The sequence below is a fragment of the Lolium rigidum genome, chromosome 3 (assembly GCF_022539505.1).
Source record: "Lolium rigidum isolate FL_2022 chromosome 3, APGP_CSIRO_Lrig_0.1, whole genome shotgun sequence".
Lineage (NCBI taxonomy): Eukaryota > Viridiplantae > Streptophyta > Magnoliopsida > Poales > Poaceae > Lolium > Lolium rigidum.
The window spans coordinates 248,887,458-248,958,748 of record NC_061510.1 but is presented as its reverse complement, the minus strand read 5'-3'; the positions used below and the strand labels follow the sequence as shown (position 1 = coordinate 248,958,748).

Below are 71,291 nucleotides of genomic sequence, written 5' to 3'. Positions count from 1 at the left end.
GTGATCAGCATCGGCCCAAATCCCCTTGTGGTGTTCATGTCACATACCTCCAAAGTTGACCTGGCTCTCTTCTGAGGAGTCAACCAGGCTCCGGCCACAACAGCAGCGGTGGCCTCCGAGCTGAAACCTCCACCTTGTTCAACAACGTCGTCAGTTCTCCTCTTCATTCCTCCTTCAGGAGGATTTTCCATTGCGCACAGCTGCAGACCAAGTGTTTCCACAAACCCTGCATGCCAATCCATTGAGAACGGTTGAAGACAAAGTCATTTCTGGTAATCCAGATAGCTCTCAACACAGCAGCAAAGATCATATTAATATTGACATTCTTTTTGTTCCCCCAGAGAGAAGAAATGTCATGCATAGTTAAGATTTTAATATTAAGATCCATAGCAATAACAATATCCTTCCAGAGTTTTGCTGCTACCACACAATCAAAGAAAAAATGCTGACATGACTCAACTTCATTACAAAACACACAAGTCAATTCATCAACATTCTGTCTTTTAACCAAATTATCTCTAGTGAGTAACTTGTTATGAAACAATAACCAAAGAAAGAAATGAATTTTTGGGGGCACTTTGAGTTTCCAAACACAGTGAATATTGACAGGCATAATTCCACCAAAGTTAATGACAACATACATAGATTTCACACTGTATGAGCCATTAGCCTCCCACATCCAAATCAGACTATCTTTTGTACCATCAAGAGCAATAGTTTGAGCAATCTGCTGAATTTCAAGCCATTGCAACATCAATCTATGATCAAAACATCTCCTAAAAGTCACTTTTAAGGTAGACCCATCCCAAAGATCAGCAATGGATTTATTCTGTTCATTCACTAGGAAATAAATCTCCCAGTATTGAATGGCCAGGGAACAAGACCCAAACCAGTGATCCTCCCAGAACTTAATGTTCCTACCATTCCCAATTTTCCATTGATAACCCATCTTAGCAGCTTTAGCAGCCCACATAACCCCTTTCCAAAAGGGAGATGCACAATTTAAAGAGCAAGAGAAAATATTAGGATTATCCAAATTATATTTAGTATTCACAATTTGTTTCCACAATTTATCCTCATTTAACTGATATCTTTTAATCCAAGAGGCTAACAGGCACATGTTCATCTCTGCTAAATTAGGAATGCCCAAGCCTCCATACTCCTTCTTCCTAGTCAGTAATCCCCAGTTGGCTAAATGATACTTATGGTTCCCCTCATAATTGTCCCATAAGCAGTGAGCCATTTGGGAATTAATAAGGGCAATGGCCCATTTTGGGAATTTAATCACACTAAGGAGATAGAGAGGGATACTGGCCAAAACACTTCTCACCAGCTCTAATTTAGCAGCATGATTAAGAAGTTTCCCTCTCCAGCCACCAGCTTTGTTAAGGATTTTATCCACAATAGGTTGGATATCCTCCTTCCTAAGTTTACTATGGTGAAGAGGAACCCCTAGATAGTTCATAGGGAAAACACCCAGCTTACAACTCAAGGATTGAGCAATAAGTTGAGCATCCTCTTCATCCACATTAATAGGGACAAGATCACATTTATGGAAATTTATTCTCATCCCAGACATGTGCTCAAAACAAGCTAGGATCCACTTCAAATTTATGGCAGTTTGAAATTTATTTTCTAGAAAAAGGAGGGTATCATCAGCATACTGCATACTAATGATCCCACCCCCTCCTAGGTTTTGCATAAGCCCAGCAATTTGTCTGCCACCTGCAGCTTTATATAGCACCTTGGTGAAGACATCAGCCATAAAATTAAAGAGGATTGGTGAGATGGGATCTCCCTGTCTCACACCTCTGCTGGTGAGGAAAAATTGACTATTACAGTCATTGATTCTAACACCAACATACCCCTTGTGTAAAAGACGCCTCAATAATTGACATCCATCTTGGGCTAAAACCCCTCATCCTCATAACTTTCAAAAGAAAGTCTCTATCAACCCTATCATAGGACTTTTCATAATCAAGTTTAAAAATAAAGCCAGAGTGCCCATTATGAACTACATCATGAATGACTTCATGAGCAGAAACTACACTCTCAAGAATGTACCTCCCTTTAATAAAAGTTGTTTGGCTATGAGAAATAAGTTCCTCACTAACCACACCCAGCCTGTTAGTAGCACACTTAGAGAAAATTTTAAAACTGCAATTGGTTAAGGCTATAGGCCTGAACTTCTGCATAGTTACAGCATCAGTTTCCTTTGGAATTAGAGTCAAGAGAGAAAAATTCAATCTATAAAGATCAAGTTTCCCCTCATTCCAATCCTTAACCATTTCCATGAAATCAGCTCTAATGAGCTCCCAAAAATGTTGATAAAACAAAAAAGAAAACCCATCAGGGCTAGGAGCACCTTCAGCATAAGAGCCAAAGATAGCATCCTTAACTTCTTTCTCAGAAAAATCAGCACTAAGCATATTATTGTGTTCTTGAGACACCAAATCCTCAGGGTCCCAAAAATCATCTAACAAGTCAATATCAAGGCAAGGTTCCTTACAAAACAAGTTTTTGTAATAATCAACAGCAATATCTAACATACCTTTGTTGTCCTCCACCATCCCAGCCTCCCATTTCAATTGACAGATCTGCTTCTTCCTCCTCATCTGGTTTGCTACAGCATGAAAGTAAGCAGTATTACGATCACCCTCTAAGATATATCTCTCTCTAGCTCTTTGTCTAGCTTTAATCTCTTCATTACCCCAAATTTTAGTCAACTCATCAGAAATGCATTTCATTCTTTTTTTGGAATTCGTAGATAAACTTTGAGTTTCAGAGATAATATCAAGTAAATCATATTCAGTCACTAAACCTTGCTTAAGTTTCCTCTGGGCAGATTCAATGTTAGCAGACCAACCTTTCAAACCTTTCCTAGTGTTCCTCATCTTAAACTGCCATCTATCAAGAGAATTCTTGTGATGACAAGGAATATGCCAGAATTTGGCAACCACATCATCAAAACCCTCAATTTTAAGCCACCATTTTTCAAACCTAAAGTGTTTATTATGGGGATTTTTCAGAGCACCAGTGTCCACAATCAGGGAAGTATGGTCACTACCCACTCTGGGTTTTGAAGTTAGGCTACTAGCAGGGAATAATGCATCCCAACAAGTAGACACAAAAACTCTGTCTAGCAAGGCCATGACCAAATTATCTTGGTTATTGGCCCAAGAGAATTGTCTACTAGGGTTTTTAAGCTCCATCAGATTGAATTTATTAATCCAATCATTAAACAAATTTGCCCAATGCTGGTTTATGTTACCAGTATTATTTTCACATTTTTCTCTAATGAATTTAAAGTCACCACCCACTAAAGTGGGGCCACTCCAACAAGCCATGACATTGTGTAGTTCATTAATAAAATCTAACTTATGCTCATCATAAGCAGAACCATACACAACAATGACTCTCCACACAATATTATCTCTCCTGGCCTTAATTTGCACAGAGACACAGTAAGATAAGATATCCCATTTAACTATATCAAAGATTTCATTATTAATACCAACAAGGATACCTCCAGCAGTCTTCACAGCTGGCAACCAATTCCAGGAGAATTTTCCCCCTGGATCAATTTGTTGTAGTTGTAAACAGAAGAAATCCTCTTTTTTAGAATAAGAGAAACAAATAATATCAGGACATGTTTCTCCAATGAGATCATGCACTTTAGTAATTTTATCAGGCATATTCAAGCCTCTAGAATTCCATATTAGAGCTACTACCATTTTTAAAGATCAATTTTCTTCTACCTTTCTTCCTACTATGGACTAATGTCCAGGGTTCATCATCATCAGACACATCACTAATGTAATCATCCTGATCAGATGGATCCTCAACTTTATCATCCATGCCTACTTTCAGTTCCTCCACAGAGAGACTAATGTCATTAGGAAGAAAGCTAGCAGGATTAGACTGGTGAAAATCGTCAAGTCTTTTTTTATTCAACCTCTTTAATTTTATTAATGACACCATCAGTGTTTTTAGTTTTGAGGCCCAGGCTAATGCCAGCATGTCTAGCATTATCACCCAGAGTACGATTATCAAGGGCATCAAAGGAAATAGAAAAACCATATATATTACCTTTAGGAATTTCCAAATGTTTTGCCTTCTTGAGATATTGGGCTTTTTCAATAGCAGTTTTACCATCTCTTGAAATTCTAGAACTCATCCTAGTTGCTTGCACAAGCCCCCATTGCTTCTTCTCCTTCCACACTTTGGTAGGCATAGAAGGCTCACACACATTGGGCAACTCACCCTCCTCAACTCTTTTGGCCCCTTCAGTATCTTCATCTTCCTCCTCTTCAAAGTGTTGTAGCAGGTTTTTCCCAATATTCTCCTCAGCACTTCTTATCACCAGAGCACTCTCAGTAGGAATAAGAGGCTCTTTACCAAAGACTCTGGCTTGGACAGATGACTCCAGAGCCATTTGAGTAGCAGACCTAGGACCACTTCTTCCCCCAGAGAAAGAAGGATTAGTCTCCATCTTGTTGCTATTCCCACCAGCAGTGCTCTTGTCAAAAGCCTTGAAGTCATCTCCAAGATCAGCATCATCATCAACCTTATCCCCTTCATTACTCTGACCAGGGTCTTCATCATCATCCCCATCTACCTCAATAGTTTCACCATCACTATCTACCAGGAAGTTAATTAAGAAGAAACACTGTTCCATCTCAAAGAGTTTGTTTGATGGGATTTTTGATTTGTCCCTCACAGCCACCTTGACTCTGACCTCTTTATAGAAGCTTCTGAAAATGCCTTGCCAATCAATGTTGACTAGAACACCAAGTGCAGTGGAAACTTGACAGATAGTCTTCCATGTCAGCCACTTGGCTGGGATGCCAAAGATCTTGACCCATACTTCCTGAAATTCCTCAAAAGGCTCTGCTTCTCCCTCCCAGTTCTCAAAATAGATCACTACACCCTCTTTTTTTGAGATTTATGGATGGGTACTCCACCAGCTCCTTGAACCTCTTGCTTGGGGGAAACCTCACCAGGAACTTCTTAGGCCCAATTTGTCTGATCTGCCAAAACCAGTTAACCTTCCACATGTCATTGAAGTTCTTTTCCAGTTCCTCAGCAGAAATTGATAAAGCGTGAAGAACAAGTCCGTTGGGAACCCCAAGAGGAAGGTGTGATGCGTACAGCAGCAAGTTTTCCCTCAGTAAGAAACCAAGGTTATCGAACCAGTAGGAGATGAAGGCCACGTGAAGGTTGTTGGTGGAGGAGTGTAGTGCGGTGCAACACCAGGGATTTCGGCGCCAACATGGAACCTGCACAACACAACCAAAATACTTTGCCCCAACTTAACAGTGAGGTTGTCAATCTCACCGGCTTGCTGTAAACAAAGGATTAAACATATGGTGTGGAGAATGATGTTTGCTTGTGAAGAACAACGGAGAACGAGAGATTACGATCGATTGTATTTCGGATGTAAAAGAATGGACCGGGGTCCACAGTTCACTAGTGGTGTCTCTCCAATAAGATAAATAGCATGTTGGGTGAACAAATTACAGTTGGGAAATTGACAAATAGAGAGGGCATAACAATGCACATACATATCATGATGACTACCATGAGATTTACTTAGGGCATTACGACAAAGTACATAGACCGCTATCCAGCATGCATCTATGCCTAAAATGTCCACCTTCGGGTTAGCATCCGCACCCCTTCCAGTATTAAGTTGCAAACAACAGACAATTGCATTAAGTATGGTGTGTAATGTAATCAACACAAATATCCTTAGACAAAGCATCGATGTTTTATCCTTAGTGGCAACATCACATCCACAACCTTAGAACTTTCTGCCACTGTCCCAGATTCAATGGAGGCATGAACCCACTATCGAGCATAAATACCCCCTCTTGGAGTTACAAGTATCAACTTGGCCAGAGCCTCTACTAGCAACGGAGAGCATGCAAGATCATAAACAACACATATATGATAGATCAATAATCATCTTGACATAGTATTTCATATTCATCGGATCCCAACAAACACAACATGTAGCATTACAAATAGACGATCTTGATCATGTTAGGCAGCTCACAAAATCTAAACATGATAGCACAAGAGGACAAGACAACCATCTAGCTACTGCTATGGACCCATAGTCCAAGGATGAACTACTCACGCATCAATCCGGAGGCGGGCATGATGATGTAGAGTCCTCCGGTGATGATTCCCCTCTCCGGCAGGGTGCCGGAGGCGATCTCCTGAATCCCCCGAGATGGGATTGGCGGCAACGGCGTCACAGTAACTTTTCTCGTATCGTGGCTCTCGATACTAGGGTTTTCGCGACGGAGTGAATAAATAGGCGAAGGGGCCGAGTCGGGAGGCGGCCGAAGGGCCCACCCCATAGGCCGGCGCGCCCCCCTCCTTGGTCGCGCCGCCTTGTGGTGTGGGGCCGCCTTGGCCCCTCTCCGTATCTCCCCTTCGGTGTTCTGGAAAGCTCCGTGGAAAATAAGACCGTGGGCTTTTGTTTCGTCCAATTCCGAGAATATTTCCTGTGTAAGATTTCTGAAACCAAAAACAGCAGAAAAGAGGAACTGGCGCTTCGGCATCTTGTTAATAGGTTAGTGCCGGAAAATGCATCAAAATGATGTAAAGTGTATATAAAACATGTGAGTATTGTCATAAAACTAGCATGGAACATAAGAAATTATAGATACGTTTGAGACGTATCAGAAATCTCACCCTCTTTGACTACCACTATACCAACATTGTCCATATTCAAACATTGGACTTCCTCAGGTCCTTCTACCTCCACATGGAAAAAACCTAGGCCAGGGTTTGCACTACCCCAATACTGAGCAGTGGGTAGGAGAGAATACCACATCAGACAGTTATCCATGTGATGGCCTGTCTTGCTGCAAATGAAACATCTCTTCACCCTAGTACAAAGACCAACATAATGACCCAGCTCTTTATAACATGTAACATTCTTGAATTTGAGATCAAGAGCAGGACCAGGTCCACTTGATGCTGAAATCTGCATCAAATTTCCTGCTCTTTCCCCACTGTTTTTTGGACCATCAGAGGTAGCCCCTTTTTGAACCTTCTTCTTGTTCTTGTTATTCCCAGAGACTTGCTGCTGTTGTGAAGGAACCAGACTGGCGCTGCTACCTTGACTATTGCATTGAGGGAGATTAGGGGTAATCCCCGGCGGCATCACCATCATAGGATTGAAACCAGAAGGGGGAAACTGCTGGTTGCCAAAGAATTGCTACCACTGGATCATCGGAACATTCCACATGTTGGGATTCATCATGGGAAACATACCTTGATTAGCAGCACCCATCTGTTGTCCCATACTCTGGGGGGACCTGATCTGGACCGGGTCAGAAGCACCGCCAAGAGAAGAGGGAGCTTTTGTCGCAGCAACGACTGGCGGGGCACGGCCACCATTATGACCACGGCCACCCCCAGCTCCTCCCCCTCTTCCTACACCTCGACCACCTCCCGCCATCTTGGCAATCTCTGCGTATGATCTCCTTCCAGCTTCAGCACCCCAAAAGCTCCGAGAACTTGATGATCGTCGGCTTGGGTAAGAAACCTGCGCCGGCGGGGTGGCAATCAGCTGGAGTGAAGGATCTGGCTTGGACCAGATCTCTCCTGACCCAGACTAATGTCTGAGAGCCAGGCGGAGCCCTAGATCCACCCAAGTGAGCTTTGTCTGGAACGAGCGTAGTCGCCTTGGACTTATCCACAATAGAAGGCGTATTTCTGAAACCCGCCACCACCTCAACGGTTAGATTTGGAACTGCTGATGATCGACGGATATCAGAAGAAGACATCACACCACTGCCAAACTGCGAGGATTGCTTCTGGAAACTTCTAGAAGCCCCCCAAATCTCTCCGGCGAGCCTCCCCTTGCCGGAGATGGGTTACCTCGACGGATCCTCTCCACCCGCCGCCGCAGTTCCGCTGATCTCCTAGCACCCACAGCACCAGCAGAACCAGCTCCATCGCCGCCTCGAACAGAGGATCTCCGAGGCAACCCTCGATCCAGGACACTCATGGCGTCCAGTTCTCCAGGTCTTCCAACCCCTGCTCCACCATCAGCCGCTTCGGATCGTCGGGATCCTTGAGCTTGATCATTGCTAGCGCCACTGCAACCTGTTCCTCGAGGCCCTGCCTCGAGATGTGCGGGCGCCAGCCCTTCGCCATTTGCTCGATCGCCCACTCGGAGGCGAGGCTGATCCGGAGGATCAGCAATTTCCGCCGTAGTAACGCCTGTTTCCTCTCCACCGCCATCGCCGCTTCCCTCTCCCTCCGCCTCCGCTCTTCTCCCATCCTCACCTCCTCGGCGAATGATGGGAACCCCGCCGTCCACTTTGGGATGGACATGCTTCTCCGCCGGGCGCGCCGGCGAATACCAGTGGCGACGGGGGGTCGGAGAGGTCGGGGTGGTGGAAAGGGCGGCGGCGGCGCGAGTTCGCCTAAAAATCGCCAGATCGCCTATCGCCTCGCCTACGAGCCTATCCACATAGAGCTCACGGTGGGTTTTGTTAGTGCTTACTTCCCCCTTTTTTTTTGCTCCCTCTAGTTGCTCCGTAAACTCGTTATTTTCGTTAAACAATTAAGGAAAAGGGGCTAGCCTGGTAAGAAAACAATAGAACCGAGACTCATATTCAAGCGTGAATGTTTCACAATTCTGCATGCATATCACTGTACTCAGTTGAAAAGACTTTTTCTATACAAGATGATAAAATATTGCACGGTCCCAAATACATGGATATGACCATCATATCTACGGTTACCCTTTTTTTGCGGTGCATATGCATAATTACTTGCCAGCACAAAAGTTGTGCTAACATAAATTGAACGTGAGGTAACTCGATGACAAATCTAATTCCTCCTACACGCATCCATCATCAAAGTCACAATGTGTCATTTTACGACGGAAGGAGGGGCACTCCCCGGTCCATGGTAGAGTACGCGACAAATTCCTTGGAGTTGCAAGTTACTTGCTTCTCCAAAACATCGGGAAAAGCCAACGGGTAACAGGACAGGACATGCTCCACCCTTCTTCTCCCCTTCTCCCGCCTCCAATCCCACGGCCCCGTTTCTGTTTGACCTGACCAACCGCCGCCCCTCCCACGTCGCCCACTCCTCCTCCGCTCCATCCCATTCCATTCTTCGTCAACCGCTCATCTGCGCCGGCAGCTTCAGGCAACCACGACAACGCCGCACCGGAGACAGATAGCCGGCCGTCGGTTACTCGGTTTCCCAGGCTGCCACCGGGCTAAAATAGTATGTCTTCTCTTGCTATATCTTCTTCCTCTGAATTAGGTTCCTTCGTTTCTAGTATTAGGCGTCCATTTAGTTTCAAAAAAAAAAAAAAAAAAAAAAGTATTAGGCGTCCATTTGACACCATTCCTGCCCCTTCTCTTCCAAGGAAGGAGAATCATCACGATTCAACAAGGTGAGACAAGAGATTCTTCCTCTTCCTCCTCCTCCTAGTGTTCCTCTCTTCTCCTTTGTTCTTTTGGTTTTTTCGTTATGGCTAACTTGTAATCTTGATCCGGTTCGCATCTGTAGTCCCAGGGAGCATTGGACATGATCATTTGTTTGGTCTTTCTCTAAGCTCTCTGGTGTGCTTCGTGGAGTCTCTACCACTTTTCATTGGCTAAGCAGTTATCTTTACACAAAAGCTTGAATTATTTCTTCCAAGTATTGAGGGGCACTTAACAATGATGTAGGCTAACTTAATTCCTACTCCTATATTGTCCCACAGCATTGTGTTGTTGTCATTTTGAACTCTTACTGCGTGCCCAAAATCAGGCTGCAATTTGCCCTTTTCAAGTATTTTACTTATACATTTTCTTGGGAGCATCAGCCTCTGTTTTGGATGCTTCCAATGCCAATACGGCTGCCTCGGGGAATCAGTGTGGTCTCCTACCTGCCTTCTTGGTTTTGGCGTGTTACTGGACAAACAATTATACCAATCTGGAACTTTCGTATGAATAGAAAATGTGTGAGTTTTTTTTGCTTCTTCTTGGTGTACACTTGTACCGAACATTTGTTTTGTCAAAAGTTTCAGTCGTTATGTTTTTTACAGTTCCTAGAGCCTCCCGTGCCTTACTACTTGCTGGATGCTTCCAAAGAGCTGTTAGCACAGCTCTATGTTGTAACATGACAGCTTTGGTTTTGTGCGGGTTTGTTTATTCGGTTTACACTTTATACTTGGAAACGGCTGGTCAAACTCCATTGCCTTCTATACCTTGAGCTTGCCAACATAAATTTAGAAGATCCCCTGCACACATTCACACTTCCCTGTTTTTGACGAAAAAGGTGGTATTTTGTCTCAAGGAATTCTATCCATTGGTGCCTACGATTTTGCTTGCATATGTTAAGTACTGTTGCAACTATAGCACTGGTCATCCGTTGCAATAGCAATTTGGTCTTACCTAGAAGTAAGATGAAGGTTATAATACTATGTCAGCTAATGTGTTGACAATTATCGTGTCAATTGCTTTGAGTATTCTGTGGTTCTATTTCGTTATCATCGGTTTGTTGATTCTTTCTGAAATTTCTTATTTTGGTAGCCTGATGACAGGGGCATCAGCAGGGGCATCAGCAGTTGCATCTCCCCATTTGGAACTTCTCATAGCTGCTTTAAATTTCTTGAGGTCAACTTCTACTATTCCATTGAATTGATTGCATCAAAGAAGACTAGGACATTTCTTTCTTTCTTTCTTTCTTTCTTTCCAGGTATAGGTTGCTCCTACTTATGAGGTGGGTCACATATGCTTTGCTATCGTCTGCGTGATTGTGACACCAATTTTGTATAGTTGCTACATTTGGTGTTTTGTCTATGAGTGTTCAAATAACTACCAATATACTCGGTATTTTGAGGGAATGAAATTTTCTTTTAAAAATAAGGTCTTGCTTGTTCCTCTTTTTTCTGATAGGTTTGGTCCTATTTAAATAGTACTCCTGTTTCTAACTGGAGAGTTGTTGCTTTCTTGTTTCTTATTTTGCCGTCGAAAGCTTTTGGTGGCTATGTTTCAGAAGAACAAGCCGTGCATAGTTTTTGCCGTAGAAACAAGGAAACTTCCATCTGTCTTAGCCTGACTTGTTCTCCAACACCTTTTTTCAGGCTTTAGATTACCTGTGCTAGCTGCTAACTAATTGCTTTCGCACAAGAGCCATTCATTTGATGCTGAAAGAAGAAGCTGAGCTCAGAAAATGGACCAGAAAACCAGCAGGAGGAAGAAGGTACCATCTTATCTCATCCCTTGAGGCAACCATCAATCCAGATAGTCATCACTCACTTTAGCCTTTTGCTTTCTTCAGTCCCCCTTTGGAAGGGTATCTGGTATTACGGGTAGGAATTCTTCATCAAGACAGAACGATGAGGGCTCTATCAACACCTCAGGTAGGTTCCGAAGTTCAGAACATTATTACGTTTTTCGACAAAGCAAAGTCAACGTATTTCTCTCTTTTCCAATTCGTGATAAGAACAATTCATTTCCATGTGTGATGTGGAAAGTTCAAGCTTGACCCTGATGTTCTGGACCAGGATTATCATGAGAGTTCATATTTGGTTAAGTCTAAAATCCAAATATGCTAGTAAGTGCAAGTACCAATTCTTTGTGTGTGTATGTGTTTGCAGTTAATTTCAGAGAGACTCCAGAACAGTCAGAGGTGGCTTCTCCATCAGCATCATCTTCATCCTTCTTCAAAAGTACAAGTCTGAAATTCAGCAGTTTCAGTTCACCTTCTTCAACCTCCAGTACACATATCGAGACCTTTAGGTAGAATCACTAGTTTTCAAACTAAATTTAGGCACTTAGATAACCTTGTATTCCTCTGTGAAGCTCAAATTCAGATGTTTTTTTCTCCTTTGGCATCTCGCAGGGTATTTGCAGCAACATGGAACGTCGCCGGGAAAACCCCAGACATGGAGCTGAATCTGAATGACCTCCTGCCTTCTGATGACCAATCAGACATTTTTGTTCTAGGGTATGTTACAGAAGCAAACATCATAGATTTCCATAATCTTTCATTTATCAGATGGAGAACAGCATTGGACCTGGACAGGAATTATCACACAAGAGCTTTGCGTGTTCGCGAAAAACAAAAAAACATTTTCCGTTCGTCTCCAATACAAACAAGTTAACCACATCTCCTGTTGCTGAACTGTGTGTTATACAAAGTATTGGCGTGTTTCCTTGTTGGGTTCTTTTGCTTGACATGTCCTATTCTTCTGAAAACTATGTTTCAACTAACAACACCGGTTGCCAACTCTGAATTTTTACTTCAGAAACTTCAGTTAGCAAGTAAATACTGCGTTGTAAGTTTGCCACATGGAAAAGTATGAAATATTTTGATAAATGAGAACCAGTTGAGAAAATTTACAAACTCACCAATTGTGTGATTTATTTCGGCGCGGTGGTTTGTAGGCTCTTCGCTTTTGGCCTTGTATTCCATGGGTTTGAGCTCCACTTCTTGTACTCCCTCCGTCCATAAATAGATGCCAAAGATTTATTTAAATTCGGATGTATCTATACACTAAATCGTGTCTAGATACATTCAAATTTAAACAAACTTTTGGCATCTATTTATGGACAGAGGTAGTACATAACAATCGGATGGCAGTGCGCCTGCCTTTATAAACCTTAATTTTTTGTTTTGTTTCGTGTAAACATTTACGTTTGGGTTTCACCGTACCAAATGCAGTTCATCTGAATTAGTAAGAAGCTTAATATGCTGTAACGGTGATGCAGATTCCAGGAGGTGGTCCCTCTCAACGCCGGGAACGTGCTTGTCATCGAGGACAACGAGCCAGCGGCGAGATGGCTCGCGCTCATCAACCAGGCGCTCAACCGGCCTTCCTCCTCGTCGCCGCTGGCGAGCCGCTCCTTCAGCCAGTCCGCATCCCCCGCCTACGCACTCCAGACGGCGAGCTCCAGCCCTCTCGACCCGTCTCTGTTCCACAAGAACGGGTCTTCCCCGAGAGAGGTTCGCCGCGCCGCAATCACCCGCGGCCGCCGGCTCAAGTCATGCACTTGCCCCGCGGAGAAGCCGCCCCGGCGCCGGCCGAACTACAGAGCGCCTTCATCATGCCTGATTATGCGCTGCGGCAGCAGCAAAAACCAGCGCCAGCACGCTGCTGAGGGCGACACGACGACGTCAGAAGAGGAGGACGCGGACGTCGTCGTCGACGAGGAGGCAGCGTCATCGTCCATGGTGTCCGACGCCACGCTACTGCTGCGGCCGGCGGCGGGGAGCCTGCAGGGGAGGTACTGCCTCGTGGCCTGCAAGCAGATGGTGGGTCTCTTCACGACGGTGTGGGCACGGCGGGAGCTGGTGGCGCACATCAGCCACGTCCGGCTCAGCTGCGTCGGCTGCGGCATCATGGGCCGCCTTGGCAACAAAGGGTGCATCTCCGTCAGCATGTCGCTGCACCAGACTTCCCTCTGCTTCGTGTGCAGCCACCTCGCCTCCGGCGAGAAGGACGGCGACGAGCTCCGCCGCAATTCCGACGTCGTCGAGATCCTCAAGAGCACACAGTTCCGCCGCGTCTGCAAGCGTTCCGGCCGCCGCATCCCGGAGCGAATCCTCGACCACGAGTACGTCACAGTTTCTCTGGTCACCAGTGTTTCTTGTTCCGGTTTCCGCCATTAATTAATATCGAGTAATTCGTCGGATTTCTGCAGCCGAGTGATCTGGCTGGGGGACCTGAACTACCGGATCGGTCTAAGCTACGCGGAGGCGAAGAAGCTAGTGGAAGCCGGCGACTGGGCGGCGCTGTTCGAGAAGGACCAGCTCAAGACGGAGCGGGAGGGCGGGGTCTTCCGGGGGTGGAGCGAGGGCCTCATCGCCTTCGCGCCCACGTACAAGTACTCGTGGAACTCCGACAGCTACGCCGGCGACGACGACGGCGGCAGTGCCGGTGGCGCAGCGTCGAAGAAGAAGCCAAAACGGAGGACGCCAGCATGGTGCGACCGGATCCTGTGGCGCGGCGAGGGGATCGTGCAGGTGGCGTACGTCCGCGGGGAGTCCAAGTTCTCCGACCACCGCCCCGTGTGCGGCGCGTTCATGGTCGAGGTCGCCGTCCTCGACGGCGCGGCCAAGATGGTCAAGCTCGTAGCCGCCACGGCCAGCATGAAGGTCGGGGCGGAGGAGCTCTTTTACCCCGGCAACCGTAGCTAGCAGCACGAGCGCGCGAGCTTCCTGAGCGGGATTCCGCCATTGATCGCTCAAGCTGGTTCCAAGAAAGAAACACTCGTCGCATCTCGTTGCCCAGACGCCACTGATAATTTAGGAGATAGCTTGCGGTCGCGGCGTACTGAACTACTACTGAATACTGATGCATGCGTGCGCTGCTGTCGTTCTGTTGAGCTATGAAGAATTGATCAGTTCTGACGCCAAATGTGGGAGCGATTTTGCTCTGACAACAAATGTTAAAACTGAATCACTCACCTCTGATCATGTACCTCCTGAACTGAATGTATGTAGTAAATTAGTCTACAAGAAGCTACTACCTCCATCCCAAATTAAGGCTAGTATTCTATGTCATGTTTGACTAAGTTTTTACCAAAAATCATTAACATGCAAAATTTAAAATCAATATTATTAGATAGATAATGAAGTATATTTTCATATGGTATCTACAAATTATTATATTTGTTGATATATTCTTCTGAAAATTTAATCAAACTTTACATGGTTTGACTTTAAAAAAAATAAGGCTTAATCTTTAATCTTTGGATTGGAGATAGTACGTCACAATAGATTAGTTTCTTATGTCTGCTCACAACATCTCTAGACACTTTGAAAAAAAATAAGGCTTAATCTTTGGATTGGAGGTAGTATGTCATAATAGATTAGTTTCTTATGTATGCTCACAACATATCTAGATACCACATCCCGTCGAACCGCATATTGGAATGCGGTGTACGTTTAAAAAAGAATGTGGTGTACAACTTTTTATGATGTGACAAGTGACGCGGCAGAATAGATTATGCATATCTGTACCACGATTTGTTTTGACGTACATGTAAAATAGATCTGTTCGGTCTAGGTATACCACATATTAGGGTTTTCAACACAAACATGGTTTAAGCCCGAGACATCAATTTCCAGAATTACTGCATAGATAGTTCAAAATAATAACAAAGTTTTCGAAACAAACGAATAGTCTAGACGAGGCAGTATGTGATGCACGGAAGTTTTAAAAGAAAACCTTATTAGATCAAGAAGAAGGAGGGTCATTGCCATTGCCGCTGCCATCAACAACAACACCATCATCACTAGTAATGTTTGCCGCAGCTGTGCTGCCAGCGCCGCCAACAACAAAAGCAGCTTTTTTCGATAAAGGCGCTTTATTACTCAAAAAATTTAAGCATTACACTCAACCTCTGCATAACTAAGATGCACACTGTCATTCAAGTATCAAGTCTGGAACAAAATTAATTTATAAAGAAAGAAAAAAAAAGCCAACTAGACTAAGCTTTATTGGCTTCGATCCGCCTATTATGCACCCGTCCATGTTGGAAAATAAACTCCTTGGCCGTATTCTCCAACTGTGTAGATACCTCCGTAAAGAGATCTCGATCCTCCAATCGTTGAAGTGGCGACCATAAACGGAGCAAAGCCGTACATCGGTAGATGGCCTGCACAAGAGAGGAATTCTTATCATTAAAAACCTTGTCATTTCTACATAGCCACAACGACCATACAACGGCAACCGCACCTACTTTGATTAGCGTTTTATACCTAGGATCCACCCCATTTAGCCAATTGCCAAAAATATTTGCAATGCTACGAGGTGGGTATAAAGTAGAACCCAGCTGAATGATTGACCATATAGATCTAGCAACCCTACAGTTGAAGAAAAGGTGTTTAATTGTCTCATCTTCATGACAAAAAACACATTTCTTACAGCCCTGTCAATTATGTTTAACAAGGTTGTTTTTGGTTAGAATCACACTCCGACGAAGATACCACGCAAAGACTTTTATTTTCAGCGGTATCTTCATTTTCCAGATGGATTTATTATTGACAATCGGTTGACTGGGAATGGTAAGCGCCTGATACATGGAGTTGACTAAGAACACACCGTTCTTGGTAAGGATCCATCGGAATTCATCAGCCCTCTGAACTAGTTGTATTGAAGCTAACCTCTGTAGCAATTCATTCCAACAAGTTAGACGGGGGCCAATAAGATCACGTCTGAACGTCATAGCTGGTGGAGAAGTTTCCATAACCTTCTGCAAGGTATCTCCTTTGTGACGAACCATATTGTATAAGGCTAGATATTGTTCTCGAAGAGTAGTTGTTCCCAACCATCTATCTTACCATAACCTAATCCCCGCCCCATTCTTTGTGGAGAACGAACCATATGGACAAACGTGCTTCTTAGTCGCCATAATGCCACCCAAAAGTGTGAATACCCCAGTTTCCCATAGACCTGAGATGCCGCTTTTGAACCCACATACTTTTTCCGTAATAGTTACTGGCATATACCATACTCAGTTAACAACCTAGCCAGCCATTTTCCTAGCAAGGCCCTGTTTTTAACTTTAAGATCATGAACACCAAGTTCACCTTGATCTTTTGAACAACAGAGAACGCTCCATTTTGTCAATCGAGATTTTTTCTTCTCACTATCCCCTTGCCAAAAGAATCTTGATCGGAGATAATCCAATCTATGTAAGATACCTTTGGAAAGGTGGAAGAAGGAAATTATATACCGTACCATATTCGTAAGTACTGCATTTATGAGAACCGATCTCCCCCCAAGGGACAGTAATTTGCCTTTCCAGCTACTAAGACGTTTATGTAGTCTTTCCTCAACAAGTTTTCATTCACCCAACATCAGTCTCCGATAATGAATCGGAATACCGAGATAGCTAATCGAAAAACAACCAAGCCCACATCCGAACAACTCGGCATATAGGTTGGCATCGTCTTTGGCCTCACCGAAATAGAACAATTCACTTTTATGGAAATTAATCTTAAGACCTGACAACTGCTCGAATGTTGTAAGAATTAACTTCAGATTTCGTGCTTTTTCCAAGTCATGATCCATAAATAGAATTGTATCATCGGCATACGGAAGAATAGATAATCCCCCATCCACAAGATGAGGGACTACCCCTTCAATCTGGACATTAACCTTCGCCCGCTCAATTATAATCGCAAGCATATCCGTCATAATGTTAAATAATAGTGGAGATAGCGGATTCCCTTGCCTCAAACCTTTTTTCATGTGGAAGTATATACTAATATCATAATTGACCTTAAGGGCAACAGTTCCACCGAAAACAAAGTTATTTATAAGAGCGCGCCACTCATCTGAAAAGTCTTTCATTCTGAGTGTTTGTTGAAGAAAAGACCATTTAAATTTATCCTAAGCTTTTTCAAAGTTGATTTTGAGAATATCACATTCCGATTTTTTCGATGCATCTCATGAACTGTTTTATGCAAAGTGACAACACCATCTAGAATGTGTCTTCCTTGCATAAGCGCAGTCTGGGACGGATGGACCACATGATCTGCCACTGAATTGAGTGTAATAGTAGTAACTTTGGTTTTTTTAAAACAAACGTTAAGCGTACATATTGGTCTATATTGTTGAATGCATTCTGCATCAGAGCTTTTTTTGTAGAAGGATAATTTCACCAAAGTTGATGCGGAATAAATCCAGTTGACCGACACGGAGTTCCCGGAAGAGCTCCAATAAATCATGCTTGATAATATCCCAGAAAGATTGATAAAATTCAGCCGGAAAACCATGAGGGCTTGGCACTTTATTATGCTCCGTTTCAAAGACCGCTTTTCGTATCTCCTCCTCATAAGAAGGGGCTGATAGAACCGCGTTTTCTTCTGGAGACACTTGGGTAATATAAGCAATCATGGATTCATCCATGGATATGTTAGATTCCTCTTGACGTGGGCATTACCCTTCGGGTAACCGGCATTGCCCTATCCTGTGCGGCCCAGCTGGAGGCCCATGAAGATACTCGATGGCAAGGCAGGCCACTAGGGCGATGCAGGAGAGGATTCCTTGACGAACAAGGCAAGAGAGGAGCCGAACAAGGAAAGTTTAGAGCTAGGACTATTGTAAACCTAGTCGTACCCGGACAGATCTCTTGAGACCTGGCCTCCTATATAAAGGCCGGAGAGGGGCCGCCGAGGGACGGAATCAATCATAGCAACTTTAGCCACCAGAAGTCTAGAGCTAGGTCACCGTAGCACTTAGCCTCTCGACGAGATCACAGCCGAAACCTTCGGCACCCCATTGTAACCCAATATTTTCATAATCAAGATCAGACAGGCAGGACGTAAGGGTTTTACCTCATCGAGGGCCCCGAACCTGGGTAAATCGCTCTCCCCGCTTGTCTGTTAATCGATGTCTCGTGTCAGCCTATAGGATTCCATCAACCCTAAGCCCCAATCGGAAGGCATTGCCGAGGAGTACCCTCGACAATTGGCGCCGTCTGTGGGAAATCTGTCGTCACAAGGCCGGTCATCGGCAATACCAGTCACGTCTGCGGCGTTCGTGCTCGAGTCACCAACACCGTCCGATCCGAAAGATTCAGTTCGTTGCAGGTCCTACGAGTACGTTCCACACACCGAGGTGTCGCATCTGATCTTAGCAGAATCGCACGGCAACATGGATACTATTTTCGGTGGCGTCCACTTCATCATCGACTCCGGAGGGTTTCTTCGCCTCCCTGGGTCAAACGCATCAAGCTCAAGAACTTCAGTCCCAGAAAATGTTGCACCAGCAGCAACCTCGGTAGTTCCACCCAGGAGCGCGGGAGAGGGCAGCCGAGGCAGCTTCGGCGTCTTAGAGGAGCAGAGGAAGAGACGAAGGGATTCACGTCGTGAAGAAGAAGAGCAAATCGCGACACGCCCTCGACAGTACGAACGAGGATGCCACAACGCACAACCAAACAAGGGCCGCTTTCGCACACCTTATCTATCGGCCACGGAGCAACTTGAAGCACCGTGTTACCTGCACTCTTATATCGATCCAAAGGATGGCCATGAAAAATCTAGTCATTTGCTCAGGAATTGTCGGCAATTCCCCGAAATTCGGCAGTTCTGTGACGACCTTAGGGCTGAAGCCACAGCGAGAGTTCATACAATGGAAAGGAGAGCAGGATCCTACGATTATCCGCGTAACCATACATACCAGAACCGTACATGCCAGCAGAAGGAGACAAGTACGTATCAACCGAGATGTTTTCAGAACCACGCGGGCAGGTCAACATGATCCATAAAACCAGCTTTTCAAAGAGAGAAATCAAGAAATTCTCACGAGAAGTGAAGTATGCGGAAGTTGCCGTGGTCGACACACCCAAATTCATAGACTGGTCAGATCAGAGCATCTCCTTCAGCAAGGCGGATCACCCGAAGGCCGTTCCAAGGCCTGGTCATGCGGCCCTTGTCCTCGAAGCACAGATCGAAGGATACAATATGAGCAAAGTATTCATGGATGGAGAAAGTGGCCTAAATTTGTTATTTGCCAGTACGATGAAAGCAATAGGCCTAACAGTCGACATGCTAAGAGAATCCGACACAGGATTCCACGGCATCATACCGACTCGACTCGCTTATTCCCTTGGCAAAATTTCGCTGGACGTAGTTTTCGGCACGCCTAGCAACTTCAGGAAGGAGAAAATCGAGTTTGAAGTAGTTGACTGGGAATCTCAGAACCATGCTATCCTCGGCAGACCTGCGTTTGCCAAATTCATGACCGTACCCCATTACGCGTACCTGAAACTGAAGATGCCGGGCAACAACGGGACAGCAATAACCATCCATGGAAGCTTCTCCCGTTCAGACAACTGCGACAGGGATTTCCAAAAGATCGCCTCGAAATTTGGGGCTAGGGAAGAACTCAACGCAGTCGACGCCATCACAGACCACACGAGGCCCCCAGCCGACAATCGAAACGTAAGATACGATGAGTTTGACGTCGCAAAGGAAGCAAGGAAGCATCAGGTGCACCCCTCTGACCCAAAGAAGACAATCAATACGTCGGCAGACCTTACTGTCGCATAGGAAGGCGCGCTCATCGAGTTCCTCCGTGAGCGCTGGGAAATATTTGCATGGGAACCATCCGACATGCCAGGTATTCCCAGGGAACTCGCTGAGCACGCTCTCAATGTTGACCCAAAAGCCAAACCAGTACAACATTCGATGCGTCGGTTTTCTGATCCGAAGAGAAAAGCAATTGGCGAAGAAGTTAGTCCACTCTGTAAGGCAGGATTCATTCGGGAGCTCAAGGAAGCCGAGTGGGTGGCCAATCCTGTCATGGTGCCAAAGAAAGACACAACCGCTCTTCGCATGTGTATCGATTACACGAGTCTTAACAAGCATTGCCCTAAGGATCACTTCCCACTGCCACGTATCGATCAGATAGTCGACTCCACAGCAGGATGTGACCGTCTCTCTTTTCTCGATGCATACTCCGGGTACAACCAGATCAAGCTCAAGAAGGAAGATCAAGAGTTAACCGCGTTCATCACCCCGCACGGCGTTTTCTGCTACAACGTCATGACTTTCGGGTTAAAAAATGTAGGGGCAACCTATCAGCGGTGCATGCAATCTTGTCTTGGAGAACAGATTGGAAGAAATATCGAAGTTTACATTGACGATATCGTGGTAAAGACGAAGCACGCCGCCACTCTCATTGACGATTTACGGGAGACCTTTGATAAACTCGACAAGTATAAAATCAAGCTGAACCCGAAGAAATGTTTCTTCGGGGTGCCAGGAGGGCAAGCACTCGGGTATTTCATTTCAACCAGAGGAATAGAGGCCAACCCCTTGAAGATCAAAGCTATTCTCGACATGGAGCCGCCAAAGAATTTGCACCAAGTGCAGCAATTGGCAGGACGATTGGCAGCACTCAGCAGATTCATCGCCAAGTTAGGAGAGAAAGCTTTGCCCTTCTATAGCCTGATGAACAAGTCGGAGAAATTCAAGTGGACAGATGAGGCTCAGGAGTGCTTTGATAATCTGAAGAAAATCTTATCGACATCCCCAGTACTTGTAACTCCACGTGAAAAAGAAACACTGCTCATGTACATAGCAGCAACAGTGCAAGTCTTCAGCAGCGTCTTGGTTGTCGAGCGAGAAGAAGCAGGGAGAGTTCACGGCGTGCAAAGACCCGTTTACTACCTCAGTGAAGTGCTCACACCAGCGAAACAGAGATACCCTCATCACCAGAAGTTGGCATATGCAGTATGGAGAAGAGCCCGTAAGCTACGGCATTATTTCACGGAGCACCCAATTATCGTTGTAAGCAAGGCGCCGTTGAAGAATATACTCACTAACCCAGAAGCCACGGGTCGAGTGTCCTAATGGGCCATCGAGATAGCGCCACACGACATAACTTACGTCAACCGAACGGCGATCAAATCTCAAGTTCTCCCAGATTTTGTGGCAGACTGGATCCAGTCGCAAACACCGGCAGCACCCGACATGTCGGGTTCATGGACAATGTATTTCGACAGATCTAAACGGAGTACAGGTGCAGGAGCAGGGGTGATACTGATATCACCGCAAGGAGACAAGATGAAGTACATCCTACGTATGAACTTCTCCCTACCAACAAATAACGAAGCAGAGTACGAAGCGCTGTTGCACGGATTGAAGATGGCAAAGGCTTGTGGAGCCACTCGCTTGGAAATTTATGGAGACTCGAACCTGGTAGTATAGCAGTCGATGAACTTATGCGACGCGGTCAGTGACAACATGATCGCCTACCGACAACTATACCAGAGTATGTAAGCCAAATTTGAAGGATGCGAGCTTAAACATATCGGCAGAGCTAGTAACGAAGAAGCCGACGCCCTGGCGAACATTGGATCCATGTGCTCCCCCATTCCAGACGGAGTATTTTATGAGGTTATCACTCAGCGATCGATAAAGGAGAAAGTATCGGCACCTCCGAAATCGTCGGTTGACGAATCAGAGGCAAGCCTGCAGCCAGTTGTCGAAGAATCTCCACCTCGGTCCACAGAACAGGTCCTCCTCCTCGAACCACTGTGGACCAAACCATTTCTAGCGTACCTGACAGAGCAGCAGTTACCTAAGGATCCGGTGGAAGCAAGGAGAATCGTGAGACGGTCAAAGGCCTTTACTGTGGTAAACGGAGAACTTTACAAGCGTAGTATCTCCGGTATCTTACAAAGGTGTATCGCCATCGATGATGGAAAGGCACTGCTACGCGAGATACACGAGGGAACTTGCGGACACCACGCAGGCAGCAGAGCCCTTGTGGCAAAAGCCTTCAGAGCAGGATTTTATTGGCCAACGGCGGCATCGGACGCTCGAGACATGGTTACGAAGTGCGACCCCTGCCAGCGATTCTCACCAAAACCACACGCTCCCGCAACAGATCTGATGACGATACCTCTGGCGTGGCCCTTCGCTCAATGGGGACTCGATCAAGTTGGACCGCTGCCGAGATCGTCGCCCGGAGGTCACACGTATCTACTGGTTGCAGTCGACAAGTTCACCAAGTGGATCGAGGCAGTACCTGTTCGAAATCAGAAAGTCGAAACCGCCGTCCAGTTCTTCAGGGGAATAACTTGTCGATTTGGCATGCCCCGCAGCATCGTCACATACAATGGAACTAATTTTGACTCCAAAAAGTTTCGGAAGTTTTGCGGCGACAGTGGCATTAAGCTAAAATTCGCATCGGTGGCCCATGATGTCTACGGGTGCTTCTATTCTTGTAGACAGTGTTGGGCCTCCAAGAGCAGAGGTTTGTAGAACAGCAGCAAGTTTCCCTTAAGTGGATCACCCAAGGTTTATCGAACTCAGGGAGGAAGAGGTCAAAGATATCCCTCTCATGCAACCCTGCAACCACAAAGCAAGAAGTCTCTTGTGTCCCCAACACACCTAATAGGTGCACTAGTTCGGCGAAGAGATAGTGAAATACAAGTGGTATGAATGAATATGAGCAGTAGTAACGGCACCAGAAAAGTGCTTTTCCCAGGACAGTAAATAAGCAGTAGTAACGCAGCAGTAGTAACGCAGTAAAACAGTAAACAAGCGATAGCAGTATTTAGGAACAAGGCCTAGGGATTAGACTTTCACTAGTGGACACTCTCAACTTTGATCACATAACAGAATAGATAAATGCATACTCTACACTCTTTTGTTGGATGATGAACACCATTGCGTAGGATTACACGAACCCTCAATGCCGGAGTTAACAAGCTCCACAATTCAATGTTCATATTTAAATAACCTTAGAGTGCATGAAAGATCAACACGACTAAACCAAGTACTAACACAGCATGCACACTCGTCACCTTCACACTATGTAGGAGGAATAGATCACATCAATACCATCATAGCAATAGTTAACTTCATAATCTACAAGAGATCACAATCATAGCCTACGCCAAGTACTAACACGGATGCACACACTGTCACCATTACACCGTGCAGGAGAAATAAAACTACTTTAATAACATCACTAGAGTAGAACATGGATAAATTGTGATACAAAACACATTACAATCATAAAGAAATATAAATAAGCACTTCACTATGCCATTCATAACAGTGAATAAGTATTCTGTGAAATATAGCCTAAGAGACCCACACGGTGCACACACTTGTCACCTTTACACACGTGGGACAAGGAGTCTCCGAGAGATCACATAAGTAAAACCCACTTGACTAGCATAATGACATCTAGATTACAAGCATCATCATATGAATCTCAATCATGTAAGGCAGCTCATGAGATTATTGTATTGAAGTACATAGGAGAGAGATGAACCACATAGCTACCGGTACGGCCCCGAGCCTCGATGGAGAACTACTCTCTCCTCATAGGAGACAGCGAGCGTTGATGAAGATGGCGGTGGTGTCGATGAAGGAGCCTTCAGGGGCACTTCCCCGTCCCGGCGGCGTGCCGGAACAGAGACTCCTGTCCCCCAGATCTTCGCTTCGCGATGGCGGCGGCTCTGGAAGGTTTCTCGTACCGTGGCTTTTCTGTATCGAGGTTTTAGGTCAGGGACCTTTTTATAGGCGAAGAGGCGGAGTTGGAAGGTCAACGAGGCGGTGACACGCTAGGGCGGCGCGGCCAGGGCCTGGGCCGCGCCAGCCTAGTGTCTGGTGGGCCTGTGCCCCCTCTCTGGCGGTTCTCGGGTGTTCTGGATGCTTCCGGGCAAAATAGGAACCCGGGCGTTGATTTCGTCCAATTCCGAGAATATTTCGTTACTAGGATTTACGAAACCAAAAACAGCGAGAAAACAACAACTGGCACTTCGGCATCTTGTTAATAGGTTAGTTCCGGAAAACGCATAAATATGACATAAAGTATGCATAAAACATGTAGATATCATCAATAATGTGGCATGGAACATAAGAAATTATCGATACGTCGGAGACGTATCAGCCTACCATCAGACCAACGGCCAGGTGGAAAGAATCAATGGTCTAATAGGGGACGGCCTCAAGACACGCCTTACGGGTGTGGCTGGAGCCTGGGTCGAAGAATTACCATATGTGCTTTGGATTTTACGTACTACACCCAATAGGTCAACCCAGTACACCCCGTTCTTCTTGGTACACGGAGCCGAAGCAGTTTTGCCAGCCGACGTTCAGTTCGAAGCCCCTCGGGTGACAGCGTACACGGAAGCTACCTCCAACATGGCGCTGCAGGAAGCCGTGGACCTCCTTGACGAAGCTCGGGACATTGCTTTGGCAAGAACAACGGTGTATCAGCAGGCGTTAAGAAATTATCACAGCGGACGAATACGCAATCAAAGCTTCAATGTTGGAGATATGGTGTTGCGGCTGAAGCAAGAGAGACCCTCGAAGCTCGAATCTCCATGGGAAGGGCCGTTCATCATCACTAAAGTGATACCAGGAGGAGCTTATCGACTCAAAAATCCAGCTTCGGGAAAAGATGTTGAAAATCCATGGAACGTTGCACATCTGCGACGGTTCTACGCATAGGATATAACTATTTCCCTCCTGTTATTCGGAAGCTCTTAAGCTCGCCTTATGTTATGAATAAAAAGATGATCAGGTTTTCTACCTTTTATTGTTCCAGGCCTCATCATCCGAACAAATTGTTCGGGCCCCTCGTCATTGGCTCTTACTCCACACGCTCACACGGTGTCATTAATTAAATACTCCTATCAGAGCTAAGGTTAATGACACACAAACAACCCATCCAAGCCTCGAGAAAATACGCGAGTGCTACAGCTGATGGACGTACTATTAAGGCTCAAACCGGTGCACCGCGTGACGAAGCCAAGGGTTTAAATCCCTCGACTACCCGACGGGTATCGCTCTTACATAACTTACATATCGACTCCGCAATAAAACTTGCAATTACAACGGAGTCGTCGGGTGGGAAGGCTGAATTGATCACTCGGCCACCCCCGACAATAAATTCACCAACATTACATGATGTGCAAAACATACATCGAATTTATATAAAATTATCCCTTGCAGGTACAAGGTCATTACATACATATGAATACATAAATTCATGGCAAGGTTCCCTGGTCCTCTCGGGCCTTCAGATCCCTCTCAATACCTGTTTCCATCCGTGAGATGATGGTATACGCATGACCTCTAGCAATATCATAGTACTGGTCTAAACTCCTTTTGGTATTTGCTATGGCCTTCAGATCTAAGTTCGGATGACACGCTAACACTGAAGCAAAGGCAAGTTCAGCACCGGCCAGGAGCTCTTTCCGCACCAACAGTCGAATCCTTTCAGGGGTCTTGAATCGAGTAAACAGAGCAGACAGCGTTTCGGGTGCTTGGTCCAGAGGAAACAATGTTTTCCAGACCATCGTGAGATGAGCGTGGAACTTGTCGAAATAGTAGTGCACCTTCTCTGCTCGATGTTCAAATTTCGCCACGGTAACAGCTTTCGGTCGATGGGACCACAACTCATGCTTCGGGTGAGCGACATCGGTCATCGCCTCGATCTTTTCATGGATCCTCTTGTTTTCCTCAGATTCATCGGAAGCTACGACTGTCGAGAGACAAAGATCAGTTAAAGCGTATTCAGGCTTCATCAAAAATCAACAGATGGGCAGACACTTATAGCTCAAGCTTTCGGTAGCAACACGGAGACGATCGAGAGCATGTTGTTCTACGGCAGTTGCAATCTCGCTCTTTCTTTTCACCAACGCTGCCATCGCGTGAAGGCTGGTAATATCTTTGTTTAATCGGGATATTTGGTCACGCAAGCGACGGACAAGATCGGATTCATCACTAGCCGAAGGATTTACAAAGGGATCGGCACGGGAAGAAGATGAAGGAATCTGCAGCACAATTCTCAATTTAGAAACAGCATTAATATAAACTCCCATCGGGAGCACAGGAGTGTATATATTACATTCAAAAGAATTGTTGGTGTTGGCAACAGAGCCAGAATAAAACAAGGTCGAGTTAAATTGTATCAAGCCTTAGTTACAACTGATAGAGCAAGTGTTCATTCAAGGAAGAGCTGACAATGAGCCAGGGGCAGCATCAGGCGCAGCTTTGGTCTTCGCCTCATCAACCAGCTTGAGGAGCTGATTAGCACATGTTACTGCTGATTGTTTGAAGGGCTCAAGATTGATTAGGCGATTATTGTCATCTACAGGCAATGCCTTAGACAACTTTTCTAGTTCGGAGCCTAGCCCATGACCCATCAACAGCTGGAAAGTAAGTACCGCTCCAAACAAATGGGAACGACGCTTTAGTACCTCCACAGGCTCAGAAGGGTTGACAAGGAAAGCGTCTGCCATCTCGCCAAGAGTCTTGTCCTGCTTCATCTTTGGGAAAATCGTCGAGAATAACCTCGATAATGCTCCTTTGGTCTTTTGCAAAAGCCCAAGAATTTGGACGTTGGACTCAGCAGCGAGTGACAGGGCGTCAGACATGGAGTCCTCCCGAAGCTTGCGAGCCCGATTGATAGTTATATCGGCAGCACCTGGAAGAAGATAGATAAGCAACTTGGAGGAAAGCACTAAAGACAGAGACGAAACTTGGTTATGCGCCGAGGAACTTACCCAGTAAATTCGCAATGGATTCACGGAGGACGCCTTCCTTCTCGTCGGCTGCGACCGCAGCCTTGCGTCTGGCATCTTGCTCGTCCTTCATCTGTTGCTTCAGCTTCTTCAGTTCATCCTTCAGCAAGATGTTTTCGTTTTTAGCATCGGCTGCGAGCCTGTTGGCCTCCAGCACCTGGTCAGCCGAAGTCTTGATGGTCTTCCGAAGATGGGCATTTTCAGACTCCAGACGGGTGAATTGCTCGGCAAAATCTACCACAGCATCAACTGTGGCATAAATTGGCTGCAAGATAGAAAGCCAAGAAACCTCAGTTGAAATTCAGCGGAAAAGAAAGAAGCCGAGTCAAGAAAATCACTTACATGGTCACGAGCAGCCGACGAAGCGGGAGCACTACCAGAAGGGATAACCTTCGACACCGGAACCTTTTCCACGGACGTCCTTGAGGGCGGTGTTGGTTTGGCAGGCGAAGGGTTCGATTCTTTAGCTGACTCTGATAACCCACAAGTATAGGGGATCGCAACAGTCTTCGAGGGAAGTAAAACCCAATTTATTTATTCGACACAAGGGGAGCCAAAGAATATTTGTAAGCCTTAACAGCGGAGTTGTCAATTCAGCTGCACCTAGAAACAGACTTACTCGCAATAGTTTATCAGTAGCAACAGTTTTATAGCAGTAGAAGTAGTGAAATATAAGCAGTAGTGTAATAAAGACCGCAGTAGTGATTATAGTAAACAACAGGATTAAAATACTGTAGGCATAGGGATGGATGAACGGGCGCTGAATGGATAAGATAACTCATGTAATAATCAAGACAAGGTATTTGCAGATAATAATAAAACAGTATCCAAGTACTAAATAACCATAGGCATGTGTTCCGTATATAGTCGTACGTGCTCGCAATGAGAAACTTGCACAACATCTTTTGTCCTACCAGCCGGTGGCAGCCGGGCCTCTAGGGAAACTAATGGTAATTAAGGTATTCCTTTTAATAGAGTACCGGAGCAAAGCATTAACACTCCGTGAACACATGTGATCCTCATATCACAGCCTTCCCCTCCGGTTATCCGAATTTCTGTCACTTTGGGGCCTCGAGTTTCAGACAGCAATATGTGTATACAACTTGCAGGTAAGATCATAAAACAATGAATATCATCATGAAACAATAACATGTTCAGATCTGAAATCATGGCACTCGGGCCCTAAGTGACAAGCATTAAGCATAACAAGTTGCAACAATATCATAAAAGTACCAACAACAGATACTAGGAACCATGCCCTAACAATCTTATGGCTATTACATGAATAATCTCATCCAATCCCTACCATCCCCTTCAACCTACAGCGGGGATTTACTCACACATGGATGGGGGAAGCATGGATGGTTGATGGAGAGGCGTCGGTGGCGATGATGGCGATGATCTCCTCCAATTCCCCGTCCCGGCAGCGTGCCAGAACGGAGTTTCTGATCCCGAAATAGGGTTTTCGATGGCGGCGGAGTTCTGGATGTCTTGTGGCAAATTGGTCGAACCCACGTGCGTTTTTAGGTCAAGGGCTTTAAGTAGTCCAGAGGGGAGCGTCGGGGGCTGGCCGAGGCGGTGTCCCCATATGGCGGCGCGGCCCAGGGGCCCACCGCGCCGCCATGTGGTGTGCGCACCTCGTGGCCCCCCTCCGTCTCGTCTTCTGGCTCCGTAGGTCTTCTGTGAAAATAGGCCCATTGCAATTATTTCCGGGGATTTTCCCGAAAGTTGATTTTCCGCACAAAAATAAGACACCGGGGCAATTCGTCGAAAACAGCGTTAGTCCGTGTTAGTTGTATCCAAAATACACAAATTAGAGGCAAAACAATAGCAAAAGTGTTCGGGAAAGTAGATACGTTTTGGACGTATCAGACTCGGACTTCCCAGAAAATAACTTAGCCCTCTTTGCAAGAGGAACGTCGTCATCATCTTCAGAGCTGCTTGAGAAGAGAGGACGGTTAGCATGCAGAACAAAGAAGGATAGGTTACAAAGGGAAAATAGATGCTCACAGGTCCAGATCGTCTTCGGCAGTGAAAAAGCCTGTCGAACTTTTCGCAACAGGGGGCGGCGATGCGGTTTCACCGGCATCATTATCTTGTCCGCTAGGACTTGATTCAGCCGTTGTAATAAGGTCCTCGTTTATCTGTTTACGCCGCCTGCTCCTGGTGAGGGCATCATCCTCGGCAGCTTCATCCTCTTGTACATCACTGTCCTCAAGGACATGCTGGGCGTCCTTGGTCTCCTCAGAGTCATCATCATCATCCTCTGGTTCCACACCGCTTTCGGGTGTAGGAGGATAGCATTGAGCCACGGTGGAGGCCTGTCGACAGGAGAAAATTTAGCAAAAGGGTGAAGAACAGCACAACGATAGTAGTAAAAGCGAGAAACAGTGAGAATTACCTTAGCCGGAAGATGGTGGAGATCGTATGGGGGACGAGCCGAGGTCAGAACAATATTCGCCTTCATGCTGAGGCACGTCAGACGACGCACCTCGTCGCGAAGTTCATCAGCCGACAGGTCAGCTGAGCTGACCCTCGACTTGTCGTCCTTGCCAAAATACAGCCACAACTGGTGGGGCCGGGACATCAGCGGTTGCACCCGACGTTTTAAGAACACTGAGACTACCTCGGTGCCGCACATCGTCAAGCCTCCCGTGTTCTTCAGATCTACGACCTGGTCGAACAGCTTGTCGGCAGTCACCCTTTCTTCGGGAGAAAGGGCGTTCCGCCAGGACTTCTTCGGCTGAGCTACCAGAACGTCCTCGAACAGAGGGAGGTTGGAGCGCCGCCCAGACACCGGGGTATCTCGCAGATAAAACCATTTGTTGCGCCAGCCCTGGACAGACTCCTTCATCGGGTAATCAAAGTAACCCAGTTCTTTTCTGACAACAAAGCCAACGCCGCCGACGACGGGGGGGCCATTGCTGTCATTGTGGCGCTTGACGTAGAAGATCTTTCTCCAAAGACCCCAGTGGGGGTCACTGCCAAGGAAGGCTTCACAAACAGTGATAAAAATGGAAAGATGGAGAATGGAATTCGGGGTCAGCTGCCAGAGCTGGATCCCGTAGAAGAAAAGAAGGGAACGAAGAAATTCGTGGGCATGAAGAGAAAGCCCGCGAAATAGAAAGGCGACGAACATAACAGTAAAACCCCTCGGGGGCTTTGGGCGAGAAACTGGACCTGGAAGACGAATGTCGTCGTCAGATGAGGAGATGAGACCAAGAGCACGCAACCTGTTCACATCGCGGTTGGAAATGGCGGAGGCGCTCCAATCGCGGCTGACTTTCGTCGCATCTGAAGCGCTGGTACTTTTCTTCTTGCCCATGGCGCCTGGATCTCTTGAGAGGTGAAACAGAGGTGAAAGGAAAGGTTGGGCGAAAAGATGAGCAGTGGGAAGCGTAAAAAGTAAAAACAGCAGGAAGGTCCCCTATTTATGCCACGAGATTGATGGGAAATCGTGGCCATAACTCCATAGTCATCGTGGGAGGAGGATCAGATCTGGTCGTACACGTGTCATCTAAGAGGAGAACGGAACCGGCGGCCCATTATTCCCACGATGTGCGAAAATCGAGGAGACGCCTCGGTCAGTACGCATGCACTGGTCATTTCCTAAAAACTGTCCGCGCAGAACTAGGGTGGGCCCGTCAGGTCAAGTCTTGTCAGTCAAACCACAATAGTGGTAGCGTCATCAATGACACCATGAAGCCCTCCAGAAGCATCCGAAGAAACACAAAAATCATCGGGAGCACTGAGCGCACACCCGATAAAACGTGAACTCGAAGATATTCCTGTGAAGAAATATTTGAAGAAAAGGATGGAATGCTCAGCTCGAGTCTGCACCCGGCCGCAAACACCCGTGCCCAGACTCGGGGGCTACTCCCATCGGGAGCGCTGAGCGCGCACCCGATAAAACTTTTTCGCACTCCAGGATCATGCCTGGAGACTTGATTCTGTGTAGGGTAACGTTGTTTTGCCATCGGCAGTTAACCAGCAAAGCTGGGCACGTTACTCAATATCATTTACGTGTTGAAACTTTACTGAAGAATACGAGCCCCGGTACAAATGTATCGGATGACCCATGAAGACTTGCAGAAAAACTTCGGCAGAAGAAGATGTTCGAGTGGCACAACTTGAGTCTATGCACGGATTGCAAGCATCCGTACCTAGACTTGGGAGCTACTCCCATCGGGAGCGCTGGACGCGCACCCGATAAAAGAAGATGGTATTGTTACAAGATGGACAAGAACAATCAAGGAGAAGATCATTTAGTGGAGGCATGCTTTAGTCTCTACCCGAAATATCTTCGGCTAGACACTCGTGGACTACTGACGTGGGCATTACCCTTCGGGTAACCGGCATTGCCCTATCATGTGCGGCCCAGCTGGAGGCCCATGAAGATACTCGATGGCAAGGCGGGCCACTAGGGCGATGCAGGAGAGGATTCCTTGACGAACAAGGCAAGAGAGGAGCCGAACAAGGAAAGTTTAGAGCTAGGACTATTGTAAACCTAGTCGTACCCGGACAGATCTCTTGAGACCTGGCCTCCTATATAATGGCCAGGAGAGGGGCTGCCGAGGGACGGAATCAATCATAGCAACTTTAGCCACCAGAAGTCTAGAGCTAGGTCACCGTAGCACTTAGCCTCTCGACGAGATCACAGCCGAAACCTTCGGCACCCCATTGTAACCCAATATTTTCATAATCAAGATCAGACAGGCAAGACGTAAGGATTTTACCTCATCGAGGGCCCCGAACCTGGGTAAATCGCTCTCCCCGCTTGTCTGTTAACCGATGTCTCGTGTCAGCCTACAGGATTCCATCAACCCTAAGCCCCAATCGGAGGGCATTGCCGAGGAGTACCCTCGACACCTCTGGTGCGTCAAACAAACCTTTATAGTATGATGTAATATAGGACTTTAGCTGCTCGTGACCTTCGATCACGCCCTCCTCTTGTACTGGAGAATGAATGAGTTTCTTTCTGTGCCTACCATTGGCAACACTATGAAAGTATCTCGTATTTGAATCTTCTTCCAACAGGAATTGAGATTTAGATCTCTGATACCACTTGAGTTCCTCCTCGAGAAGTAGGCCAACTAACTTAGCATTGTATTGTTTTGTAAGTTCAATCTCATGCATTGTCAATGGCCTTACCTCAGCAAGAGCCTCCAGATCATCAATATTAGATGACAGGCTTAGTTTCTCTTTTTTGAGATGCCCAGTTAGATGCCTAGACCACCCCCAAGGTATCTACGCACATAGCGTAATTTATTTTTCCACCTTAGGATTGGGGTGTTCCCGGCCACTGGCTTGTCCCATATGAACTTAATCATATCCGAGAACCCTTCCCTACATAGCCATCCCAAATCAAATTTGAATGGGCATCTACGCTGTGGAGTTGGATTCCCAGTGGTAAGTAAAATAGGAACATGATCCAACAAAGCTTCAATTCGAGGAAAAAACGTACCGAGACTAGAGGAAATTTCAATTCCCAATCTGAGTCCATGAGTACATGGTTCAATTTCTCATATGTGGGCCCTGGGAGACTATTTGCCCAGGTAAATTGTCTCCCAGCCATTGAAATCTCTCTCAAGTTCAAGCTGTCAATGACAACATTGAATAGGAAAGGTCAATGATTGTCAAACCCGCCCTTGCTCTTCTCCTGAGGGTATCTAAGAAAATTGAAATCCCCTCCTATAATAATAGGGTACAGGTTATCATTTGCTAGATTAACCAACTTACGAAGAAAAGCAGGCTTAGCAGCATCCTGGACAACCCCATAGACAGATACCAAGCTCCAAATAAAATTATCAGATTTATTTCGGATGTGAATTTTTATATGAAAATCACCCCCAGAATTATCAAAAATCTCCATAATCGAAGCTCGGATCCCAACTAGAAGGCCTCCATAACACCTCCGAGGTGAGCGGGATACCCAAACAAAGTCTTCCCCGCCTGAAAGGCGATTTAGAAAACCTGTTGAGTAATTACGTTGCCCGTCTCAGAAATAGCGACAAAATCTAAGACATGTTCCTTAATACTTTCTGCAATGTGTAAGTGTTTAGCCAAATCTTTTAGACCTATGCTATTCTTAAACATGCCATTTGTTTAGAAATAATCGGAGATTTATTCACTTTACCCTTTTTATTAGGCCAACATTACGCTTAATGGAGGAAGTTCTAGATTTATGTTTCGTTGCTTGCAGTTCAAAACATGAACCCAGCGCATCGTTATACAGACTAACCTCCGATACCTCTCCAACTAGATGCGTGCGAAGCTGACCGTCTGAGACGGCGTACACATCCTCCTCCTCATCATCAGATAGAGAGTTATCAGGCTTGCTAGAAGACACTGGAGCAACTTTTAATCTGTCGAACTCCATACGTCTAAAAGCAGTAGCCAAAATAGAAATAGTACTAACTGAATTGTCCAACGAAAGATCCAGGTTATTTAAATTAGCGGTAATAAGTGGTGTGGGAAGGCTAAGAAAGATTTAGTATTTTTATTCATACCTGTAAAGTTGAGGTTTGCCACCGCCTTGCACCTCATCGCCTTAACCATGGAGTCCTCGTCCGAAGCTGCCACGCCGAGGGCCGACACCATGGCATGTACTCCGCTGAGATGGTGTACTACCCATCGGAGCAGGTGGGACAACCAAGCTCTTTTATATGCGAATAGTGGATAGCCCGGTCGCCCTTACAACTTAGTAAAACTTTATTCCGACAATGTGCTCGTTTATATTTCTCCATCAGTTTTTTGGTTCAAAATTTGGAACACACAAACTTTTGTAAAATTCAATGAATCACACATAATTTGGGTTTGAGGTGTTGAGGCAAAGTGACGAGAGAGGCACTGGTTATCTATACCTACCTACTAATAAAGGAAGGAAGGTTTCTCCCCAAAAGTTTCGTCCGTCTGTTTTTGCCCTCAAGGTTTCTCCCCAAAAGTTTCGTCCGTCTGTTTTTGCCCTCTTTTTTCGTTGATATTACACCTCCTGCCACCGCCAATAACGATTCGTCCGTCCATCTCACGCACAGACGAGCAATAAAAGAACGAAAAAAAAAAACAGATCGTCCGTGGCCGCCGTCCTCTGTAAAAGTCAATGCAAAGCGCCCCTCCCTCGTTTGCATCCTCCGCCTTCTCCACCGGGCCGCCGCTCCGCCTGAGATGGGGCTCCATCGTGCCTTCCTGGCCGCGCTACCCTGCTGAGCTGAGGGTCAAGGCGCATCTCGGCTACCCAGTCCAACTAGCGTCTCGGCAGACCAGCTCCCGTCCACCAACCACTACGCCTGGGAGGCAGCTGTCGTCTTCTGCTCGACGTTCTACCGCGTCAAGGCGCCGGGCCTCTCCTCCCCTGATGAGGTCCGCATGCCCCTGGCGACGGTGCTTGGCGATCTGCTCGAGTGCATCGTACTGCAGATGCGCTCCATCAGCGGACTGTTCTGGACAAACAAATCTTCCTAATTTTTTCTTGCTTGGTTAGCTTCACGGAAGATTCAGGTTCCTGCTCCTTTCCGAACAGACCAGATGCGCAAAAATCGCTATGTGCAATTGACAAGATGTCACTGGCACAGCCACAGAATTCTGCACTGCACCGGCGCCATTTGGGGAGAAAGAAAGCCAACAGTTGCCCTTTCTGGAACATCCAAATATTGTTCTATTCTTATACAGCTTCGAATTGGTTACTTCTGCTCTGCTACTGCTGCCCACAATTCCTAGGGAGCTGAGGCAATCAAATAGCTAAGGATGGGGATGCCCGACAACGAGGTGGTGAAAATCCGGCATGCTGCCGCCAGCGACGCCACCTCATCACGGCAAGCTGCGCTGGTATTAGGCCGCGTGCGAAGAAAGAACTGAAGATGCTCCGTTCTGTGGCGCCCGCGGGGTCGCGGTCGACTTCATCTTCTCTGGCACCACGAAGCCTCGAGGTGCTGGAGCGCTTGGTCGATAGGGAAGCTCTGCTAGCCATGAATGGTCTGTCTCCATGGCCGGATGGTGGTCTCCGGCTCTCCGCTCAGCGTCTTGCACTTCTATTTTGAGTTCTTGACGGCATGTGAATATGCTACTCTGAAGAATGCTAATGATCCAGGTTTGCTATGTGAAAACGATACCTCAGACAAGGTTAGGATACAGACTATACAACTACTCAGTTATTAAAGTACGTCAAGGGCGGATGTGCAAAAGCATGAAATAGAATACAATGATTTTGTATATTTGCACATGCATATAGATTTTATCTTTGTGATGTAGTAGATCATGGATCATTGATATTTCATCAAAATTTGTGTAATTAGGAATGAAGATTTCTATGGTGTCAAGAACTCCATGGAGTAGGTGTACCTGTAATCAGTCCGGGAGGCCCCTTTGTGTTGCGAGGTTGCTAAAATAATCATTTATGCATTTTTGCATTATACTTCCGGATTTGAAGCACAACGACATCATCATGCTTTGAAAGTTAGAATGGTAAGATCGTTACTACTCCTGTATGTGGCCTTTTATTTCAGTTTCAGCGTTGCAGCAACAACCCACCAAGAGGAGATTGTCACTCTCTACAGGTAGAATCATTGCGAAGCACAAATATGTTCAAAAGGATTTTTTGCCACTGTTGAGGTAAATTACCTTTCTATGTAAGTTTTACTTGATTTGCACAAATATTTTAAGTTTTGTCATATTCCACGAAACTTCAGTGCACATATGTAGCAGCATTACACCTAAAAAATTGATTTTATGTACTAAAATTCTCACGCTAGAAACTATTCGTTAAAAATATTTGCTCTTCGCAACATCGTTTTTTTGCTATCCCGGTGCAACTCACGGGTATTTTTACTAGTCTATACCTAATAATAAAGGAGCTAAGGTTTCTGCCAGATTTTTCGTCCAACTTTTTTTAGGACGGTTTTACCCTCCCACCAAATCCCTTAATACTAGACTTGCCACGGTACCGGTTCGTCTATTTTTCCTCCCGTACCCGTCCATGGAACGAACAGAAAGATGTAGATCTGAGATTTGGCTGAGGGGGACGGGCACGGGCGTGGTGCGAGACGGCGGAGGACGTCGGGGCGGTGATGACTGGAGGTCCAAGCTGGCGTTCTGAAGAGCGCGAGCACGCACCGCAGCACACACAGGGGAATGGTCGCCTCCTCCCTGGCAGATTCGATCGAATCCTTTTCTTCTCCGAGGACATTACACGCCCCGCCGCTACACCTAGCAGGCATCCCTGCTCCCTCACGGCTGATTCCTGGAAGATGCTGGTCTCCTCGACCGAGGATGGCTCGGCGAGCGGCAGCTCGGAGTCGCGCTCGAAGGACTCGTTTGGATTATCCGGAAAATCATTGGCGACAAGGACGGCCAACGTGACCGCCGCGTCTACACCGCCGCCGGCCGGTGTATCGCTCGAACCAGGGCGTGTTCCCTGGGCACGATCTTTCCGAAGCACAATCTACAGACCGAATTGATGGAGCTTTCGCTTGGGGGTTCGCAAAAATCTCCATGGACCGAATCGATCTCGCAGAAAAAAAAACTGCCTCAATCTCGGTTCCTTGCTTGTACGGCAACATCAGAGTGAGATTTACAGGGCGCCGGCAGCCGGGTCCATTCCGGAGGTAGAAGAGGTGGCCGTCTACGGGAGGAGGGATTCAAGCGAAACAAGGAGTAGTTATTGAGGATTGGAAGGATTCAGAAGGCATCGGCATCTCTGTTGTATTCTTCCGAATTCCCTATCTACCTTTAGATCATCAGGACCAAAGGTAATACAATTTTAATCTATGTATAGCTGTGGGTGGATCTACCCATTGGTTTCCCTTGAGGAAGCTGATTCAAAGTTGGGAATCTGAAGAGGAGGAGACAGTGACGAGGTGTTGGAGCAGCTCTAGAACTTGGACCACAATTTCTACACCTTCTGAACCGAGCAAACAGGCAAGTACTTCGTTGCATTTGCTTTGCTCCGTGAAATAATTTTCTTTTGCAGGATTGGTATCAAGCTTGCATCTAAACTTAATGAACTGAAAATAAGTACTTCGTTGCCTTTGCTTTGGGCGGAGCCATGAAATAATTTTTGTTTGCATGATTGGTACCAGGCTTGCATCTGAACTTAATTCAACTAAAATTTTCTGAACTGAACTAACTAATTCTTTTTCAATGGAATATTCAGTACACTTTTATGGTTCTGAAACCTATTGACGTTTTATTCAAATTCAAATGCATATTCAGTAAACTACTTCGTTGTTTTGAAACAATGACCTTCACCGCATAGTCACGTGCGGAGCCTTATGATTGACAACGATAACGTTGGCAACATCGGGATATAAGCATGCGCCTTGCTCGGGCAGCTTGCCACGGAAGCGAGCGCGAGGCTCTGGCCAAGGACAATGGTATTGCAGATTCTCTTGTAGCAGGAAATATCCAGTTTCTTAGTTGCACAATTCTACTCATAACTTCATGTTCAGCTAGGTTCCATTGATAATGGCAAAAAAAACATGATGAAGTTTATGCATCTCCCAATTTCAGTTTACCAATGGACCGTTGATTATGGCTATGAAAAAAAAACAGATGCTGTTGCAGTAGTTGCTGCATTATGGATGCCCACGGATGTGTGGTTATGTAAGTGCCAAATGAGACTCAGATTGTGTCTTCCTCTAGCACGATTCTTCCAAGTTAGCTGGTTTTTGTATATTAGAATATAGAGTAGGAGCATTATTCTTTCATCTGATACCAAACTTGCACCGCGAATCTTACTTTTATAGACTGGATTAGTAGATTACCCGGAAATAATATGTACATAATGTGGAAACAAACAACTTTGCAAAAAAATGTTAAAATGAAAGGCAAAAGTTGTATCTTATCCATTGATTCTGAAAAAATGCCCAGTCAATTAGCTGAAAATTGGGTGAAAATAAAAGACGGTACACTACAGCCTTACAAGAATCAATCCGTAGCAACGCACGGGTACTTTTGCTAGTTATGATTTTATATGGACAAATCAAAGTCGAGGCATAGCAGGGTTTCCTTCTCTCCCCAGTCCCAACATCCGATGGCCACCAACGCTTCCTACGCCGCCCAGCTCCTGCACCGCGGCGACGGCGAGGGCGAATGGTGCAACCTCGGCGGTGCGTACGCCGCCGTCAAGGTACTCCGCCCGCAGGGTCACTCCATCGTCATGTACTCCGGCCCCGACGGCCACCCCCACCAGCGGATCATCTTCGCGTACCCGATCCTCCCCGGCGACGCCTTCCAGAGGCTGGATGGATCCACTCTCTCCTGGAGAGAATCTGGGTCCGGCAACGAGTTCGCGCTCTGCTTCCTCGACGAGGCCGCCTGCGCTGCGTTCTGCGGCGCCATCTCCCCGGTCACGGCGGCGCTCGCCGCCCTGGACGGTGTCGCTGAAAGGCTCGCTGGGCTGCGCGTGGCCGAGGCGGAAGGGGCCGCCGCCGCCGGAGGGGATATTGCCGGCCGTCTCGCGCAGCTTAGCATAGGCCGACGACAATGAATTTGGTTAGTAGGTTTTACCATATCACCGTCGTCTTAGCTCAACTCTGTACAAAATCCTGTAATTTTTTCTTCAGCAGTTTATCTCGCTTTGTTCCAAGCCTGCAATTCTCAGTGCAAAAGAGCGGACCACGATGTTCAGGTAGGATTTTCATTCGAATTTAGGAGGAATTGCACCGTGTGAAATTTGTTGATGACCCACCCAACCCAACAAGCAGAGACGACATAGTTTGACACAGGAATTCAAGAGTATCAGATAGCCAGTAGCTTTCACTGGGAGGAATTAGACAAAAGGTCATCAAACTAATCATATACTTATACTGAAGTTGCGCCAATTTGTTCTTGAGATGCTGATAGATGTGAGCTTAGTCCCTGAAAGGATCTCGGGATGGACTATTTTCCAGTTGAACCTTGCAATCTTGTGTCCTCGTCCATGTACCATCTCTTCAGTCTCTCATGAGCAACCTTTACCTGCAAAAACAAGAGGGAATAAAAGTCCCGTAATTTAGTACTCCAATCTGAATTCCCTGATCTATGGACTACGGCAGCCAAGTTAGATGCAATAGTTGAGCAACATATTGATCATGGTTAATTATGTACCTGTTTTTCCCAGTCAGTCTTAAGTGTTATGATCACAAGCACAATAGTTTGGACCATTGTTCCCACCAGCATCCCAATCCAAATGCCCTACATAAGCAGAAGAAAAAACATTTAGCTACAAACAAATATCAGGTAGAAGACAATGCACAAATGTAATGGTCCCAGGGACTAACTGACAAATAAGAAAATGCCATAGATCTGATTACCTTTACATGAATGCCAACAACATAACCTAGTACTACCCCGAGTGGGATACCAATCAAATAGTATGATGCGATGTTAACATATGCGACCACACTTTGCCAGCCCGCCCCGACAGCAACTCCTGCAGGTAATGGAACAAGGCTTATGTTCAGATCTAACAAACTTATCTGTCATAGGATAGTTCTCGTGCTGTTTTTGTGTTCTGTGCGTCTACCTTATTACTTAGAAGTTACAGTAAAATGCTGAAGCTGACCTGATAACACTGGTTGGACACTGTTCAGCAGGATAGAGAACGCCAGGAGAGGTGAAAGGTCCGCGACAGCATCAGCTACCGCCCGGCTCTCGGTAAACATGTAGGCGATGCTCCCCGGAAGAAAAGGAAGAACACGAATAACACGGATCCAATCAAGAAGGATGTGACGACCACGTTAACAATGGCGAACTTGGCCCTTCTTGCGCTTCCAGCACCAAGTTCATTTGCCACTCGCACTCTGTAATTAACACTCAGTGGGTGTCATGACATGTTTGTTTGGGGAAATACTCATGATTTTATCACATGAGCAGCCAATCGATGAACAACATGCTGAATATCAAAAAGTTATACCCTGTTGCTCCTAGAAATCCGACAGAAATCATCAGCTCCCATCCATTGATGTTAAGACTACACATTTCACAAATACAAACCATGACAATGCTTAATTACTTTGTGTTATATGCATGTGAGGCCAAAAGGAACAACAAATGAGACAATGTCATGTGGAAGTAATGTCAAGAACACTAACTGATTAAGCGGGGTCTGATACTAATGAGTTAGTACTGACTATGTATTACCATATTGAAAGAGCGTCAAGTGCAATCTGTGCATTTCTCATATTCCCGGTGAGGAGAACCAATATTGTGTTGTACCACATTTCCAAACTGCAAATACAAAAGGGTATTACTTTTCTTAAGGTTAAAGATGAAGGGGCAGCCAGCCATACCTAGTCTCATATACCCTACCCTGACAATTTTGATTTAGATTCTTACTTACCAAAGCATCACACCTGAAGACATGGAGAGCTTGAAGACGGCGCCAAGATCGGCGAATGCAGCTGATGAGAACCCCGTCCACGTACGAGGGCATCCACCGAAAAATACAAATGCAAGCTGCCCAAACACAGGGATCCACACGGCAATAATATTGGAGGCCATGACCCCGGCGAGGCCAAGGTTGAACCTAGATGTAGCGATCCAGGAGAGGAGAAGGTGGATGCCGAGGTTGAGAAAGGCGAGGTAGGTGATAATGGCGTTCTTGCTCTGTGCCTGCAGGTACATCTGGAGCGTGTAGGACCAAACACTCGAGAGCATGATGGGGATGTACCAAAGGGCGATGGTGCCGGCTACGGCGCATATGGCGGGGTCCTGGCCGAGGAAAACGAGGAGCGGGGAGGTGAAGAGGTAGATGGGGAGCATGGCGACGGCAGATGCGAAGAGGATGATCCATGAGCGTTGCAGGTAGATTCCGAGCATGTGGTACTGCCTGGCGCCGTAGGACTGCCCGCACAACGTCTCCAACGCACTCGCCATGCCCATCTGTAATGCACACATGTGTACCGTTAATTAGTGTTCCTCCGATTTTAAATACGGAGTGCAAGGCCACTGTCAAAAAATTAGTACTTCCCCCGATTTTAAATACAAGATCACAAATACCACCCAGTCAACTGCTACGTGGCTGTACACACATGCGCAGGATGGGATTAGTATAGCTAGTTTTTGTTTTTCTAGTAAGAATTCTCGTACTATTTCTTTTGCGATTTAAGAATTCTTGTATTTGGGTCGATGAACCTCCTAGCTTATTTTGCGCAAACTTGTGGATGATATAACTACGTTTATTAATTAAAAAATTGCACCAGAATGAAGAAAGAACGGAATAATCAGCTAATTATTGTTTCATAGTCAGCTCTCCATAAGAACAGGTACACGACGAATTGTTATCGATATATGCAAGAGTATGTTTCTACCATACACCTGCATATGTGAATTTTTTCATAACTTTCAGAATCATAGAAATGTGATTTTCGGATTATTATTTTTAACTTAGGTCAGGTGATTCTAGCTTTACAACGATCCAACAACAAAATTTTATTTGAACGAGTCCCGTAATTCGTCTTGCAAAACGGCAGCACAAACCACCACAGCTAGCTAACACACCAAAAGGGCACTAGCTAGAACGAACGAAGAATAGCAATGGAAGAAATATCAATCAATGAAATAAAGAGAAGATAGCTAGCTCTTCCATGACCGGTATAGAAATGCAAGTTATATATGTACCAGGACGCCGATGCTGAAGCGCATGAGGACTGTGGAGACGAGCGCGTAGGCGGCGAGCTCGGTAGGTCCGATGTGGCCGATGAAGGCCTGGCTGATGATGGTGAGGCCAAAGGTGGAGAAGCGCGTGCAGATGGACGGCCCCGCCACCGCCCACAGCTTCCGGTTCTCCTCCACCAGCCGCCGCCCCAACGCTTCCTTTTCATCTTGAAATATTCCTCCGCCGCAACGCATATCGGTGTCCGCCGGCGGCCAAGCAGGCCCCAGCAGAGGAACCTTGCTCTCATCATCTTCTTCCCCGTGCGCGGCCGGCCTCTTCTCCATTGATAGCTTCTAGCTTCAGTTTGACTGCGTGTTGATTAGTATACCGACGGGACGCTAGCTCTGGGCTGGGTGTGTGCTCTTATAAATGATGAGGGCGCTTGCTTGAAAAACTGAGGGAGGGCTATGCACGTGCATCATGCATGCTCTATTGCTCTCTTTTTAAAATAACAAAGACCCGGCATTAAATTAATAACCCGTCGACAACGACGAAAGATTACATCATGCTGCTGAACCAGCTTACAAAGGTAAAACTGCACACATTCACACAAAAACATGCCTATCAAGGAGGAGGTCATCAAAATCGGGGAACCAGGACACTACAAACAAGACTAAAATTTCAAAAAAAAAAAAAAAAACAGCAAGACTAAGCCCAAGAGGACGAACACTTGTTGGACTGCCCAAGTTGCCGGGATGGAGCTCGCCCTAGAGCACGGGCACACCGCTGAGACTACTACACCATCGCGGGCATCGTGGCGAGAATGCTAAGCAAAGAGCAAGCTTTGTTGAAGCAGACAGAACAAAGATCCAATGATGAAGCATCAAAACTCCGCCGCACTAGCTTCGGAGAACCACACACTATGTGCTCCAAGGTGGCATCTTCAAGAAGATCTTTACACAAGAGCGTTGCCGCCGCTCGATCCGAGGATCTTGGGTTTTCACCCGGAGCACGAAGACGAACCGAGAGAAGCCACAACAACTCCTTTAGGAAGGGGATGACGTCCATGGTTGCCGCTTTGTGGCCTAGACAGGCAAAGGTTTCTCCTCGCCATACTCTCTCCACCAAAACGACACCCGGACCACTATCACAACACGCCACTCAAAGGCCACCATGTCGTCCACACGACCGTGGTCACCGGCCAGGGCTCCCGCCATCTAGCCACCTGCACCGGTTTCCCAACTATGTGCACTGCCAAATTGGAGGAACATGAGGGACACCGCTGTGAGGACACCGGACGATGGCCAAGAAGCATTAGCTGGACACAACACCACCCCAACAACCAGATGTGAGAAAGCTCCTCTAGCGGCGGAGACCGATGGGCTCGAAAGCGCTCGGGGACCCTGCCACGGCCCAAACTCGAGGCGGCCAGATCTAGAGCCGCGCTGCCCATCATCTCACCCTAGAACCCTCAATGTCGGGCATGTTGGTCGTTGCACCACTACTGGCCAAGCATCTTGCGACGCCAAGCCTCGCGCTGGATGCTCCCTACCTACCTACCAGCATGCTAGATGCCGAGCGGGAATGGCAAGGGAGCCACCGCCGCCACAAAGCATGGCAGGAGCACACAACCATCATGCTAGCACCGAACGACCGCGTTGTCGCGTCCTACAACCAACGCCACGCTCTCGTCAGCAGCGGAGTCTCACGCTTTCACCGCCACGCAAGGGGGAGAAGTGACAAATCCGACGCATGGTCTCCTGACTGCGCCTTCTGGCGGCGATGAGGAGGGGGCGGGGGTGTCTGGGGAGTGCCGAGGAAAAGGCACCGCCAAATGCTCCCGGTCGGCTGCGGGACGCGGGAGCAACCTAGGGTTTTCTAACACGCCGCACACCCTCATGATCTATTGCTCTACCAGTCTAGATGAGACGATAAGTTTACTCACGTGGCCTCTGATATACCACATGAATGTGTGATAGTCGAGCGATCGATTTGGCACGCATACCTTACATGTGTATATATAGACTATCAGCTACGCCCCAACTTAAAATTAGTGTGTGGATGAAGGTCCTTCAGTTTCTGCAGAGAAAATTCTGTCCCGACCGATCGAGACGGCATTTGGTGTGAGACAAAGACGAGACAGATATATATGCGTGTAGACGCGAGGCACGTGCATGTGCAAGCCTGCGGTTTAGCTGTCGTTCACATATGGCTGGACGAGAGCTAGTGCCGAGTGGCCATGTAAAATGCATGGGATATATATCGTCCATTCGTCCTTCTTCCCCAAGAAGCCACGCGCGCGACGGGTCGGGATCGATTCGTTGGCGCTTATCATAGAACACATTAATATACAGATACATCAAGTTGCGAATTTATTTTAAAATAGAGAAGTACTAGTTAGCTTGCATTATATTTTTTGCTAATAAAAATGAACTTTATTAAGCAGGAGGGGTTACAAGTTGATCTTGTTCTAGGACCTATAACACAACCTCAGGACCCGAACCTAACCAAAGATCAGTAAGCCGTCCCAACCTTGCATAATTTGCAAGATCATGACTAATCCTAACCCGCGATCGTTTCACTTTTACAAAAACACACTTAGGCTCTTGGTTACAAAGAGTCCTAATCTCCAACACCCAATGAAGAAAAGGTGATCTATCATGCGTAGAAGAATTAACAATTAACGGCCTCTACCAAGTAGGAAAACAGTCGGTCTCTACAATAATTGGGTGAATTGCCAAGTCCAAGCCCTCCACGCAATCTTGAATTTCTACCTTAAGAGGACCATCACAATCGTCCATGAATCTACATGAAGTGAAAATCAGTGTTCCAATACAATCGAGAAGCACCATGCGAGCCCCGGCGCTATGATCAACAACATTGCATTGATCGATCTACATCCATGAACGATATACCACCGCATGGGTACATCCTAGCTCAATATTTATGTCCACTGTGATCTGCCCACACCTCACGCAGAGAAATGCCACAACTGAATTTTTATTTTTATTTCATTTTATGTTTTTAGTTTTTGTATTAAGCATTGTTTTTTTGAAACATAAGTGCATATTTTAACCGTGAAAATTTTCAAATTAACATCAGCATTGTTTCGAATGAAGAAAAACATTTTTGAAAGCCTCGCAAATATTGTTTTGAACACTTGAATGTTCTTTGTCCTTCCTTCTTCTCTTGCGGCCCAGATGGAGATGGGCACCGTCCACTCGAAAAGAAAAGGATCCAAGTCAGACGCAAAGAGCCCAGGCCCAGCTCCAGCCGCAAATCGGCTCCTCATCGTCTACCTCGCTCTCCTCCGACACCGCCCACCGCCCACCATCGCCGCCGCCGCCGCCTAGGCTTCTTCTTCCCCTTCTCCCGCCTCCATCCACCCGGCCAGGACTCGAGCGCAGATTGCCCCACGCGCGCGCACACCCAGCGGCAGCCCTAGGCGACCCGGCGGGAAGCGGAGCAGGCGAGCAGCGGTGCGGCGACCGTACCGGCGGAGCAGGCTGCAGGCGCCGCGACGTCAACGGCCCAGGACGCCACTCGCCAGGTAATTTCGGTCTTCACTTCCCTAATCCCCCCCGCATCGCATCACTCTAGCAGAGTAGCACCTAGCACTACTCCACCATATTGCTGCTAGTTGTTTAGGAGACTAGCACCCAAGCCATCGTGGTACGGCTGGGCCTGTGCGGCGCGGCCGTGCGCGGGGAGGCGAGAGGCCGGCTACGCAGCCTCGCCCTTCGCCGTCCCACAACGCTGCTGCTACCCCCTCCCCTAGCCGCGTAGAAACCCTAGCCCCACCGCGACCAGCAGTAGGTGCTTTTCTAGTTCGTCCCTTTTCTAGGTTGATTCCCCTGGTTTGAGCATCTAGTGTTTAGCGCTTGCAGATCTGGTAAGGTCCGAGCATCTGCTTATCCCCAAGTGGAACTCGTTTTGATAAAAGTCCTTTATCCCATACCCTGAAATTACTAGCACAACATCATATCTCCACTGGTTCATTGTTTTGGAGAACTAGCTCGTAAGATCATTAAGGGAAAAATTCACAGGAACCATGCAGTGCCATAGTTGAAGAAAACATGTATATTCTAGTTTTATCTTTATTTTCTGTTTTGCACTTGCAATGTTCCTCATGACGTTATAGTGACATGACAAGGCATGATAAAAAAATCCTGGGTCTGCCACTTTCTAGTTCCATGGCTGAGTCTAATAACTAGATTAATGTTTTTCAACTTGAAAGGATTTCAGTTTGCGATGGAATATATTTTCCAAAAGATATTTATCCCATGTAGTATACTTTTGCAAGGCCTATTTTGATGTGACATGTAGCATGTCACAATTCACCAACCCTCCTTGCATCATCCCTGGCTCTCCCACTGCCGTGATTAACGAGTCCTCATGGTTTCTCCATTATTTCTCCTTCTGAATTGATTTTGTGATGCTTCAGGTGAGAAATGGCTTCTAGTGTGGAGCGGAGGGATCATTCCTCCCGTAGGTCGGGGCACACAAGGTCCCGTTCTCCGGTGAGGGACCGTGTATCGCCGCCACGCAAGCAGAGCCCGTCAGCTCGTAAGGACAGGTCGCGGGCTGAGAGGAGTCGCTCACCTAGGAGGCGGTCTCCTGTTAAGGCCAGCCTTTCACACAGGGAGAGGTCGCCGCAGAGAGAGAAGGTGAAAGAGCGGGTCAGGTCGCCGAAACACACTCGGGCACTGTCACGGTCGCCATCACCTGCTGGGAAACGGGAGCCTCGGTCGCTCTCACCACGGTCCAAGAGACTAAAGAGAGCTCAGGATGAGCGTGAAAGGTCAGAAGTAATTGAGGGCGACCATCGGAAGCCTCCCAGCAGGGAAGAACGGAGCACACGGAAGCACAGGGAGCGTGATGAGGGGAGGGATGTATCAAGGGATAGGAAGGTGGACGGAAGACTGGATAATGATGACGGGAGGGATCACTCTCACTCAAGAGATAGAAGGGCTGACAGGGATGACCGGTCAGGTGCTTCAAGAGAGGCACGGTCAGGCCGGGATGATGAAAGGAATGATTCAAGAGGGAAAAGGTCAGATCCCTATGATCGAAAAGGTGCTTCCAGGGAGCAAAGGACAGACCAGGATGATAGAAGGGATTCAGTACGACAGAGAATGTCAGATCGGCATGAGAATAATGCTGGATCAGGAAGATCATCTAGGCGTGGCCGATCAGTGTCTCCAGAAGAGAATACACATAGGGGCAGGCATGAATCTCACTCATCACCAAGGGCATCCAGAAGTGCAGCACGTCTTGAGGTGTGTGGTGACACCCAACCCTTTTCATGATGTCTCTCCATAATTCCTATGCCTTACTTGGCCCTGTCTTCTTTTATTGCATGTATGTTCTTTGGTGCTGCTCAATATCTAATATGTTCCACCCAAATTAACAGGATGTCCGAAAATCATTTCTTAGCTTGGAATATCAATTGGATGCTGTGCAGCTTGTGTAGCCAGTAGCTCACTTCACATACATATTATTACATAAACCTGATTCATTTCAACCCTCCCGGCTGCAGATTCTATATGACATAATTAATAGTCATTTACCTTTCCACTCTAAACTAAGATGGTAACTTTCATGTTTGCTATCGTGGCCTGAAGATTTCAATCTCATATTTTCCTTTGATTCATTTCAGGATACAAGCTCTAGAGCAGATGGAGCATCCCGGTGAGTGTTTGAAACTCTTGACTGATATGCATATTAAATTCTTAGTAGAAACGTTGTTTGCTACACTTTTCTGTTTATTGCTATAGGTACATACTTTAAGGGAAATCTTATCATTTTAATGATTAGTTTAATCTGTTTAAGTTGGTGTTATACCTGAATAATTTTTTTTGTGTGGAATGTTCCAAGATATTTTTGGGCTAAAAATTTAGGACGTGTCTTCCTTGCCACCGGAATTAGTGTTGGGTGTTTATAGTTGCCAATGGCAGTTTAAAGACAGTGATCTGTAATGGGCATCGAAAATAATCTGATGTCTCTACTAGCGAAGGTATGCAGAAGTTAGGATGTCTTTTGGTGCCTTTTGAAAAAGTTTTACTTGCCAAACTCTTGTGTTGGAGACTCATGCTCCAGCAGGGCGGGGACATGAGCATCACTTCCTGTCTCCATTATAGTTGATTGCTATTTGGTTGCCATTCAAACACAAAATTCTAGTATTATGTCGGGTGTCAATAAAGATATATGCACTTTTATGATGCCAGATACATTTTTTGGCCTTCACATGGCAAAAGGAGCATCTCCCTAAATTTAGAAATGCTAGCTTGTTTATCAAATTTCATCCCCTGCCAAGTGAACATGAGTACATGACACATGGAAACATAATAGTAATAGAGGTAACAATTTGCTGCTGTTTCTGGGCCAGTATTGTTCTGTTGGAAAATCATTCCAGTTGGGATCACTTTATTTGCTTGTAAATTCCTATGTTGTGAAAACTGAAAAACTACCATACACCATGTTTCTTTGTTGCTGCTCAAGTGGAATCGGTGGATTAACTCTCTATTTTTAACCTGCTAGGTTGCTATGTTATATATGCTATTTTCCTGAATCATTTTATGTTTTACTCAGGATGCTATACTACCAGTGTATTTGTTGGTTCTTATGTTTTTGGAGCATGATATTTTGCTTTAAGAAATGTTGTCAGTGCTATGCATTTTATTGTTTGTGAATTAACCGCCAGCGACTGTTTTGGTCAGGAGTGGTGATCCTGATTCATTGGCAATGATGAATACTGCTGCAGAAGCTCTGGAGGTGAAAGAGAAGGTATTCCATACACCATAATGGATGTTGCATTAATGTTACTGTATTTATCTGTAGAATATTGTATAATCATACATGCACAGCTTGTTAGTTTTCTGGTAGTACTTACTTTAACAACATGTTTTGCTCATCTTTCTTTTCATTGACACATTCTTATGTATAGCGACTGCATTTGTTTTTCAGCAAAAACCATCATTTGAGTTGTCTGGAAAGCTTGCCGAGGAGACTAACAAAGTTGGAGGTGCTGGTCACAAGCATGTCGCTAAAGCAAGTTTTCCCTTTGTCTACATTGTTACTGCATGGTTTCCAGAGCTTACAATCCATTTCCTCTCCAGGTATAACTCTGTTGTATTCAGAACCTTCAGAGGCTCGCAAATCAGATATTAGATGGAGACTCTATGTCTTCAAGGGTGGTGAAGCACTGAATGGTACTTATATTCGACTTATTACTCTCCATATATGAAGCTATTGTTTGTTTCATGTCATGCTATCCATCTTTCTAGTAATTATTTGTTCCTGCTAGATACATGCTGCCTCTCTCTGTACTGGACACACAGTTACGTCCTGCTAATTAATTTATAAATCGGTCAATGAGTAATGACACATACATAGCATCATTATCTCAGAATTCAGAAGATTCTCTGGCTCATGTAGCTATGAGTCAATGTCACTATTTTTTTGCGATTAATCTTCCAGCTGCATCTGAACCTGAATTAGTCAGTGACACATTCAACAGATAAGTTCACAGCATTAGGCATACGTCGAGAAAAGTTGTTGTGTTTGCCTGTATGCTGAGGTTTTACCGTTTTAGTTTACTGTGGAATGGAGAAGAATCGCTGCAGCAGGCCAGCGGCTACTTGATTCTTCCCTACAGGCAAGTCATGAGTGATAACTGGGCTAAGATGTGGGCTGAACGAGAAGACCCGCAAGTCCCACACAGTTCCAGTACCCATGGGCACCCACACTATGTTATGTGGGATGGGTTACTGGCGTGTTGGAAGACCCATTTGCACTTGCATCCTGATGTTTAATAAATATTTCATTAGATTTGATGTGAATTGAAGTGAATGCGCTAAAGTTAACAACAATAAGTAGCAAGTTAATAAAAATATTAGGGCATGTTTAATTCCTTTGCTCGACCTTGTTTGGCCTTGGTTTGATGGATTTAATAGATCCCTAGTCCAACAGAAGATTTCCTTAGCAATGATTGCCTGGCCCAGCAGCGAGACTAGCTGAAGGAACCAAATGTTACTATCGGTGATTATACGTTGTGTAGGGTGCCAACAAACTAGCATGCTTTTCTTGATATAATACTTCAGTTTCTAGTACGTGAATGTTTCTGATGATGCTATCTAATTGAACAGAACCACTGTATGTTCATCGTATGAGCCACTACCTTTTTGGAAGGGAAAGGAGGATTGCGGACGTCCCCACAGATCATCCCTCCTGCAGCAAGCAACATGCAGTTCTTCAATATAGGCAAGTTTAACAATCTTATTTCTGTATGTTGAGAAACCATACTGTGATTAACTAATATTTTCCCTATTCAGACTTGTAGAGAAGGAGCAACCAGATGGCATGATGGCGCAGAAAGTGAGGTACTTAGGATTGTAGATAGCAATATTGTCATAACTAATCTGCATGCTTATCCTAGTACTTCAATACTTCATATGTTAATGATGTTTTTTTAACCTTTCTGCTTTTTAACAGGCCATATCTGATGGATCTCGGTAGTACCAATGGGACATTTATTAATGTAAGTTTTCTAGATACATGTTTTCCACATTTAATCATTTCAATATTTTCTCAAATATGCTGTAATGCTACAGGAGAACCGCATTGAGCCTCACCGTTACTACGAACTTTTTGAAAGGGACAACATTAAGTTCGGCAATAGCAGGTATGGTCTCATGATAATTTAAGAAATTATTATCTTCCTTGCTGGTTAAGATGTTTAGCTTGCTTTGTTCGTCCCCATCAAATGACTTAAAGAAAGTGCTATTGAACTGTCACATATTTGCAACTATGTTACTCCCTCTGATCCATATTAATTGTCTCTACTATGGATGTATCTAGAAGTAAAATGCGTCTAGATACATCCATATTAGCAACAGTTAATATGGATGGGAGGGAGTAGTAGTGACTTTGCTGTTCCCCCTTTATTTTGGTTTGAGATAACTTCCAAGGATATACCATCTCCATTTATTTCCTTAATATCTCTTCAGCCTTGTGCTATATTAGAGTTTTTTCTTAAGACTAGTTTTGAACCTGCCCGTCACATGTTTTTCCTGTATGTGCCTTGGATTGCAAATTGAACTATGCAAATGCTTTCTTAAGAATTTCAGACCTAGTGACAGGGACTATTAACAGAGTTGAACTTATGGATGTCATTGTTTCCGTTGTTTGCAGTCGGGAGTATGTCTTGCTCCATGAGAACTCCACAGAATGAGGAAAGAAGACACAGATGAGTCGAAGATGTAAAGCGCGGTAGGAGCTGTGCCTGAAAACAGTTTGACCTATTGAGGATATTATATGGACGGTCGAGACATCATAGCTGTGCTAGCATGTTTCGTAGATGGTTCTTTATGGTGTCTTAGAACGGACGGCGAACTTTGTGGTGGTGGTGTGATTCAGTGGCGCTTTTTTAGCTTGTAACTCACATTTTGAGTATTCATGATATCTGAATGTTTTTTTCTTGCTGATCAACTAATACTGGACTTGGCATAATCTGGTGTACTCTCTATGGTTGTACTGTAGCATTTTGGGGAACCTGAATCTTGTGCTGTACTTTGTTGCTTGGTTTTGATCAGAAGGACCTGAAAGCTTGACCTGAAAGTATTTGGTGAGCACGTAGTAGAGGCATAGTCACGGCACCACCACGGCCATGGCGGCGCTGCCGGCGTTGAGAACATCCTTTTGCGGCCACACGCAGGTCGTATTCGTCGTGCTCGCTGTCGGTGCTCACTGTCGACCGTGGTGGCGCGAACGGGTGACTAGTAGCCGGTAGGTGGCATTAATTAGTTACGCAGTGAATGAATTAGGTTCCATTTTGTCAGGAACACCCCGAAACAAAAGAAAAATCAGGGTCCTGTCCAACCCAGATCGCCGGCGCGCAGTGCGTCCAGGAGGACTCATCTCCTCCGACCCCGGCGATCGTCGGCGTCACCCAGCCCTGCCTCGCACGAAGAAAATTATAGGCGGATCCCGGCCCCCACGGCCAGCCAACACTCGTCTCGATCGCCAGGTATGCAGGTGCCCCTCACCCCACCCACGAGATGCGATGCAGCGTCACCCTCCCTTCCCAGCTGCCGCTCCTCCTCCGCCGTCCCAATCCATGTAGTAGATGCGGAGCTCGTTACCTCGTACCTTGTGCTCGGACTGCAGCGCGATTAGCCTCCTCCTCGGCGACCACCAGGGGCCGGCCAATTTTGGCTACCTCTGTCCGTAGCTTTTGATCGATCGATATGCCGCGAGGATTGGGTTGTGCCGTGCGTGTTCACTTCATTGACCAAATGAGAGAGAGAGAGGTCTAACCTTGTGTTTCCTCTTGTCACTAGCTACTTCTGCTTAATTCCACACTTGTACTTTTTTACTTATTAAGGAACTGGCTACTCCTACTAGTTTGATTCCAGCCTTCCAGGGTTTGCTTATATCCTGCCGACTGCTGAATGTGTGGAATGATACAGTGTCTTGCTGTTGCGTGGCAGGTATGGCTTGTGCAGCCATCTGAGCTTCGGGATGGCCTCGAAAGCCGTAAGGAGGAGGCCTGCCGATAAAGGGAGCGACAAGCTTATGGAGACGACGACGACGCCGGATTCTGTCACGGAGCCTCTTCTAGGAAATACTGCTCAGGGGAGCAAATCGGAGGTTAGTAATAATGTCCCCCCTAAATAGCTTGAATTCGGGGTTATAGGCAGCGTACGTCCTTGCTTTCTGTGATGTTCATTCTGATGTCCTCCGTTATGTGTTTCTTGCAGGGATATAATAAGCCTACGATACGACCGGATCTCTGGGATGGAAAAACTCACCAGTGCATTCATTGGGCGCATATTTTGTCTGATTTTATTGCTCAGTCTGCAAAAAGGATAGGTAATTTTCACTAGCGCCACTTCAGAAAACATCTTGTACTAATTACTTGAGAAACAAATCATCATTTTCATCAAGTGCGTAGGAATTACCATAATTTTAGTAGTCCTAATGATAATTCTCTCCTTCAAAATATATGATTTTCTCATGCTCTTATCGTCACAACTTGGACCGTTGTAGTTGCTAGTAAGCTAGTGGTGGATTTTATTAAGCCGAGATAATCTCTGTGTAACTAACATTGCTATTCTTGTCCGAACAATATTTTGTGCTTGCTATTTTTTTGACTTATTTTTATGCTTTTATTAATGCTCGGAAAGCTCTCCTTTCTTTGCAGTAAATGCTATTTCTCAGTTTGGGTCGTTGCTAGCAAGGTTGTTTGGGTGCTCCTGTGCTCCTCAAAGTTCACAACATGGACAGACGATGCTAGTTAATCTCAGCCCGTTACAGGTATCGTGGCACTTGCAATTGCAGATGTTCTATTTCTTCTTTGAAATCCTGTATAATGAACATGAAAGGGAGTTTGCCATTGTAAGCGCCAACTTTTGTGTGTGTGCCCAATACTACCTTAATGTGTCTTTTCCCTAAGATATTGACTCGCATGCTTAATTGCCACCCTTCCGATTTAGGGTAGTAATGGCACCTACATTAATAGCCTTTCTTCTTCATCCCATTGTTGTTTACATCTGCCAACTTTTTTTTGATATGGCAATATGGTTTTGACAGTTTCACATTTACTCTGTAGGAAGAACGATTAAAATTCTTGAGGCAAAGATCAAATGTGCCATTTGATTGCAACAACGTCCAGCACCAGGTTCTCATCCTGAACCTAGTTTATGCAGCACTTTTCTTGTTTTACCAAGTCAATAGTAATTTTCTACCTTTAAAGAATGATAAATAAAATCATTCATAAGTTAATATGCTGATGATATTCATGAACAGAATGCCACTTCTTCCATTACAGGATGCTCTGAAGGAACTTTGGAAGTTGGCCTATCCCGATCGACAACTTCCTCCCCTAAAATCAGATCTCTGGAAGGAGATGGGCTGGCAGAACTCTGATCCATCAACAGATTTTAGGTACATTTTCCTATCGATTGATACTTAAAGGAACTACGGAGTATCTTGTGTTTTTGTCAACATTCACTGAACCGAGGTTACTTGCAGGGCAGGGGGGTTCATGTCCTTGGAGAATCTAATATATTTCGCTAGAAATTACCCAGTATGTTTCTGTTTATCATGAACACTTACTCCTTATCAATCTGCCATTAGTTTGTTTTTTCAGTCTGGTTTAATGCTGAATGCCTGCTTGACATGCAGAATTCCTTTCATAGGCTATTATATAAGGCGGATGGTGAGAGAGCTGAATGGGAATATCCCTTTGCAGTAGCTGGTGTGAACATATCTTATACGTTAGCTCAAACACTGGTTTTGCAATCAGGTAAAAATGAATGCAAGTGTTTTTATTCTTTGTTTATGGTTACTTTTGCTCGACTGCTTGTGGAATGTGGTTCTTAAGCAGGCCAATTCACTGGGAAACTACATTCCTATTTGCTCACTTCTTTGCAGGAAATAGGAGTTCCAAAGCAAGAGTTTGCTTTGCCCAGCTACTTGAAGATGACGACATGGCTTTTGATAACCTTTTCTGCGTAGCTTTTCAGATGCTTGATGCTCAGTGGCTTGCAAGGAGAGCTAGTTATATGGAATTCAACGTGAGTGTTTTGTATATAAGATATGTTCTCCGCATGCTAATGGTTTTCTTGTTCCATCACCTTGTTCAGCCTGATTACCTTTTTTCCATCTTATCAGGAAGTTCTGAAGTCCACAATAGTTCAGTTAGAGCAAGAGCTTACAAGTGAAGGCATTTCAAGCGTTCAGAACATGCCATCATTCAGGATGTTAAAGCGGTAGTACTGTTTGCTGTTCTACAGAAAAAAAGGAAGAGCTCTTACCTGTTAGTATGTTGTTATATATGGTCCATTCTTTTATTGGTTGTTCAAGATACTAGATTGTGTAAGATTACTGGTCATAACAGAAAGTATCCGGTTCATACCTATTATGTAATACATTGAAATGACACTTACTCTGTCAGGTTTTGACGTTAAACTTTGGGGGTAACACAGTACTATTGTAATAGTTAATATGGCAAAATCAATTTTCTGGAGTGCTTTTGAAAATACGTGAACACGTATGAAACGAAAGTTTCACCTCTTCTGTGAAGGATAGTTTCATTTCTAATTTGAACAAAGCATAAGTTCATGCCTTAGTTATAGTTAGGACTTGCGAAAGCTGATTTGGAGGCTGGCATGGAAGGAATCTACTGCAGTAACACGGACATTGTATCAGGTTTCAGATCATATTATGATCCTAAGAGTAGATCTGCTTCTTTCATCGGAAATGGTTTTCTAAAGTTCCGAATCCAGAGAGGTTTTCATAGTCCCCTGTCAAGTTCTGGCCTCGCATGGTCAAGAGTCCTCAATTTCTGCAAAGCTCTAGGTGCAAGGTGAGTACCTTTCTCATGTGAAGCTTATTGTCGAAGCCGGAGCTATCTCTTCCTTAATGCTTTGGGTTGATTGTTCGGCATGGGCCAACATGGGTTTTGGCGTCGGTTGTGGCAAGGGCACCGTGGGTGGTCGTCGAATTTGCTGACGAGTAAGAGTGACGACCATGACACTCAAAGGCAACCTGGACAACGATTTTTTTTTCTCGGCTGCGTGTTTGTGCTTCCTGTGGGTGGCCAGGTCGGCCAAATGTCCAATATAGTTGTGTAATTGTGTTCCAAGAAGAGCGTTGGTGCATTTGCGGTTTCTGACTTCTAAACTCCGATCGATTCTCTTCCAATTTCTTCTAAACTCCGATCGATTCTCTTCCAATTTCTTCTAAACTCCGATACTTATTATGGATCACAATGAGTAATAAAAATGCAAAACATAAAAAAGGAAAAATATGTCGGTGTCAGATTGGTACACGGTGTCCTCGTAGAGTCCTAGCCCGGGGGTGGTCTCCTGCCAATTCCTCAGCTTCTGGACTGCGATATTTCGAATGCACATTGTTTGGCTGCAACCAGTTCCGCAATTTCTGGATTTGCGATATTCGAAATATACATTGCTTGACTGCAAGTTGCTGCACGGGGTTCGACACAAAATGTTTGGAAAGGAAAAAAGAAAGGGGAAATTATGACCACAGCACTGATCATGACTAACAATGAAAAATATTGGAGATGCGGGGGATCGAACCCCGTGCCTCCCGCATGCAAAGCGGGCGCTCTACCATTTGAGCTACATCCCCACGATGCATATACCTAGTGTACTTAGTTATCTAACTAATATACGTTAGGATGACATTAACCTTCAGTACTAATCACCAATCAGTGAGACTGAGATCAACAGAGGCAGCTCGTACAAAGAGTTGAAAGCAAAAAAATTATCAAAATTTGCATCTGATGATACACAAAGCCGTTGTCTCACAACAACCTCCTATATCAAATCGAAAAAAGAAACCTTGAGATGCATTTTTTTTCTGGCAAAGTGATGATAAGAACATAAATTAGATTCTGCATGGAAAAACAGAGACTCACTGCAACTGCAGAGTTCACAGATTGCAGGCCACTAGGAAGATGTCAGAGATGGCTGAATTTTCACTGTCAGGAGAATGTTCGAGGAGAGTTTAATGTGAAGTCGACGACAGAGCACATATAATACTGTGTTCACTTGACAAGTGCAGACAATAATGCTCTTCACTCCTCCTACTGCCCCATGTTCCATATGCCATCTTTCACTGCGGTCCAAGAGCAAGTGCCAAGAAAATGTCTCATGACTGAACCATGACGAGGAAAAACCGGGCCGCTGTCCAATGGCTGGTCAAATCTGCGGGGTTAAGGGCATCTCCAACGCGGAGACCAAAATCCAAAAACGGAGACCACTTTCGTCCGTTTGGGTAAAAACGCGTCCCAACACGCAGACCCAATTGCAAAACGGACGGCCATTTAAGTCCGGGGCGACCCAAACCCAACTTAAATCTGGGCGGACTTTGCGTCTGTCCGGCTCGCTCGGGACGGCTCCGGAGGTCCGTTTTTATCCGCCTGACCCCACATCTTCTCTCTCCCATGTCTTCTTTTTCCCATGGATATGGCCGGAATAGCTGCCGGAGTTTGGCTGGCCTGGCCAACTGCCACCGTCGCCGATGCCGGTCGCACCCCGTCGCTGACTCCTCGCTTTTTTTCATCCATGCCGGAATTTATCACTGCAAAAACGAGCTCCGGCCGCAAAGTTCGTCGACGGCGACGGCCGCTCGCCACGCCGACCGCATGAGCCACAGCCAAGGGCGCCCAGAGCCCCGCCACGCCGGCCGCGCGAGCCATGCCCAAGGGCGCCCAGAGCCCCGCCACGCCGGCCGCGTCGCGCCACGGCCAAGGGCGCCCGGAGCCCCGCCACGCGCGCGGGCGCCGGCCCTGTCGCTCCTCCACGCCGGCCGCGCGGGCGCCGGACGCGTCGCTCCGCCACGCCACGCCGGTCGCGTCGCTCCACGTTGCGCGGGCGCCGGCCGCCCTCGCCGCGGGACCACCACGCCTCGCCGCCGCGGGCTTGCACGCCACCGCGCGCCTCAAGGGCCACCACGCCTCGCCGCCAGGGCCACCACGCCACCGTGCGGTGCGGCGCTCCGGCTTGAGGAGCTCGCCCTGGCCAGGGAGGAGGCCGGCGGGAACGGACGCCGCCGTGGGCGGAGCTCGCCGCGACGAAGCGCGGGCACGGACGGGGACGGGCGTGGCGCCGCCGGCCGCGTAGGCCACGCGCGGGCACGGACGGGGCGCCGCCGGCCGCGTCGGGCACGGGTGAGGGCGGCACCGGCTGCGTCGGCCACAAGCGGGCACGCACGAGCGGTGGCGGAGGTCGACGCGGGCGGGACCTGCTCTCGCCGGGGCGGAGGTCGACGCGGACGGACCTGGGCCGGGGCGCGCCAGGGCGGAGGTCGCCGTGCCTTGGCGACCCGTGGCGCGGCGGAGGTCGCCGGGAAGTGGCGGGGTGGGGGCGGAGGTCGCCGGAGCGGGGGCGGGGACGGAGGCTCGACGGGACGGGGCAGAGCTCGCCGGCCATGTTCTTGCCCAACTAGTAGTAGTATGGCTCGATGGGGAAGAGGAATAATTTGGGTCTCACATACGGTTGGGGAACAAAAAAAAGCCACGGACATATTGTCTGTCCGTGTGTCCGGAGGTCGACCCAAACAACCACAATCGGACGACCAAACACGTCCGTTTGGATCGTGGGGTTGGAGATGCCCTAAGATATAGATGACCTAATCTAGTAGCTTGCGTGGGTGCAAGTGGATTATGGATCCAATTAAGTCTCCAAGAGAAGAGGCTAAGCAGGTGGCAATGATTGAAGAGAGAGCATTTTGTAAGGAAGAGACGGGCAATTAGCTGAACTTAATTAGCTGGTAGCTGGTCAAATCTGTAGCTGAAGAGACAGATGGTCCATGGCCACTCTTCTTCCATGTGGAGACTATATGCAAAACAGCACAAACACACACCAAGAGAAAGCCACTAGTGCCGTCTTCCAGATGCAACTTTGACCACTCATTTCGAATGTATAAAATCTCAGAAAACAATGGGTTTTGAAAGTAATTCTGGTATACAAATTTACATAATTTTTCTGATTACTCAATTTAAATAGTTTGTAATTTTTTTGACTATGCCTACGTCGCGTTGGATGGTTTCATTAGGAATTAGGATTATGGCATTTTCACTTGGGGTTTCGAACATAAAACTGGATTAATTATAGCACTGGATTTAATCCACATATAATCCAGACCAGACAGCTGCTACCGTTACAAATGCAAGGAACAGTGCATCTGTGTGTGATACGTTTGTAACTGACCGGTTGGCCGTACCTCTCCACGATTAAATCTCGAGCATTCTTTATCTGAAGGCACAAACCAAGATGAGAAATGAAGTATAGGTACTACGGCTGGACGGCTACAGATATTAGTCAAAGATAGCATCACATGGTCGGCGTTGCGCAAGTGCGAACAAGAGAGATAAAGGTGCTACTCCACGCGAATACCAGTCTAACTCTAACACAAACTTCAAACGTGGTATTGGAAGCATAGGTGACTTTAGTTAGAAAAATAAAGCATAGGTGATACAGTTTTGGCGAGAGACAAACAGGGGTGCACAATCGAATAATATCTCTTCCCTGAGTGTGTGTTGATGAGATCATTGCACTGGATTATCTCTATTAATAAATTGACCTGAAGTTATTTAAATATTGGTTATTTTCTATAGTAGATATTTAGATGCCAACAATCCTTATCATCTATACTTCACAAAAATAAAATCCTTATCATCTCTGCCTCGCTCCATATATAACTTACATAATAACTTGTGGTAACGAATCGCCAAAACCCTCAGACTTTACAAGTGTAGGCCAATTGACAAGCAATTTTAATTGACTGGAATTTACTTACACTAGTGGAGAAGAGGCCTTTGGTCCCAAGCAAATGACCCACTGCTGAACCAAACCGGGTCCAATGCCCCCATTGGACCCGGTTCGTTTCTGCCCAGGACGACCCCACCCGCCGGCGCCTGTCCTCGTAGCGGCCTTGGACCCGGTTTGTCATACAAACCGGGTCCAAAGGGTCCACCCGCAGGGCGCGCTGGGCCGTGTCGCCCTAGGGAACCCTTTAGTCCCGGTTTGTATGACAAACCGGGTCCAAAGCGCCCCTCCGGCTATATAACCTTGCCCCTGCCCAAGTGTGAGCCACACTTAGCCATTTTTTCACTATCTTCACAAGAGGGTGTATTGCTCTCCTCTCTTCTTCACATGCACAAGAGGTGTTTGATGAAATGCTTAAGAGGATTTGCCACTTGAGTTTACACAAATCAAGCCACACTTAACTTGCTTTTTTCTTCTTCATCGAGGTTAACAACTTTATCCTTTTCATCCGCAATTGATAAAATGCATGTGTATATATACATCGTGATGTTCTGTAATGGTTTTGATCAGCTTAATTATATCATGCGGATGAATCGGCAATGGATGTACATTGACCGACGGTTTGACGAGTTCACTCGCGGGCCTGGATAATTTTATGGCCGTGGCGGAGGCAAACAAACATGGTGGCTTCATGTATTGTCCATGTGTGGACTGCAAGAATACCGTAAATTACGCTCGCTCGAGTCTCATTCACAGCCACCTTCTGCGATCCGGTTTCATGCCCAGCTACTATTGTTGGACCAAGCACGGAGAAAGAGGGGTTATGATGGAAGACAATGACGAAGAGGAAGAGGATGATGACGGTTATCCCAATTTCCCTGAATACGATGATACCGCGAAGGCAATGAAGACAATGAAGTAGAAGATCAAGAGGCACCGGATGAGCCTCGCTGATGATGATCTTGGCCGGGCCATTGCCGATGCAAGGAGAGAATGTGAAACTGAAAAGGAAAGGTTGGCCTTCGACAAGATGATAGAAGATCACAACAAATTGTTATACCCAACTTGCGAAGATGGCCATAAAAAGCTAGGCAGCACACTGGAATTGTTGCAATGGAAGGCGCAGAACGGTGTCACCGACTCGAGATTTGGAAAGTTGCCGACAATAATTAAGAGGAAGCTTCCAAGGGGTAACGAATTGCCCGCCGATACGTACGAAGCGAAGAAGATTGTCCGCCCTCTAGGATTAGATGTGCAAAAGATACATGCATGCATTAATGACTGCATCCTCTACCGCGATGAGTACGAGAATTTGGATGCATGTCCGGTGTGCACCTGCATTGCGGTATAAGATCAGACGAGATGACCCTGGTGATGTTGAGGGCGAGCGCCCCAGGAAGAGGGTTCCTGCCAAGGTTATGTGGTATGCTCCTATAATACCACGGCTGAAACGCTTGTTCAGGAATAAAGAGCATGCTAAGTTGTTGCGATGGCACAAAGAAGACCGTAAGAAAGACGTGATGTTGAGGCACCCTGCTGATGGATCCCAATGGAGAAAAATCGATAGAGAGTTCCCAAACTTTGCACAGGATGCAAGGAACTTAAGGTTTGGTCTCAGTACAGATGGCATGAATCCTTTTGGAGAGCAGTAGCCGCAGCCATAGCACCCGGCTCTGTGACTCTTTGTATATATAACCTTCCTCCTTGGTTGTGCATGAAGCGGAAGTTCATTATGATGCCGAGTGCTCATACAAGGCCCGAAGCAACCCGGGAACGACATTGATGTGTACCCGAAGCCATTAGTCGAAGAACTTCTACAGCTGTGGTCCCTAGCAGGTGTACGTGTGTGGGACGAGCACAAGCGGGAGGAATTTGACCTAAGAGCGATGCTTTTCGTAACCATCAATGACTGGCCTGCTCTTGGTAACATTTCAGGACAGTCAAACAAGGGATACAATGCATGCACACACCTGTTTACATGAGCTCGAAGGTGATTATTTGGAAAAAGGTCAGAAGGTCGTGTACCAGGGGCATCGTCGATTTCTTAGGATTACCCATCCCGTAAGAAAGAAAGGCAAGCATTACAACGGTGAGGCTGATCACCGGAGGAAGCCTCCCCATCGTGATGGTGTTGATATATTTGGTATGGTCAAGGATCTAGATGTAATATTTGGAAAGGGTCCCGGCGGACGGTCCGTTCCGAATGACGATGCCGGACACGCGCCCATGTGGAAGAAGAAATCTATATTTTGGGATCTACCCTATTGGGAAGTCTTAGAGGTCCGCTCTTCAATCGATGTGATGCACGTGACGAAGAATTTTTGCGTGAACCTGCTAGGCTTTCTGGGTGTGTACGGGAAGACAAAAGATACACCAGAAGCACGGGAGGACCAGCAACATTGGAAAGACCCCAAAAATCTGCATGAGAGAGTTAAAGGACGTCATTTATCCAGCTACGCTCTTACAAAAGCGAGAGAAGGAAATATTTTTTGAATGTCTTAGCGAGTATCAAGGTCCCGTCCGGCTTCTCCTCCAATATAAAGGGAATAATAAATATGGAGAAGAAAACATTCCGGAACCCGAAGTCTCATGACTCGTCACGTGATAATGACACAGCTTGCTTCCGATTGCATTGAGGGGGCTTCTACCGGAAAATGTTCGATCGCCCATTGTGAAGCTATGTGCATTCCTCAATGCAATTTCTCGAAGGTAATAAACCCGGAAATTCTACCGAGGTTGCGGAATGATGTGGTCCAATGTCTCGTTAGTTTTGAGCTGGTGTTCCCACCATCCTTCTTCAATATTATGACACATCTCCTCGTTCACCTCGGTCGATGAGATTTCCATTCTCGGTCCTGTGTTTCTACACAATATGTTCCCCTTCGAGAGGTTCATGGGAGTCTTGAAGAAATATGTTCATAACCGTGCTAGGCCGAAGGAAGCATCTCCAAGGGCTATGGAACAGAGGAGGTCATTGAATTCCGTGTTGACTTTATTCCTGACCTTAAGCCGATTGGTGTTCTCGAATCGCGGCATGAAGGGAGACTAAGTGGAAAAGGCACGCTAGGAAGGAAATCAATGATATGTAGGGACGGGATTTCTTTGACTCAAGCACACTACACAGTTCTACAAAGTTCCACCATGGTGGCTCCGTATATCGGTGACCACAAGAACTTTCTACGCTCCCGTAACCCGGGCGGTCGAACGATTGGATTAGACGTGAACACATGTCGACTTTCGGCGGTTGGTTGCAAAAACATCTCCCGAATAACAAAGATATTGAAGATCAGACTGTACTTGCTGGCCCGGACACCATCTTCGATCGTAGTGACTTTCCAAGGGTACGAGATAAATGGGAATACATTTTACACGATCGCCCAAGATAAAAAGAGCACCAACCAAAACAGTGGTGTCCGCTTTGATGCAATAATGAATGAAGGCCCAAATGACACATATTATGGTTACATAGAGGATATCTCGGGAACTTGAGTATGGACCTTCTTTTAAGGTCCCTTTGTTTAGGTGCAAATGGGTCAACAAAACAGGAGGCGGGGTTCAGGTAGACAAGTTGTATGGAATGACAACAGTGGATCTCAACAATCTTGGGTATAGAGACGAACCATTCGTCCTAGCCAAGGATGTGGCCCGGGTTTTCTATGTGAAGGATATGTCTACCAAACCAAGAAAAAGAAAACATAAGGAAACAAATACATCAAACGATGAGCCAAAGCGCCACATAGTTCTTTCTGGAAAAAGAAACATCGTGGGAGTGGAGGACAAGACAGACATGTCAGAAGATTATAATCAGTTTGATGAAATTCCACCCTTCAGAGTGAACATTGATCCAAGCATCAAGTTAAATGATGAAGATGCTCCATGGTTAAGGCCGAAGAAGATTAAATGATGAAGATGCTCCATGGCACAAATGAGTATCTCAACATGGCAATCAATTTCCCATTTATTTTTGTGTAATCATTTAACCGTATGTAAGATATGAAAAGTGGAGATGTGGTTGGCTTTTTGTACCATATATATAGAGGAGATGTAGTCGTTCACGGGTTTGCAGGGGAAAAATTCCGAGGCGCAGTTTCCGAAGATGCCGTAGGGCATGTGCACCAACAACATCTTCGAGAAGCTGCGCCACGGGAGATTTCCCAACCCTTTCCCCAACACTATTAGAGGAGATGTAGTCGTTCAGGGGCTTGCAGGAAAAAATTCCGAGGAGCAACTTCCGAAGATGCCGTAAGGCTTGTGCACCAACGACATCTTCGAGAAGTTGCGCCACGGGAGATTTCCCAACCCTTTCCCCAACACCTGTTAGAGGAGATGTAGTCGTTCACGGGCTTGCGGGGAAAAATTCCGAGGCGCAGCTTCCGAAGATGCCGTAGGGCGTGTGCACCAACAACATCTTCGAGAAGCTGCGCCACGGGAGATTTTCCAATCCATGGGAATGAATCTCGCTTGGCTTGTTGATCCGCTTGGCAAGCCGTATCGATGCTCCTTTTATAGGCACAGCACCGCTTCTACTCGACAGGGCGTCGTGCGCTACATGCTTTATCTCATCGAGCAGGTGCGTCCACCCATGCGTTCTTATCCTGCCGACATCTTTAGTCCCGGTTGTACCCACCAGCCGGGACTAAAGGTTACCCACACGTCCTTATCCCACCGACAGTTTTGTTAGATGACAAAAAAAGGATCTTTCGTCCCGGTTGTACCCACCAGCCGGGACTAAAGGTTACCCACACGTCTTTATCCCACCGACAATTTTGTTAGATGACAAAAAAAGGATCTTTCGTCCCGGTTGTACCCACCAGCCGGGACTAAAGGTTACCCACACGTCCTTATCCCACCGACAGTTTTTGGCGCCACTGCGTTCCCGCCTATTTTTCTTCCCGCGCTTTCCACTGCTTCCCGCCTCCGTCCTCCCGCCATTTTTTCACTATATATATGTTGGCTTGGCCTCCATTTACATATCACATCTAGACTCATATCCGCAAACCTCATCACCAGGTCACATGGCTTCCATCGTATCTCTAACCCTCCGGGAGGCGGAGGCGCTTTGCGCGTCGAACTACCCCTGCCCGCCGGAGCTACCGCGTCCCTACCGGCTGGTTGCTTCGAGCGTCGGAGGGGTACCGGTCCCTCCTGTCCCTCTAGGTGTGGCGCGCGAGATGGCCATCACGAACCACTACTACTTCGAGCTCACGCCGGAGCAGCGGAGGAATCCCCGGTGGCATCCCGACTACAGCCCGACTTGGGAGAGCTTCTTCATCAATCGGCGTGAGAGGGCGCTCGCCGGGCACGAGGACGGCGGCCCGCCTCCTTCGAACTTCAACGAGGCCGGCCGTCGGCTGTGGTGGCGCGACCGAACTCTCCAGGGCGTCATGGCCCACCGTGGCCCCCGCCTGCGCTACCCTCAGTCCCAGCCCACGCGTGCTCTCCCGCCGAGGTTTGACTACCGCGACCCCGATGCCAGCGAGGATGATGACGGCGACTACGACGACTACGGTGGCGAGTACTATAGGGCCAGGCACGAGTATGACCGAATGACTCGAACGAGTCGAATCCGGCCATGTATCTTAATTAATTTTCAGTTGAGCTAGGCACGAGTACTATAGGGCTAGGCACGAGTACTATCTGGCCATGTATCTTAATTAATTTTCAGTTGAGTTCTGTACTTTAATTCCACATGTAATCTGGCGGTGTTGTCGACGTCGTTGGGGAACTGCGCCCTCCACTGGCGCATCAACTCCTCGTCGTGCTCGGCGATTGCGATCCGGCGCTGCACCTGGCGGTGGCGGCGACGGTCCTCGTCGTCGACGAGGCACGGCGTCGGCGCGAGGAACTCCGCCTCCTCTAGCGATTCGACGTCTGGGAAGTTCATGTCGCACCGTGGCCGCCGAAATCGCCATGCGGCCGCGTCGTAGCGCGCGCCGCCAGCTCCGGGGTGTTGTACGTGCCGAGGGTGAGCCGGAAGCCACCGGCACGCATCTCGGCGTAGAACCTACCGTTCGGTCGCGCTCGGACGCCACGGAAACCGGACGAGCCGCGATGGCGCGGCGGCATCCCGGCGACGAATGAACGGAGGCGACGGCGACGTGTGGTTCCACGCGCACGCGGCGCTTTATAGCACAGCGACGCGGCAAGTTTGGCGACAGGTGGCGCGGGGAAGCGGCGGAGCGTGGCACGTGGAAGCGGGATCTACACGTCGCACGGCGGTGGCGGCGGGGCCAGTACATGGCGGTGGCGGTGGTGGGCAGTACACGGCGGTGGCGGTGGTGGGCAGTACACGGCGGTGGCCCGTACATGGTGGTGACGGTGGTGGCCAGGCGGTGGCGGTGGCGACAGTGGCCACTACACGGCGGTGGACACGTGTGGCAGTGCGGTGGCTTTTTTTCATTTGAAATAAGGCGGGAATGAAATTTTTTAAAAAAATTTGGCCTTTGGACCCGGTTTGTATTACAAACCGGGTCCAAAGGGGGGCCTTTGGACCCGGTTTGTAACACGCACCGGGTCCAAAGGGGGGGGGGCAGTATAACTGCTCGTCTCCTTCCTCGCGCAAATCAATCGCGCGAGGAGGAGAAACAGAGCGCCGCCAGGCTGCCCGTTTGCCGCGCCACCGCCGCGCCACCGCCGTCGCCCACCGCGCCGCCCACCGTGCCGCCCACCGCCTCGCGCGCCGCCCACCGCCTCGCGCGCCGCGCCGCGCGCCTCCTCCTCGCCGCGCGCCCGTCCCGCCGCGCGCCGCCTCCTCGACCGCCACGCGCGCCGCCCACCGCGCCGCCCACCGCCTCGCGCGCCGCCCACCGCCTCGCGCGCCGCCGCCGCGCGCCTCCTCCTTCGCGCGCGCCCGCGCCTCCTCCTCTGCCGCGCGCTCGTCCCGCCGCGGCGCCGCCTCCTCGACCGCCGGCCGCCGCCACCGCTCGCCTCCGCCTCCTCCTCACCGTCCGACCTCCGCCGCCGTCGACGCCACCGCGCGCGCGGTATGGTGCTCCCCTCTCCTCCTCCGGCCGGCCGACCGGCGGCCGGCCAAGTTCTTCTTTTTTTTGTATTTTTTGTTAGATTGTTAGATTTATTAGATTAGTTAGTTTTGTTAGATTGTTAGATTAGTTAGTTTAGTTAGAAAAGTTAGAAATATTTAGTTAGATTTAAATTAGTATAGTTAGAAAAAAAAGTTACAATTTGTGTCGACGCCACCCCCCGCGCGGACAACCTCTTCCGCGCGCGCCGGTAGTGTCGGCGCCCCTGCCGGTGCCGAGTCCGTGGCGGTGCCCCTGCCGGCGCCCCTGGCGGTGCCGAGTCCGTGGTGGCGCCGCCGTGACATAGAGTTAGGGTCGTTCAATTCCCTCTACCGCTTCCGCTGTCGTTCCCGACCCCCGATCCGGATCGATCGATCCGGGGTCGTGGAACGCGGCGTTAGTACAAAAGTAGTGAAGTTTTTTATTTAGCACAATATCATGTTTTTTATTTATATTAGTATAAATGTAACTGCAGTATCTGCTTTCAGCACTATATTATCGATCCTTAGTTAAGAACTACACATATGTAACTCCATTTTCAGTTTTCTGCATTATCCTTAATTTGATCATATGATGGTTCCTATGTATAGCTTGCAGGTCGTTGTAGAAAGCATGGAGAGAGATGAAATTCAAGAAAATTTCATGGAGGAACTCATAGCAAACGGTACTCGGATGATCGCGACGACGACGTTATTCCGGATGATGGCGGTGACGATGTCACCGCAACTTATTTGAATGACTCCGGTGAGGGAGCGGAGAATATTGAGGAAGAAGATCCTAGTGGCGCCGGTGAGGAACAAGATCATCATAATGGCTCCCGAACCGTAGTTATCACCGAGGTATATAAACTAATTAAGCCGCTGTTGATCGACTAGATGCATTAACTAATTAAATTGTACCGACTATGAATTATTTCTTTTTAGCCCTCCGGATCGAGCACTTCTTCTGTAAAGTCGAGGAAGCGAGGCCTGGCCAAAAAGTTGGATGACGGTGTTAGGCACGACATCACCCACATCAAAAAGGATGGTAAACCGATTGCTCCAGAGAAAGGTGCAAAGGCATTTATAGCTCAATGCGGAGTGCTTGTTAGGGACCACGTCCCGATCACCGTTCGAGAATGGCACAAGCCGAAGGGACTAGTGCTGTCTGCAGAGGAAGAAGGTCAAGGTCTTTATATCGATGATGTAGCCAAAAACAGCATTATGGACAAGCTCATGTCACATTTCAACATAGTACCCGAAGAGGGGGGTGACGCTGAAAAGGCCAAGATGGAGGAGGCCCTCCGCGAGTTTGGCAAGAAGAAGATGGCCGAACTATTCAAGAGCCACAAGAAAAGATTGCGCCGCCTTATCAAGATAAAGAAGACTCCGGACAATGAGAAGGTAAAAACTCACCGGGAAGAATTCGTGAAGTACAGAGCACGGAGTCGAAGAATTTAAGAGAAGGTCGGAAATAAATAAGGCAAATGCTGCGTTGAAGCTATATCACCAAATTCCGGGTCCGGTGGATACGGGGCTAACCGTCCTAAGTGGCGAGGCAGTCGAGGCGGAACCCGACCGAGTAAAGGGATCAGATTAGGGACACACGGTTGGATCGAACGGTGCAAGGAGTGGTTCTACGGGATTGGGGGAACGTTGGATCCGGAAACAGGGAAGTGCATCTATAAGAAAGCTCATCTGAAGGTTCCCATTGATGCCCCGGAAAAGGCACATAGGGACGTGGAGGCGGGGTTGTTCCAGCCCGAAAGAGAGAACGATGAGCTGACACGCGCCCTTGGGAACAAAGAACACGGCGGACGAACACGAGGCACAGCAGGCTCCGTTCCGTGGAAGTATGGCTTTCCTGCGGAAAGGAAGAGATTTCCTGATAAAAGCCATGAGAGGAGGAAGGCAAGGGAAACAGACCGCCTGGCTAACTTAGAGGAGGATTTTAGCACCATCAAAGCCCAATTCACCATTGTAACCCAAGTACTTACATCTCAGATGGCTCAGGGGCAGGCTGTAGATCCTGCATTGCTCAATGCCATCGCCCCGCTGCAATCTCAACCACACCGGAAAAGCAGCGTGGCTTCCTCGCAGCAGGTGGATGATGATGATGATGACCAGGTGGTCGAGCCTCCTCGCTACCCCCCCGTGGATGATCTCACTGAGAGCCGTCCTTGTGAGCTGCATGTTAAAGTTTTCAACCTATCCTTCAAGGCGGCGGTCGGCATCTTCTTACCTACAACGTCTTACCATTGCCGTCCGGTCCAAGACGACTTTGTTGTTGTGATGGTGGATGAAGTGTTGAGAGATTATGAGGGATGGTGCTTGAGCACCCTGCAGGTGAAGATGGGGAAATCAAAGAACTGGGAGAAGCCCGTAGAACCACCGTGCAATGGCGGAAGGAGAACATTGTGTTTCCGGGTGAGAAGCCACCAAGCAGTGCCACCTCCTCCGCCTCCTCCGCCACTGCAGGGTCTCCTCCGCGTGATGAGTCTCCTCCGCGTGATGATTCTCCTATGCGCGATGATGATTCCCCTGTGCATGAGCAGTCTCCTCCGCGTGAAAACACTCCGGCGCCGCCTCCTCCTCCTCGTCAGGAGACTCCGCCGCCTCCACCTAAGCAAAAGAGGAAGCTAACCGGGCACCTCCTACAGCTCCGAAGAGATCATCAACTCCGATGAGGGCACGGACTCCCGAGTTGTTACCACATCAGCGGATCGAAGAGCAAAAGGCGTTTCTTGCGCCGAAGAAGATGTTTATTAAACCGCAAACAATGAAGCACTTTGCCGAGACGAGAATGAAGAGACCTGAGCTGAGATCTGATCATGACCGCTCTCTTGGACAGTCCTATAGAGCGAGCAAAGAAGCAAAAAAAGTCGCCCAGCTTGGACAGCAGGACAATCAGGCCATAGCCCACTTCGTCGTGCAGCCCTATGATGATCCAGAGACGGCATCGATGATCGAACGGGAGGCTAGAGCTCAGGGAGCATCAGTTGATTACGAAGATTACTATCCCACGGCTCAAGTGGTAAACACGTATAGATACGGAAAAGATCTCGTCAAACCTGGCGAGCTCGCGCGTCTAGGTACTCAGATGCGAAGGTTGCATGACTGGTACCGAAAGCCTGTCGAAGAGGTGATCGCTACCTCACGGTGTATCTTAGAGATGAGCATTACTTCCGGGGAACGAGGAGATAAACCTTGAGTTAGAAGAACTGTTTCGGTTATTCAATCAAGACGCCCTCGACAAAGCTGTCATCAGTTGCTACTGCCTGTAAGTGATTTATTTATGTAATTAAGTCTGTAGCTCAGCGCTCATTCATTTGCACTAACAATTATCCTCACTATATTCTTTGTGTACGCTATATATTTAATTATGCAGAATAAAGAAGCTCGAATGCAAAAGAGGCAAGCTCCTACCGCTGGGGTTCATAGACCCAGACACAGTTCATGAAGTTACGGTTCGAGACTTCGCCAAGGACACAGAGGACAACATGGTAATGTTTTTAGTGAAGCAAGCAGACAAAGAGGAAATATTTTTTCCCTACAACTTCAAGTGAGTGTTATATATAACATACATTATGCTTGTGCAGCTTCCACTTTATTCTCCTAATCATTGAGCTATGCTTGTGCGAGTTTCCACTTTATTCTCCTTATCATTGATCTTCACAAAGGAGTCGTAAAGGTCATGGACTCGAAACGTAAAGAACATGCGGAATGGGCGGACATGACTGTCATCCTTCGAGAGGTAATTTCAATCAATTTCGTATTGGCATCTTCATCTGTTCTAATTCGACGATATCATCAACTAATCATTAACTCATTTACTCATTATTTTTTGCCGGGGCAGGGCTTGGAAACGGTTCATCACTACCGTTCCGGTAAATGGAAACCGGAGCTTACATTTGAAGATTACCCTGTAAGTAGTACTATATATATAGCTATGTCCGTGAAACTCTATGTATGATATTTACTTTCAATACGATGCTTGATTAATTATTAGTTTGATCGAACTATTTTTTCGTAAAGTGTATGTGGCAGGAACGCGGGAATAACTTATGTGGATACTACGTCTGCACCTTCATTCGTGACATGACCTGTCCCAAGGGTGGGGATGCCCAAATACATGCCACTCGTGTATGATAACAAATTCTCACAATTATCTTAATTAGTACCATCTATTGTATGATTTCCATTCATATATTGATCTCCTTTTTTAAATATAGATGATACGCCTGCGGGACAGTCTCATAACGGCGGATCAAATACGAGCAATTCAAGAGGAAATCGCGGGATTCTTTCTTACCGAGTGCATAACCCCAGGTGGAGAGCACTATGCGAAGGTCATAGCTAGGTGTTGAGCAACTTTGTAGAAGCTAATAGATTTAGTAAAGAGATCTGACTTGATATGCATGCATTACGTGTACTGTTGACGATGTCTATATATATTCACGACGATTTGTTTGTGGTTTCTTGAATGATATATATGCATTGCTGAAACTCTGCCGTGGCAGAGAAACGCTCTGTTTCTCTGCCGCGGCAGAGAAACGCTGGTACAGCCTAAACCTGTGCCGCGGCAGAGAAATAGCAATTCTCTGCCGCGGCAGAGGAACCTAGGCCCGGTTCGTACCACGAACCGGGACCAAAGGCCTTCCACCGCGAGCTCCCTGGCCGCACCACGTGTCGAGGCCTTTAGGCCCGGTTTATCTTTGAACCGGGACTAAAGGGTACCCCCTTTAGTCCCGCCTAGTTGGTCCCGGTTCGGGAACCGGGTCTAAAGGCCCAAATGGACCGGGCCTATTGCCCCGTTTTCCACTAGTGTTAGTTTCGAAGCAAAAAAAAGTTAGAAACTAAGTCAAAAAAGTAAAAAAGTTAGCAAAAGTGAATTTGTTTGTACAAATTAATTGCAGGTTAGTATAACGAAGAAATACCACTTTTAGTCCTTAAATTCCAATGAAAGTTCACTTTTGTTCCTAGAACTTTCGCTTGGTTAAAGATGAACCTTGAACTCTCAAAATCATTCACTTTTACTCCTTATATCAACTGAGCCTGGCAAATATCTGCCACATGTGGCCAAAAACTCAAGGCAACGGTGTAAGTGCAAAGAGGCAGTGCGATACTGATGGGATAAGCAAGCGGTCCTTCGTGGCGCAATGCTTCAAGTGAACTGGGAGAGGGAGAAACCGAGCGAGAGACTGCCTTTTGGGACTCGGGGGGTTCAATTTTGGCATTAAGATGTTGGGTTCCACATATCACCTAGCTTGTGCTTGGTCAGTTCAAAACCAGTTCGGTTGGTTGACAAAAAAAAAATTCAACGTCAGCGATTTCCTCAACTCAACTAAAAAAAGGATGAAAAGTGGACTATTCTGGAAGTTCAA

At 46.9% G+C, this 71,291-nt stretch overlaps 4 protein-coding genes, 1 non-coding gene and 1 pseudogene across 5 annotated transcripts; 4 read left to right on the top strand and 2 right to left on the bottom strand.

Annotated features, from left to right (window-relative positions):
* The first annotated feature begins 10,964 nt into the window (after window positions 1-10,964).
* LOC124699284 (type I inositol polyphosphate 5-phosphatase 10-like) lies at window positions 10,965-14,380 on the top strand. The gene is made up of 6 exons (XM_047231607.1): window positions 10,965-11,232; window positions 11,311-11,392; window positions 11,630-11,771; window positions 11,875-11,979; window positions 12,744-13,589; window positions 13,677-14,380. Exons 1-6 carry the CDS (start codon window positions 11,203-11,205, stop codon window positions 14,170-14,172), a joined length of 1,701 nt encoding a protein of 566 aa, XP_047087563.1. The 5' UTR covers window positions 10,965-11,202; the 3' UTR covers window positions 14,173-14,380.
* A 23,687-nt stretch (window positions 14,381-38,067) lies between these two features.
* Window positions 38,068-38,523, top strand: LOC124696333. The gene has a single exon (XM_047229065.1). It carries the CDS (start codon window positions 38,068-38,070, stop codon window positions 38,521-38,523), a length of 456 nt encoding a protein of 151 aa, XP_047085021.1.
* A 206-nt stretch (window positions 38,524-38,729) lies between these two features.
* On the bottom strand, window positions 38,730-42,010 carry LOC124699283 (annotated as a pseudogene).
* Window positions 42,011-45,094: 3,084 nt separating this feature from the next.
* On the top strand, window positions 45,095-51,008 carry LOC124703263 (FHA domain-containing protein DDL). The gene is made up of 11 exons (XM_047235484.1): window positions 45,095-45,163; window positions 46,058-46,892; window positions 47,273-47,304; window positions 48,333-48,399; window positions 48,580-48,637; window positions 48,732-48,824; window positions 49,761-49,875; window positions 49,947-49,994; window positions 50,107-50,152; window positions 50,226-50,296; window positions 50,806-51,008. Exons 2-11 carry the CDS (start codon window positions 46,065-46,067, stop codon window positions 50,843-50,845), a joined length of 1,398 nt encoding a protein of 465 aa, XP_047091440.1. The 5' UTR covers window positions 45,095-45,163; window positions 46,058-46,064; the 3' UTR covers window positions 50,846-51,008.
* Window positions 51,009-51,475: 467 nt separating this feature from the next.
* Window positions 51,476-54,613, top strand: LOC124699281 (ELMO domain-containing protein A-like). The gene is made up of 10 exons (XM_047231606.1): window positions 51,476-51,640; window positions 52,104-52,263; window positions 52,374-52,485; window positions 52,817-52,929; window positions 53,225-53,293; window positions 53,444-53,559; window positions 53,647-53,701; window positions 53,800-53,920; window positions 54,049-54,191; window positions 54,289-54,613. Exons 2-10 carry the CDS (start codon window positions 52,135-52,137, stop codon window positions 54,388-54,390), a joined length of 960 nt encoding a protein of 319 aa, XP_047087562.1. The 5' UTR covers window positions 51,476-51,640; window positions 52,104-52,134; the 3' UTR covers window positions 54,391-54,613.
* Window positions 54,614-55,694: 1,081 nt separating this feature from the next.
* TRNAA-UGC lies at window positions 55,695-55,767 on the bottom strand. Its single transcript has one exon. It is a non-coding gene; the product is annotated as a tRNA-Ala (tRNA).
* Between the last annotated feature and the right edge of the window lie 15,524 nt (window positions 55,768-71,291).

Coding starts and splice junctions, on each gene's coding strand:
- LOC124699284 (XM_047231607.1), top strand. CDS start 11,203: ATGGACCAGAAAACCAGCAGGAGGAAGAAG. Junction 11,980..12,743: donor TCAGACATTTTTGTTCTAGG/GTATGTTACAGA, acceptor ACGGTGATGCAG/ATTCCAGGAGGTGGTCCCTC. Junction 13,590..13,676: donor GAGCGAATCCTCGACCACGA/GTACGTCACAGT, acceptor GGATTTCTGCAG/CCGAGTGATCTGGCTGGGGG.
- LOC124696333 (XM_047229065.1), top strand. CDS start 38,068: ATGGCCACCAACGCTTCCTACGCCGCCCAGCTCCTGCACCGCGGCGAC.
- LOC124703263 (XM_047235484.1), top strand. CDS start 46,065: ATGGCTTCTAGTGTGGAGCGGAGGGATCATTCCTCCCGTAGGTCGGGG. Junction 47,305..48,332: donor AGAGCAGATGGAGCATCCCG/GTGAGTGTTTGA, acceptor TGTTTTGGTCAG/GAGTGGTGATCCTGATTCAT. Junction 50,153..50,225: donor CCAATGGGACATTTATTAAT/GTAAGTTTTCTA, acceptor GTAATGCTACAG/GAGAACCGCATTGAGCCTCA.
- LOC124699281 (XM_047231606.1), top strand. CDS start 52,135: ATGGCCTCGAAAGCCGTAAGGAGGAGGCCTGCCGATAAAGGGAGCGAC. Junction 52,930..53,224: donor TTAATCTCAGCCCGTTACAG/GTATCGTGGCAC, acceptor TTTACTCTGTAG/GAAGAACGATTAAAATTCTT. Junction 53,702..53,799: donor ATTTCGCTAGAAATTACCCA/GTATGTTTCTGT, acceptor CTTGACATGCAG/AATTCCTTTCATAGGCTATT.